Genomic DNA, 72,089 nt, shown 5'->3' with positions numbered 1-72,089 from the left:
CATAAATCAAATCAAATTTTAAGGGAAGATATTCAACAAGCTACAGACCTGTTCTTGAGCACTTAGGTCAGGAATTAGATTTTGCAAGATCAATATATAGGATTTCGCAAGATCAAACACCATTCCCTGCAAACAGAGGAATGCAAAATAAAATTAATATATCTCATGCTCTGAAGCTCTGCCGAATAGCAGTAGGTATCCATGCACACGGTTTTGAGTACCAAGTGCCAAAGCCTTGTCAACAACATCAAGAATGAACAAAATAATTTGACCTACAGCAGATTCAAAATCACACAATCTTCAAGTGTTTTGCCTNAGAGGAAAGGTTGAAGTGTGCATTGGTAGTGATTGTGAGAGGAAAATGAGAGTTTAGTGGTGATTGGAATTCTAATTTTAGATTGAGTTTGTGCAGTATTTAATGTGAGACTCTGACTAACTTTATCATATAAATTATGCGATCTCCATCATGTTTAGACCTGGAATTATAGAGTGTACCAAACTCAATATCCTTTAATTTTGACCATTCTATTTATAATATTGTATGAATCTCTTTTCAATTCTAATAATATTATATAAATCAACTTTGTATACAAAATTATATACACATTACATGATGAATTCAATAAATGTGAATGAATGGTACGACATTGAAAAGCATTACTACGTTTACATATATAAAAATGCTTGTACACTTTGTCTGTACATTACTATTTTGTGTGAAGATCGAGTTTCTATTTCTGTGGGCTTGTGGTTGTTCTCAATTCTCATGACCTATTACTGTATGGGCTTTTGGTTGCCCGTTTGATCCATATCTGCACAGAAAGTCCCTTCTTGAATAAATAGGGCCGGTAGTACTGACGTCACCAGAAGCAAAGCAAGTTCAGCTAGGAGAGAGGTGACAAATGTTGGGCTTGTTGTAGCGTCTAATTCGCTCGACCATGAATCTGTAGCTCCTCACGAGAGTCTACATCGAAATTCCAAAGATTTAAATTTGAGAAAGAAAATTCAATACATATATTACCACAATTCAAACAGACATAAATAAACATTACCTCGTCAAGTAGATTCTCTGAATGCAGAAAATGAATGACAATTGACAAAGTAAATTTTCTTTCAGAAAAAAGTCACAATTGCTTTAAGAAGTTGGCTCCTATAAGACAAATTAGAAAGGTTTCTATTGATGCACAATTTTGACACCAACTAAAAGCACGTGTGAAATGTTAAGTTGGCCCCAAAAGACACACGTGAAAGGTTTTAAAAAAAAAGGAAAGTAAATGCAGTGAGAAAGGAGTTTTAAAGTGGTTCGGATGCTAAGGAAGCAAATCCTACGTCCACTGATGTTTTTATTTATGATAATGGTCAGGTCGCTTTAGACGACTGACTTTACACTGATGATACAAGATATCGAAGACTGTCTTTTCTAGAGAGAGAGTTTTTATCAAGAGTAAAATATGCGAATCCCTTTAATGAGAGAGGAGCTCCCATTTTATAGTGGGATGCCTTGAGGTAATCATCACTGAATTTGCAAGTTGGTGGGATGATCCGTGCAAATCCTTCGTTTAAAGCAATTCACGTGATTTGCTGCAGGGGCTGGACATGCGGGATCATCACAACTCCTTGCTGGCCTGACGTGCACCCATTACTCTGACGGAAGCAAGCTGTGGGTGCCACCATGATCACATGAAGCAGCTGCATCAGAATGGCAGTAGGCTCTTCCCGAGGTCTGACCTTGTGCACTTAACTAGGTGCCACATCAGCCCTAAGTTCCCAAGTATAACAGTTTCAAATAAGTAATTTTTACTAAAAGATTAACATCTAACTATAATATTTATTCTTTAATTTATAATATTCATTCTCTTTTGCTGGTTTTTGCTCTTCTCTTTTCTTAAATCTTCTTAAAAATTTTAAAAATCTAAATTTCTTCCAATGATCATAACCGGGTCTGTAGACCCGGAATCCAAACCCGTTGTCTCATTGTTAAAAATAAAAATTTTCCAATAATATGGATTGCCAATGGATGGGTAGAAGAGATGTCATCATTGTAAATCCAACCAGCTCTAATCAAGTTGATCCTGAATCGTCGGAGTCTGAAAAAAGACTAAAGAAATGGTATTCTCAAAATCCATCGGAGACGGTAATAGCAACTGGTTTTATGGCCAGTACACCCGATAATATGCCTACAACTTTGAAGAGGAATGGAAGCGACAACTCTGCCTCTATAATGGGTGCTCTTCTCAGGCCTTGTCAAGTCACAATCTGGACTGATGTGGATGAAGTGTACAGTGCAGACCCAAGAAAAGGTTTGTATGCAGCCTTATATATGCTTATCTTGCAAAATCACTCTAATGTTAGTATATCTTCTTAGAACTTTAAGAAAACATTACTATTAGGTTATATCGTAATGTGGAGAGCTATCTTCTCTGTAGTTAGCGAAGCTGTGATACTAGGGACATTGTCTTACGAAGAGGTCTGGGACATGGGAAACTTGATAGGGTTTGGGATAGGAACTGTTTATATAAGGAACAGAGACCTCCAAGAACAAGGGATAGAAATATTAGTTGACAAAATTCTTTTATTCATTCCCACAATCTAGATTTAGGCTATTATATAGCCTTACACTTGACTATATTGACTCTCAAAAGAACTCTAATTATAAAGGGATGATAAGATAATCCTAATTCTATCCTAATAAGATAATAATATAATTATAAAAGACTTAACATAATTATAAAAGATAATAATAAAAGACTTAACACACTTATCCTAATTTTAATTAACACACTTATCCTAATCCTAACATTGCCTTCCCCTTCGCCTCAACCTTGTCCTCAAGGTTGCAAGGTACGACACCATTAACAACAGTTATCCTGGTTCATCCTCGTGCTCATCATCATCATCCCTCTCCATCAGCAAGAGAAAGAACTTGGCCGTGTAGCGATGCCCAGGGTGAAAGCGCTCATCGCAATTATAGCACAAACCTTTGTTGCGTCGTTCTTGCATCTGTGTTGTTGTGAGTCGCTTAACAGGCAAGGAATCCGATTTGTTTGGAGTAGGCAAAAGGGTCTGCTGCACTGAAGGAACATTAAGAGTTGATTTACTAGGATCGCAAGATACGAGGTCGACAGAATGCAAGTATCGGTGTAGATCCTGCAGCTTGTCCTCCTGTAAGCGGGCAAGACTCATGGCATGGTTGAGGGTATGAGGCCGAAAGGACTGCACCTCCCTTCAGATTTCTGGTTTGAGCCCTGATACAAAGCAACTTAGAAGGAACGTACCTGGAAGGCCAGAAACTTGATTAGAGAGTTCCTCAAATTCTGTTTGATAAGCGACTACAAAACCTGTTTGAATAAGTTTTGCCAATTGCCCTTGGTAATCCACAAATTCCGAAGGCCCAAAACGAACATCTAAATCCTATAGGAAAGAATGCCAAGAACGGATCTGCCCATTGGAATGCATCCAACGATAACAGGAGAGAGCTGGCCCATCCATGTGGAAGGAAGAGATCGTCAATCGTTGCTCAGTAGAGATATTATGGTAATCAAAGAATTGCTCGGCTTTAAACCTCCATCCACGTGGATCCGTGCCATCAAAACGAGGGACTTCTAAACGGAAAGACTTGGGAAAAAAACTCCCGAAAGTCGATCCACCTCGCCCAGTCAAATTTGAAGATAATTCATTGGAATGTTGGTTTTGTTACTGGTTTTGCTGGCAGGTTTGATCAAACTTGTTGTTTAGAGCTGAAATCTGCAAAGTAACATCTTGAAAACCAACGGTCAAAACTTCCAATTTCTCTGTTAAAGGAGTCAGAGTCTCTGCCTAGGCAGATTGTAGAGCCATAATTTTAGCAAGCTGCTCATCCAAAAGATGCAAGCGAGTGCCTTCAGCCATAACTCTCAACGAGAGCACCAATGATAGGGTTTGGGATATGATCTGTTTATATGAGGAACAAAGACCTCCAAGAACAAGAGATAAAAATATTAATTGACAAAATTCTTTTATTCATTCCCACAATATGGATTTAGGCTATTATATAACCTTACACTTGACTATATTGACTCTAAAAAAAACTCTAATTATAAAGGGATGATAAGATAATCCTAATTATATCCTAATAAGATAATAATATAATTATAAAAGATAATTATAGAAGACTTAACATAATCATAAAAGATAATAATAAAAGACTTAACACACTTATCCTAATCCTAACAGAATTGATTACTACTCATATGTCTGTTAAATTTGCGTAACTTTCTGACTTTTGTTTCTAAATTAAATTATATTTTGGGGCAAATGTCTTGCACCCTCGCACCATTATCCCAGTTTTGCGATATGACATTCCAAAGGGTTTGAAACAATTGAAAATTTAGCTCTAATCAATGTTGAGGGGTGAGCATTTCTGCTGCAATTTCCACTGCATGTGAAAGATGAGGATTATAAATAGGGTGCATACCACATCCTCTTGCATTAAAATTCAAAATTAAAAAATTGTGGAATTAATTTCAGTCTGATCCAAATTCAAAAAACCTGCAATTGCCAATTAGTTTCAAACTAAAATAATCTGAGAAATATACATATAAAGATATAAGAGTGTAAAATGCTTAAGAAAAGGAGAAATTTAAAAATAGCTGTTGGAATGGTCTGTCCTCCCCCAAGTTAAGTTATTAAGCTATATGCTCTTTCATACATGGCNTTATTATTTTGTTCCTATTTGATAACAAACAAGGTTAGTTCAGAGTAGAGTATGCATTTCATTGTAAGTATTAGTGAATATTCTTGAAGTCCCTTGGTTAATATTTGCTCAATTATCTCCAAGAAATAAAATCATATCTAACCTTACTAATATTAAAATTTTTATTTCTAAATAGCATAAGATATATATACGTACATAATTTAACCTCAATAAATTAATATCATTGGGACCATAAAAATTTATGAATAAATCAATATATTAAGTAATGGTATAAATTAATAAATTATTAATTTATTGAGGCATTCTTTATTTTCTTTTTCCAAAACATTGAACTTAATGCATGTACATATTGTGCATAGTTCATGTGATATAGGGAATAGTTCATAGTTAATGCACTTAAAGAAACAATCACATTGTAATTTTCTCTTGCAATATGAAAACACTACATTAGTGGTTCTTAATGCACTAAGGAAAGTTAGAGATGAGATCCATGAAGACATCAATTTCAAGAGGAAACAAGTAACATTTGACTTGTTTTATAAAATGCCTCTTAATTGAGTCATGCATATATATAATTTTGATGTATAAGGAGATTATTAATTTATATATCAAGTATTATCTCTATGTGTGTGTGTGTTTTAATGTATTATCTTATAAATCCTATGTCAGGACCAGTCAAAAGTATTATTTAATTAAAGTTATTAATTTATCAAGTATAATTTATCGAGATCACCTTCGTTAAGACATTTTCTTTTAATTTTAAGATTAACATATTAAACTATATGATAAATTTTGGTTTCATGATGATGCTCTAAAGCAGAAGTTTTAAATTAGATCTTCTTCGTTAAGCTACATCCATATTATAATAAATGTCAAAAGCACAAAAGAAAAAAGGACATTTCCTATACCTTTTTTCTACTAAAAGATATCTTGACACAATAGAAAACTACACACTGTGAGAGACTATTATGACCTGCATTCTGCAAGTGAAACAATAAAAATAAATAGCTAAACAATAAATGACGAACTTTAAATATTTTATGTAATCATACTCGATTAAACTGGAAGATATTATCCTTTTCATAGGATTAATAGCTCACAACCCTGAGTAAGATATTCTAACAATGGCTACTAATTAGTCAAATACCATAAATTGTTAAGAGTTATAAGCTAAAACTAGGAGACAACACAGTGAAACAGTTATCTCTTCTTCACAAACTATATAAGTTGTTATACCTCTTCTCTTACATTTTAATGAAAATCATTTTTCCAGAAACCTTAGCTCGCAAGTTTTTCTCTATTCTTAGCATAAACTGACTTAAATTATGCAAATGTAATAAGAAAACGAAATTTCAGCCCTATCCTTGGAATGATGGAGACAACCTATATGCAATATTATTCTAAGCAAAAAAAATTTGTCCTCTTTAACCCATTAATTTAGACATGTGGCCACTGACCACACATTCTAAATAAACTTAAGCCAAGCCAATGAAGTTCAAAACATTTTAAATTTTTAATGAAATAATTTGTAGTGGTATAATAATGAAGTTTAAAGATGATAAGTATCATACCCAACTGTGATGATGCTATTTGAGCTTGAGAATCTGTAGTCACAATTCGCAAAGTTTAGCTTTATGAACTAGGATATATATCTAAAGCCAGTATAAAAGTTTGTGATTGATACCTTCCAGGTAAGAGAATCTGAAGTAAAATTCCACACTCAGAATAAAGTGTATTTGAGATATTCGATCAGATCCTTGCAAAATTTAAGTTCATAAAGAAGTTAGCAAGTAATAATAACAAAGAAACCAACTAAAACCATAAGAGAAGCTGAAATTGAAACATCATACCGATTGGTGTTCTCCTGGAAATGTAACTTCCCTGGTATCTATAAATCTTTGCACAATCACCTCTCTACTTTTATCAATGGATGACCCACAATGTGTCCAAAGACTTGACCTATCAAATGAGAAAAAGATAATTAGGTAAAATATAAGTGACGGTATTATGGAGCCACAAAAGCATTAATAACAAAATAAATAAAACAAGTTAATATTGGAAATGAATAAAGATAATAAAGAAAACAAGCATTCAATTTTATGGGTATTTACATTTTTTAAGAAGATTAAACAAGAAATTAAAATGACATTGCCAACCCAAATTCTTGACGGGTAGTAATTAGTTTAAAGGTGAAAAAATACGAGCTCTTTTTCTTTCCTTTAGCAACTGGGATGACCCACCTTGTCTGTTGCGAAGTTTTCATTATCTTTAGACTAACTATGAGAGCAAGAACAATTAGGGGTTAAATGAAAATTAATACATCTTTGGTAGGAATTGAACCTCCCAATCTAAGGACGAATTAATAATTTTTGCTGCTGTTAAACTTGCCAAAAAAGAAAATGTTAAGTTCACCCTAATAACAATTTATCTATTTATATTCTCTGAATGTTTCTAAGGATCCTTTGGTTTAAACTAACAATCTAGATCATTTATAGTAAAGTTTACAAAATTTATAGATAATGTATAATAATGAAATTGAAAAATAATAAGTAATCATACCAATTGTTGATGATGCTATTTGAGCTTGAGAATGTATGGTCACAATCACAATTAACATAAAAGTTAGTATCTGTACCCAAGACATTTCCCTGCCAACTTGCCAACTGACTCCTAAGATTGCTTATTCCCATATCATTAGAACTTGCATTGTCGACCATTATTGTGAAAACTTTAGAAATACCTCAATCAAGTAAGCACCTTTCAACTCTCTTCTCAATGATTATACCTGTATGACTACTTATAGGACAAAAATTTTAAATCCTTTTATGTAGTTGCCGATCCTCATCCATGAAGTCAGCTATAAGACTCAAATAATTGAGATTCTAACAACTTGTCCATGTATCAAGTGAGACAAACTGTGTGATTAAACTTACTAAAAAACTTCTTCATTTTTTCACTCTCTTCAATATAAATTTTGAAATAATATTTGGTCACANAAAAATCTGGCCGTTGACCACACATTCTAAATAAACTTCAACCAAGCCAATGAATTTCAAAGATAAAATAATGAAGCTCAAAACAAATTAATTTTTGTAATATTTCTTTAACTTTTTAATGAAAAATTATGTAGTGGTATAATAATGAAGTTCAAAGATGATGAGTATCATACCCAATTATGATGATGCTATTTGAGCTTGAGAATCTGTCGCAAATTCAGCTTTATAAAGTAGGATATATATCTAAAGCCAGTATAAAAGATTGTGATTGATACCTTCTACGTAAGAGAATTTGAAGTAAAATTTCACACTCAAAATGAACTGTAATTAAGATCTTTGATTAGATCCTTGCAAACTTTAAATTCATAAAGACGTTAGCAAATAAATAATAATAAAGAAGAAGTTAATTAAACTAGCTAAAATCAGAAGAGAAGCTGAAGTTGAAACATCATACTGATTGGTGTTCTCCTATAAATGAAACTCCTCCGCTATCTGGAAATCTTTGCACATAAACTAAGTTGAGGAAGATGAGAGAGATAATGTAATTTGAAATGCGAGTGAAAACTTGAAAGACTGATATGCTTTTGTAAATCCTTGCACGTAAAACTGAGTTGGGAAGATGAGAGAGAGAATGTAATTTGAAATGCGCGTGAAAACTTAAAAGACTGATATGATTCAAAGATAACTGAGTAAAATTGCTTTGGACGAAATTATGGTGCAGACGTAGTGGGACAGTAACGATTTTCTTTTTGGCAGAAGAAAAAGAAGAAGACAAACAACTTTATAATTTCAATGACCCACCATGTTTGCTGAATTAAAGAGACGTTAAAGAGATGACAAATTTCAGCAGCTACCAAGAAACTACAGCAGTACTTTATATTGTAAGTGTTCAATGTGCAAAAGGGTCAAGGTCTTGAGATATTGTATTTTCTTTTTAATTATCGAGTTTTATGAATGTTGATAGCGTGTTTAATGGATAAAAAGTTTACTTATTATATATTATTAAAATTCATAATAATCTATTAGAATTATTTCATTTTTTCAATAACTAACATTATTTACTGCATGACTAAAATTCATAATAATCTATTAGAATTATTTCTAATATAGATACAAATCATTTTTAAATGCTATAAGTTAAGAAAGTGAATCTTTCTTCTTTTTTTAAAAAATGAAAAATAAAAACTTAATTATTTTGGGTGGATTGAAGATACATTCTCAGAATTTATCCTACATCAAATGTAGTAAATTTAATCATGACTAATTTATCTTTAATCTTATATTTATTTTTTTATTTTTTTCTTTTGTCACAAAAGCTAACTAATTGATTGAAATAATTTAAAGTGATTTGTACATAAAACTGAGTTGAGGAAGATGCGAGAGAAAATGCAATTTGAAATGCGCGTGAAAACTTGAAAGACTGATATGCTTTTTATGAATGGATGACCCACAATGTCTCCAAAAAGTAAAAAGAAGTTAATAAAATTAATGTTACATACAGAAATAATTAATATTTGATCTATCTAAAAAGTACTAGACCATTAAATCTAGTATGACTTGGTATAGTCTACGGTTATACTGTAATAACAAAATTTTTATTGTTTCTTAATGTTATAAATAGTATTTAACATAATTTTATAGTTACATATATCCTATAAATAAAAATTTGACATTATTAGAGATTAGAATTAATAAAATGTTTATATAAGTTAAGAAAATAAATCTCTCTTTTTTTCAAAAAAAATGAAAAATAAAAACTCCAATTATTTTGGATGGATTGAAGATACCTCTCGAATTCACTGTGCATCAAATAATCATGACTTTAATGGTGTAGATTGAGGATATCTGTAGAGCATCTTTGCTATTTCAATGTCAGGGAAGTTGTCAAGGGACACTGTTGTCATTTTATGTACAAGATATTTAGGAAACTGTGATAGAAATGACTCATGATGAGCTGTACACATACTTGACTTCTGAGACAATGTAAAGGAAGCTATCAAAATTATCAGAAATATTGTGTGGATGTAAGAATTCGGAGAACATCTTTCACTGTATAATTGCTAATAAAATAGACAAGGGGCATTATGGTTATTTAACAGCCAAAATTATTTTTTTAGTCCAGGTTCCATCCTGGGTACCCACCCTCAATTCCAAGCAAGTTCCATCCTGAGTACCCGCCTTCGGTTCCAAGCAGGTTCTATCCTGGGTACCCGTCTTCGGTTCCAAGCAAGTTCCATCTCAAGTACCCACCATCGATTCTCATCCTAGGTTCTGGTTCCAGTTCTGGTTCTACCTACTACCCATGCTTACCCCTATAATGTTGTCAAACCATAATTCAAAATGAAAAGTAAAATGATTCTTATTATCTAATAACAACATCGATTAATAATACACCAACAACTCTTTTTCACAAACTTTCTCTCACAACCCTGACGTAGTAGTTTGTAATTAATTAGTGGGATTCATGCGGGACTCATATAGGATTTATTGTGAATTGACTAATTGTGAGCTATCATGTCAGAGTTATGAGAAAAAGTTTATGAAAAATGATTGTTAGTGTAGTATTATTCTAATACATCTCATATTGTTTTTATCTTTACTTTTTTAATTTCTAATTAAAGTTCTTAATTATTATTTGGTACAAGTTTTAAGTTTAATTCAATATTCTGAACATATTAAAAACAAAAGACAATATTAGTTAATATTTAGTGCAGTATTATCTCATTAAATGCACTGAAACACTAAATCCGAGTTAAATTGTAAATTTATATTAACGTGTGATAAATCTTTTCAATGATGTGAGTTTATTTGAATGATAAAAGCAGATAATAAAGACTGATCTGCTTTTATTTAAAGATGGACGAAATTACGGTGCGGACGGCAATGAATTTCTTTCTGACAGAAGAAAAAGAAGAAGACAAACAACTTCATAATTTCGATGACCCACCATGTTTGCCATTTCCTTGCTGAATTATAAAGACGATAGAATTCAGGAGCTGCCAAGAAACCAGTGCTCTCAATAATTTGAAGTGTTCAATGTGCAAAAAGGTCAAGGTCTTGAGATATTGTATTTTCTTTTTAATTATCAAATTTTATGAATGTTGATAGCATGTTCAATGGATAAAAAGTTTACTTATTATATATTATTAAAATTCATAATAATCTATTAGAATTATTTCCTTTTTTCAATAACTAACTGCAGTAGATTATTTACTATATAATATTCAACATTATTAATTCTCATAAACAATTTTAAAATTTTAATTTCTCAATACTTAGTCTTCTTAGTCAAGAACAAAAATAATCAGAATATGTTGTCTTTTAAAAATGCTAGACTATTTAGTCTATTGTTATTTAACATGGTCTAGTACATTTTAATTAAACTATTAAATACTATACTATTAAATCTAATTTGAGTTGGTATACTCTAACGTTATATGTTAATAAACAAAATTTTTATTGTTTCTTACTTTTATAGTTACATATATCCTGTAAATAAAAGTTTGACATTATAGAAATTAGAATTAATAAAATAATTATATAAGCACAAATCATTTTTGAATGCCATAAGTTAAGAAAGTAAACCTCTCTTTTAAGAAAAAATGAAAAAAAAAAAAAACTCAATTATTTTGGGTGGATTGAAAATACTTTCTCAAAATTCATACTACATCAAACACGTTGCAGTAAATTTAATCACAACTAGTTGATCTTTTGCTAGTCTTTAATCTTCTTTTTATTATTATTTTTTTCTTTTGTTAGAAAAGCTAACTAATTGATCGAAATAATTTAAAGTGATCTTGCAAAGTCCAATTTTTTTTATTATAAATTTTTTTATTTCAATTGCAAGTGGAATTACTGACCCACCATGTCTGCCTCAAGTTTAAATCCCATGAATAATTTAACATGACGTTGCACAATATGAGGTCTTTTTCTTTCCTTTAGCAAGTGGGATGACCCTGTCTTTTCTATCACCAAGTTTTCATTCACTTTAGACCAACTATGAGAGCAAAAACAATTAGGGGTTATTTCAAAATTAATACACCTTTGGTCGGAATTGAACCTCCCAATCAAGAGATGAATTAATAATTTTTTTTCTGTTGTTAAACTTACTTAAAAAGAAAATATTAAGTTTACCCTAATAACAATTTATCTATTTATGTTCTATGAATGTTCCTAAGGTAAATTAAATCATTCATTTAATTTAATGATTGTTAAGCTAATTTTTTTTTGTAATTTACAAAATTTTGCATTTAAATAATATGTTTGTGACATAATTCGAATTTCATAAGCTAATCTCAACTTATATACAAGGAAATAAAGCAAGAGATATGACACTCTGTTACAGTTGTCTATGACATTTCTCCAACGTATAGAGCTCGACAAGAAAATTACATTGAAATTAAGTCGAAATCAATTAGATTATAATATTCATCATTGTATAATAAAACAATAAGTAATCAATAGAAAAATTATTTAATTACTATAATATTCATGAAAATATGAGATATTAATTACTATAAGAAGCCATTGAATTTAAAGAAACATAACTGAAAACCCTTAAAATGTGTAAAAAGGGAAACTGAAAATAATTCAAAATTAAGTATAAAAATTAAAAAGAGAAAGTGAAAGTGAAATTAATTAAAAATTAAAAGCCTTTATTAAGTGATTATAAAACTAAAAAAATTTGTTGATAATTTTGAAGACTTTGATTAAAATTAATTTCAAATAGATAGGTTACTGAAAAAAGGGTTTATAAGAGATAAATTTGAGTATAAATAATAATTAAACTAATACAAAAGTCATAAAATAACAACTTAATTAATAAAAATCTTTAATCAGGACTCGAAGAAATTGCACAAGACTTGTTCAAGAAATTACAAAAAGAAAACAACAAAGACTCGGCTATTATAAAAGACGTGAGATGAGATGAGATAGTCTGGGTCTTTTGATGGGGACAAGGGAGGGATAGAGAACCCTGCAAGTCTTTATTGGGTTCAGAATAAAAGTAACAATATATAGCATTTAATTATCAAATAAAATAAAATAAAGCATGAAAGCAAGCACATGGGACTGGTCACGTGTGCTCACATGCTCGGTTAGGAAAAACTTTTTTAATTATTTTTTTCCAGTTTGATAGGAAACAAAGCCAATTTAGACTAGAGTATGCATTTGATCGTAAGTATTAGTGAATATTCTTGAAGCCCTTGGCTAATATTTGTTCAATCACCACCCCAAGAAATAAAATCATATCTAACTTTACTATATTAAAATTTTAAATACAATTACTGGATATATTATTTAATCTTGTAAATTAATAAATTATTAATTTATCGAGACATTTTTTATTTTTTTTCCAAAACATTGAACTCAATTATTTTGGGTGGATTGAAGATACTTTCTCAAAATTTATCATACATCAAACATGTTGCAATAAATTTAATCACAATTAGTTGATCTTTAATCTTCTATTTATTTTTACTTTTATTTTTTTCTTTTGTTAGAAAAACTAACTAGTTGATTGAAATAATTTAAAGTGATCTTGCAAAGTCCAATTTTTTTATTATTAATTTTTTTTTTTTAAATTGCAAGTGGAATTACTGACCCACCATATCTGCCACAAGTTTAATTCCCATTAATTAATTAACATGACATTGCCTGCCCAAATTTTTGATGATCATGATTTAAAGATAATTAAGTAAAATATAAGTTATATGACATAGGATTTTGTATATTTATACATACTTTTTTAAAATAAAATGATAATAAAATTAATGTTACATATACAAATAATTAATATTTGATCTATCTCAAAGTACTAGACTATTAAATCTAGTATGACTTGGTATGGTCTAGGGTTATACTGTAATAACAAAAAAATTTATTGTTTCTTAATATTAATATATAACATCATTTTATAGCTACGTATATCCTGTAAATAAAAAGTTTGACATTATTAGATATTAGAATTAATAAAATGATTATATAAGTTAAAGAAAGTAAATCTCTCTTTTAAAAAAAAGATGAAAAATAAAAACTCCAATTATTTTGGGTGGATTGAAGATACCTCTCAAATTCACCGTGTATCAAACACGTTGCAGTAAATATAATCATGACTTTAATGGTGTGAATTGAGATTTCTGTAGAGCACCTTTGCCATTTCACTGTCAGTCAAATTGTCAAGGGACATTGTTGTCATTTCATATACAAGATATTTAAGAAACAATAAATGAAAATGTGATAGAAACTCATGATGAGCTGTGTGTAATTGACTTCTGAGTCAATGTAATTGTGTGGATGTAAGAATTCGGAGAACAGCTTTCACCATTTAATTGCTAATCAAATAGACAAGGGACATTATGGTCATTTAATAGCAAAAAATTATTTCATTTTTATTTTTTTATTTTTTTTAGTATGTTAGTGTTCCTTAAAACACGGTTCTTATCTTTTCTTAGTCTTCTAAATTAACTTCAAAAAAATAAAAACAAATAAAAAAAAATCTAGGGTATTTAAGTCATTTGTCATTTTTTTTGTTAAAGTTAACAATAAATAACTGTTAAGTGTCTCCTAATTGAATAATGTGTAACTTTTGTCTTTTAATTGAAAAAGTTTAAAAACTTTATATCTTAATTGACAATATCCCTAAAAAATTATGTTGTATGTCTATAATTGACTTAGGAGTATAGCAAGGAACTTGGTAAAATTATTGTTCAGAAATATTGAAGGGATGTCTAAGGGGTACCTTTGAAATTATTTTAACCAAATTTCAGAAACTACCAGGTTGAACCATTCTCTTTAATTTCTGGCATAAAATTTGGAGTAACTGATTTTTTTTTTTTTTTCTTTTGTAAAATCTGAGAATTGATTGATTTTGACTACTATAATTATAAATTGAACCATAATTAATTAATTATATTTCATTTTTGAGGGACGTAGCCAAGATTAAGTTACAATTGATAATATAGTTGTCAATGAAATTTAAACAATAATATATTATATTGGGTAATTATTATTTATTATATTCTTTATAAATAATATATTTATAATAATATTTAAGGAGTGTAAAACATGGAAAAAATAGTTCACAAATGAACACTTTATTGAGCTAGCACAAAAAGTAAAATATTTTTAAATTAGACCATAACATATATACTATGAATAAATATCTCAATGTTTTATATCCTACGAATAAATTAGATTACATCTTGAGTACCCGCCCTCAATTCCAAGCTGGTTCCATCTCAGATACCCGCCTTTGGTTCCAAGCAGGTTCCATCCCGAGTACCCACCATCAGTTCCAAGCAGGTTTCATCTCGGGTATCCGCCATCAGTTCCCATCCCAGGTTCTGGTTCCAGTTCTACCCGCTACCCATGCTCACCCCTATAGTTGTCGAACCATAATTCAAAATGAAAAGTAAAATGATTCTTATTATCTAATAATGACATCTCATATTGTTTTTATCTTTAACAAATCCACCAATCATCGTTAATATTACCTTTTAAAAAATATGTTGAACAATTGTTAATTGTAATAAATAAGTTGTCAAACTATATCTTAAATGAAAATTAAAAATGGATCTTACTAATCGAATACATTAAGTACTTAAGAAATATAAAATTAAATNTTTTTTTTAAATGAAAAATAAAAACTCCAATTATTTTGGGTGGATTAAAGGTACCTCTCAAATTCACCGTGTATCAAACATGTTGCAGCAAATATAATCATGACTTTAATGGTATGGATTGAGGATTTTTGTAAAGCACCTTTGCCATTTCAATGTCAATCAAGTTGTCTAGGGACATTGCCATCATTTCATGTACAAGATATTTATGAAACAATCAATAAAAATGTGATAGAAATGTCTCATGATGAGCTGTGTGTAATTGACTTCTAAATCAATGTAATTGTGTGGATGTAAGAATTTGGAGAACGTCTTTCACCATTTAATTGCTAATCAAATAGACAAGGGACATTATGGTCATTTAACAACCAAAAATTATTTCATATTTATTTTTTTAATATATTTTTTCTTTAGTTTTTAATTTTTTTAGTATGTTAATGTTCCTTAAAACATGGTTCTTATCTTTTCTTAGTCTTCTAAATTAACTTCAAACAAATAAACAAAAAAAAATCTAGGGCATTTAAGTCATTTATCATTTTTTTTGTTAAAGTTAACAATAAATAACTGTTAAGTGTCGCTTAATTGAATAATATGTAACTTTTGTCTTTTCATTAAAAAAGTTCAAAAACTTTATATCTTAATTGATAACATCCCTAAAAAATATGTTGTATGTCTATAATCGACTTAGGAGTATAGCAAAGAACTTCGTAAAATTATTGTTCAGAAATATTGGAGGGATGTCTAAGGGGTACCTTTGAAATTGTTTTAACCAAATTTTGAAAACTACCAAGTTGAACCATTTCCTTTAATTTCTGGCGTAAAATTTGGAGTAACTAATTTTTTTTTCTTTTGTAAAGTCTAAGAGTTGATTGATTTTGACTAATATAATTATAAATTGAAGTATAATTATATTTCACTTTTAAAGGACGTAGCCAAGATTGTATTATAGGAGTCATGTTACAATTGTTAATGAAATTTAAACAGTAATATATTATATTGGGTAATTATTATTTATTATATTTTTTGTAAATAATATATTTATAATAATATTTAAGGAGCATAAAAAATAGCTAAGATAGTTCACAAATGAACACTTTATTGAACTAACACAAAAAGTATAGTATTTTTAAATTAGACCATAACATAAATCCTATGGATAAATATCTCAATGTTTTATATCCAACGAATAAATTAGATCACAAGTATTTTTTTTTAATTATCTGTATTTTTGTTTATTGAAGAATGTTCATTAATTTGTCTATGGTAGAATTGATAGTGAAATGGATGAGCATGTTTGTTTTGGGTTAGATGAGTTTTTTGTGTTGAGTGGTATCAATAATTTATGATCCTGCTAATGCTATAATGCTATAGAGGAAGGTTTCTTTCGTGGTGATAGATCTTCGAGTATGGGTTTAGTGTTGATATATGGTTGATGAATTTGGAGATTGAAGAAAGTGTTATTAATATGAATATGAATATGAATTAGAGGAAGTGTTATTAATATGAATTAGATTGTTTGAATTGAATTGGTATGGGTTTACTGTTGATATATGTTATTAAATTGATGAGAAATTGAGTTGCTGAGAACTTTTGTGGTGAATTTAATTGAATTTGGAGTTATTGATTGTAGAGGTGTAACTGTAAAATATTAAAACTGCAGAAATTATGAGGGTGTCATTGCAAGAACTAAAAATTGGAATGAAAAATACTGGTCCGTCCGTACCTGCATAGGGGAGGGTGCAGGTCTAATATTTTGGGCCCGTTTTAGACTCATACCTGTTTGGACTTGACCCATACTCAACTCTCATGAGGCATAAGTTATTATACTATAATGTAATGTTATAATTAATTAAATTTTTAATCATTTAATTAAGTAATGTATTAATGTTTATCAATTTATTATATATAATTAATTAATTACTAATTTACTATTTATAACTTGATAATAATTGAAGTAAATAACTAAATATTATTCAATCAAATATACTATTTTATTCAAAAATAGTTTTTTTAATAACATTAAAACACCTTTCATTGGACCATAATTCCAATTATAAAATTAATTAATCAAATATTACTTAATCTAATCTATTTTAATTCTCCTAAGTTTTAATCACATGCCCTCAAACTTTAACATTATAATATATTTTTTTAATAGAGAAATAAAATATAATTATTGATAATTAAATTATTTCTGAAAAAGTTTCATACACAATTAGTAAGTGGTTTTGATTTTTGTATTTCAATAAATTAACTATTAAGCTTTTATCTTTGATACTCGTTGAGCTTCGATTCATATTTAATTACTTATGAGTAGATAAAAATAATTTATATAATATTGTAATTACTAAAGTAAAAATGATGTTTTTGAATTTGCCATAAGTTAAATTAACATTAATTGTGAATTTGTGACAAAAGAATAAAATTAAATATTAATATTAATATATTTTATGAATCTTATGAGGCATGAGTTGTCATACTATAATGTAATGTTGTAATTAATTAAATTTATAATTATTTAATTAAGTAATAAAGTAATGCATTAATATAGTAATGTTTATCATATATAATTAATTAATTTATTATAGATATACTTAGAAGTTAGAACTTGATAATTGAAGTACATAACTAAATATTATTCAATCAAATATATGATTTCATTTAAAAATAATTCTTTTAATAACATTAAACACTTTTAATTAGATCATAATTCAAATTATACACTTAATTATTCAAAACTTTAATATATGACTATGTTTCCGAGTAGATAAAAGTCTTGCTCTAAGTATGGAATCATTTATCACTTTGCGTGATGGACAAGAAATACTATGTATTGAATGATTCAGATTTCTATTTGTTAGTGGTCTAAGGAGATGAATTTCAAGTACCCTTCCTTGTAATGAAGAGTCATTGAAGATCCAAGGTAGTGGGCTCTTTTGAAGAGAAAATTAAAAAAGATTGGACTAGAGGTACAGTTCAACCTCCAAAAAANTTAAAGTTTTGAATAATTGGAATTATGATCCAGCCAAGTGGGGGCCTCAACAGTCCACACACGTCACTTGCGCGTGTCTTAATCCTATTTTAAATTTTTATATGTAAAATTATATAGACCTCCCATTCTTTACTCATATTTTTTTAGTCCAGGTTCCATCCCGGGTACCCGCCCTCAATTCCAGGCAGGTTCCATCTCAGATACCCGCCTTTGGTTCCAAGTAGGTTCCATCCCGAGTACCCACCATCAGTTCCAAGCAAGTTTCATCTCGGGTACCCGCCATCAGTTCCCATCCCAGGTTCCGGCTCTGGTTCTATCTACTACCTATGCTCACTCCTACAGTTGTCGAACCATAATTCAAAATGAAAATTAAAATGATTAATCATCGTTAATATTACCTTTTAAAAAATATGTTGAACAATTGTTAATTGTAATAAACAAGTTGTCAAACTATATCTAAATGAAAATTAAAAATGGTTCTTACTAATCAAATACATTAAGTACTTAAGAAATATAAAATTACATGAAAATGAAATTGGATATTATTATTATCTTTAAGAAATCCATTGATCTATTACAATTTACTTTTGCGTTGTCTAAAGAGTTTTTTTACATTCTTGAATCGATGTATTATTAACAACTTAATAAACATAATATTGTATTTGTGGATTAATATAATTAGCATTTATCGTTAATATACTATTGTTTGCGAAGTGTTTCAAATACAAGTAATAAACATACTCACGCGGCGTGCAGGCTTTACACCTAGTTTAAAAATTACTTGAATAAAAAAGGGAAAAAAAATTATTAACGTAGTTATTTTCGTGGAAAAAAACTTGAAATTGAAATTTCTAATGCAAGCCGAAACCAATTTTTGTGCTAGCCCATTCATGCTTGGGCTTGAGCTTGGCACGACCCATTCATGTTGTGCCTTGAATTACAGAATTGTGGCTGTGCCGACTGCCGACCCATCACAATTTATTATTCGGGTTAGGCTGGCCTAGCATAAACAGCAATTTGGGCCTAGAAAAAAAATATTAATCAAATTAGTAATAATTTTAGTTGTTAAATAATACTGGACAGAGTACTAACAAATGGCGATCACTTCCTAGAATTGTTAAAAAAGGCCTTTAATAGCCTAAAGTCAATTTGCACCCTAACCCAACAAAAGGGAAAATTATGGGTTATTTTCTTCCCCTCCAAACCATTCTGAGAAAACGCTAAATTTTACTCTGATCTTCGACTCCATCTCAGACAATTTATTCTCTTCCACATTGCAATTAATTACCCCAAATTGCATCGTGACAACTATCGATTTTGGAGATCTCTGATTTTATTTGTTGTCGGCTCAGAGCTTGAAGATCACATCACTGGTTTGAGGATTTTCCACTGGTGCAATGATGAAGAAGGTCGATCCTAAATATTCGTTATGGAAGAGAAATGTCTAGTGAGTTAACTTTCGCTTCTATCTCTGAATCGATATTTAGGCTAGTTTCTAAATGTCAATTAGCTTCTAAAATTTGGCTTACACTTGAAGAGATTTGTTTCGGAGACTAAAGCTAAACTCCTACATATTAGGAGCTTATTACAATCTACTAGAAGAAAACCTAACCAGGAGTGAATACATGCTAAAAATGAAACAATATGTTGATGATGTACTACCTGCTAGTGGTGTGTGATAACTGATGAAGGATTTTTGAATTACATACTGGATTTGTCCTGAGTTCGTTGTTTTGGTAGTTAACATTACTTCGATTTGGAAGTCTATCATTTGCAGAGGCACAGTATTTTTACAAAAGTATGAGTTACAATTAGAAAGAATAATGCTTTGCTATCAGTTGCTATAGTTTAGACTTCAATGGAGATTTGGCGAATTTGTTTAGTTTAGCAGTAAATGTCAATTATAAGTTTGGTTAGAATAGAACCAGAAATCAAAAGATAATGTTGTTAATCATCAAGGTGCCACTGATGCGGACTATAGTCCTCAACAAACTCCCAATTTCATACTTTAATCCTACCTCTCTCTTACCTCCTGTACTCAGCGTGTGAATTTTGTTCCTCAATATTCTCAGCACTTTCAGTCTAATCAGTTTTCAGGAGGAAGATTTGGTAGAGGTTCTAATAGAAACAAGCCTATTTACCATGTGGTAAGTCAAGCCTATGCAATTCTCCTCAAACTAATATGGCGTTCAAGCATGCAATGTCTCACCAGCTATGATTCACATCAATTTCTCCAGCTCAAGGTTAAATTCCTCAATTCAAGCCTCTTTGTCTACTCACAATGTTCATAATTATGCAACACTACTCCAGCTACAGTCACGACCCAGTTTGGTACAAACCCAAGAGCCTGATTGTCACAACAGATTTGAGTCAGTTGTTTGTTAATGCAAGTCAACTGGCCAGGATCAAACTCAAGTTGGGATTGTGAGCGTCTGAATTTTCTCATACAGGTGTTTACTTCTTTACCAATGGCTTTGAAATCTATGTTCTTTTATCTTAAAATGTTCTCTGTGTTCCTCATTTTCTAAAAATTTTCTAAGGATATCAAAATCTACAAGGTAATATTCAATAGTTGAATTCCTGCTGATCATTATGATCAAGGACAAAGTCACAAGGTTGGTTTGTACCAACTAAAGATTCCCTCATCTCCTCCTCTTGTTCCAGCTTCTACTACCATACTCAGCTCACTTCAGTCTCTCTTTTCCTCTGATGCTTGCGTTTGCAGAATGTGCCATCTATATTTTTTTCTAAACATTCTTGCCCAACTGTTTCAATGTTGCTACATGTAAAAATTCTGATGTTTCTCATATATGATTTAAAATAAGCTTCTTTCAGAAATGAGAATTTAGAGTCAAAGTGTAAACTGTGTTCAATACAGCTCCAGTACGTCACTGCACTTAATTGTTCTATCAATAAAATTATGTTTTTAGCCGTCAAGCTTGTGTACTGACAAGTTAAAAGCAATGCTATGACATAAGAACTTGGACCCCCAATGAACAATTTTTGAGCACTGTGTTTGCACATTAAATGCATAAAAAACCTTGTTAAGTCTTTGCCATTTGCTTAGCATGTCAATTTGTAGATTGCACAATCTTTTTCCATTTCTTCTAGTGGAGCTTCCAAGCCTCTTGAACTAATTCATTCTAACCTCGAGCCCGCTCTCTCACACTGAATTTGTGCATGAATATCTGTTAATTGGAGTTTGACCAGTAGCTTCAATTGAGTTGTTGTGTTAGGATACTGAGGTGAATTACTTGAAGTTGTTGCTGTTAGTAACCTGAAGTGAATTATTTTTTGGAGTTTGTGTAGTAGTTGAATTTGAGTTTGGGTTAGCAGCTGAGATTAAAACTGAAGTGAAGTTGTTAATAGATTAAAATTGAAGTGAAGTTGTTAATAGATTAAATATAAGTGAAGTTGTTGATAATTTCTATTTTGATGTTGGCATATTGAAGCAGAATTGGCTGTTGATAAACTGAAGCTGATACTGTTTGGTTTACTGAAGTGAGTTCTTTGCTGTTGCTGATGGTTTACTGAGAAGTCCTTTAACTGTGTAGGTTACTGAAGCGATATCCTTTAGCTGTTGCGATGGTTTACTGAAGTGAAGTTCCTTCATTGAGTTTGTGTATAGATAAGGTGGAGCTGTTGATAAACTGAAGCTGGTACTGTTGGTTTAGTGAAGTGAAGTTCCTATCTTGAGTTTGTTATATTTGAGGATAACAGTTCAGATTGACACACTGAAGGTTATGATAGTGATTTGAAAGCAGAGCAGCTTGAAGCAGAATCAAGTTGAGATCTACACAAATTGTCTGAAGTGTAGTGAAGTTGAGTTTCATTCATTTTACTGCAGGAGTAATGCTACCTTTACATCACTTCCCTACACCGCTCTTACATCATATGTGCAGTGCCACCTCATCTGCCAGTCAGCGAGCTAACACCTCACCTCCCAAAAAAAAAAAAAAAAAAGGGTTCTGAAAAAATTCAAATTCCATTCCCCCCGAATATGATGTCTTTCCCCAAATTATTCCAAATTCAAACTCTCCTTCCCCTAGATAAAAAATCTCTCCAAAATTGAAACCTAAATTGAAATTGCTCTCCTTCCCCTAAATCAAATCTCTCCCAAAACAAATTTGAACCGCCGTTGTCTGTCGTCTACCACCACCACCGCCGCTATCTCTACCAAAAAACTTCAGTTCTCTCAACTCACCCGAAAAGCCAAAACACAAAGAACCAAAAACATTTCCTTCCTCCTCAAGTTCCTTCCATGGCTTCACCAACTCTCTCTTCTCTTCTTCAACTCTTCCTCGAACTCCACTCCCTCACCGATTCCGATTTCTCCCCTCTATTTTCTCACGCTCTTCATCTCAATTTCAGTGGCATTTCCTCCAATTTCTCCAATTTCTCACAAAACGCTTCTCCACGCAGAAAACAGTAATCATTCTTCTTCTTCTTCTTTTTTTGTTTGATGAAAAATTAAAAAATAATCGTGTTAATGCGTGCGATTTGTGTTTGTTTTCTTGATCGTTCTATAGCTTTTTTTGTGTTTTTGATACGAAAGAAACACGTGGAGCTTGGTTCAATTACGGCATATTTAGTCATTGGAGGGGAAGGTTTTGATAAATACTGAAATTTGGAAGGTTTATTAGTCTTCAAGAATTTATTTGTGAAAGGGAGTAGCACATTGAGTTTTTTCCTAATAGATGTTGTAAAGCTTGAGTAGTTATCGTAAATTATGTTAGTATCATAGAAACATCATAAGACCATCACTTACATGAACTATTACAAACTATTTGATTTGTTGTTGTATCTTGCACAGGATAAAAGAACTTGAGTTTCAGGAAGTTGATGCTCACGTCCATCAGCTGAAGGGCAGCAACTCCAGTGCTTACGGTTCTTTAGTTTTCTTTTCAATTTATCCCCTATTTGTTTCCCATGACACAAATACATGTAACTGCTTGGGTGTGGTTTCATTACTGCTTGCCATATTTTTGCTTGGGGGTGGTTTCTGGGCAGCTCCAGGTTGTAGCCTGTGTGTATGTTTTTGTTTTGAAAATACTGCATCTTCTCTAGATTTATTGGTCTACGTATGTTGATTGTAGCTTGAGAAACAAATTCTGGAAGCTGGTGGGACGATTCCTATGCAACGAAATGAAGTAGATTTGTGATCAATCTGCAGAAAAAATTAAATAATCCAGTGATTAGTATGGATTAGTTGGTTTTCCAGATGTCTAAATCAATCATCTTGATTTTCTTTGAATAAGTTCAGCTGTGCAAGGTCATGGATTTAATTGAATTTCAGAGTTGTAATACCTCTGCAATAATGTATGCTACTTTCTGTATTATGTTTTCTTTTGCAAGGTACGGTCTAAATGTTAATCTTTAAATTTCTGTAATTGACTTGCAAAGTTATGTTTATATTGGTTGGTGTTTGCAGTTCTTCTTGAATAATCTTTTGATATTTATATGATTTGGGTTATTAAAAATATTCTATAATGAAGATTGGCTACCTTAATACTCTTTTCTTTTCTTGTAGTGCATCAACAACTTTGGAAACGACATTTATTATGTTTGTGGGTCATTAAAAATATTCTATAATGAAGATTGGCTACCTTAATACCTTCATATTCTATAATGAAGATTCAACTACATTTATCGTTGAGTTCTTTTGTGGTGTATTAGATTCATTATGTTCTGTGTATAATTATGCATTTTCTTTTGGTTGGATAAAAGTTCTACATCTTGTGTTTATCTTTGTCATATGGCAATTCCAAATTATTTAGCTATTTTGAACTGCATCTAGCAATTTTTTTGCTCTGTGAATTGTAAAAACTTACACTAAATATGCTCGAATATTATCCATATGATTAGAGTTTGATGGTTACTCTTTTTCATCAGGTGTGGTAAAGATTTAGACATCAATGCTCAATAAGTTACAGATTCGAACCCTTTGCTCAAGGAAGCGTTTGTTGAGGCTTTGAAGCAATCAAAACGAAATTTTTTGATAATTACTGCAATAAATATGTTAATGATTGTATAAACATTCTAGTTTTGCTTTTTTAAGTTTATTTTTTTCTTTATTGGATGATTTGTGATTTAAGTTAATTTAATTTTTTTTTTTGTTTATTATTGCAAAAATTGTGAATATTATTGCAAAAATTGCAACTTCCTTCATTGATGATATAATAAACTCATCACCATCAAGCCACCTTTGACAAACAGTATTATGTATCTACATTTGAGATTAGAGTGAATGAGTTCTAAAACAAACATAAAACAAAGATCATAAGAGGAAGCTGCAAATACCTATTGTCTATTTGTCATGTATCAAATAATATATTCAAAATAGCAGATTATTGTGTAGTATATCTGATTGAATGTAATATAAAATTAACAAAACAAAACGAAACTTGTCCATTTGAAGACAACAATAAATTAAACAAAACTTAACAACCAGTAGGCAAAACACTGCATTTTCTGCAAAACAACTACAGAAAACGTAACATTCTTGCTGCATCAACAGAAAAGGAAAAACTGCAGAAACTGAATAAAATTCAGCACTCTCCCACTGCAGGTTTCTTCTGCAATTTTTTGGCCAAAAATGCATTTTTCTGCTGCTGCTTCTCCAACATGCCCCAGCATCACTCCCAGCAAACACAACACTGCAGCAACAAAAATCTGCAGAAAATGTCCCAGACTCACACCAGAAGTAGGGCAGCAAACTTCCAGCATCCTTACCAGCAAACTCAACAAGCACCAGCATCACTCCAGCCAACCTCTGGCAAAAGAAAAAGCACTTTCCCAGACACTGCAGAAACATGAAATCTGCATAACCTGCAAAAAACGCAGCACTCTCCCAGAAATTGCTGAAACTGCAACATGAAATCCCACATGCTTAGGTATCCAGCAATCAAGTCAAATATATATCCAGACAGACCAAACAAAATTCTATAGTTCTTTATACGTAAACACAGAGAACAAAGAATAATAGTTCTTTATACTTGAACACAGAGAACAAAGAATAACGAAAGTCAGAAATGTAGGAAGAACAAATTAAAGTGAGAAATTGTCACACTGTAATTGTAGTTGGTTAAAAATAGGAGAGCCTTTAAGCCAATACCTCTTTTAATTGGAATAGCTAAATTTGTATGAATTGGACCAATATAAACACAAACACTTCCAAAGTAGAAGAAATCATAAAGATATCACCATAGCATACTTTCTTTGTCTTCTTTCTTCTTCGGATTTTCTTTCTCTCTTCCTCTTTCTTTTCTTTCTGCCTTCTACAATAAATTTGTCCACCAAGTTAATGCGGTTGCAAATAATGGAGTCTATTAAAACACTCTTCTATAGCCATTAATGAAACCATGTAACTACCGAATTCCGAAACTTTATACATGATGATGAATAAAAGAAAAGCACAAATATCAGTATCAAGTCCTTCTATTAAAAGGGTGTCTCTTATATCACATCAAATTTCCCTTAATAGTTTATTGTTCATAACATTTAAAAAATAACAAGAATTGGAAGGCAGGAACATGTTACTGACCAATGGGTGTTAACTGACTGCATTTGTACGATCACTGGTACATACGAGTTCCTGCTTCCTGCACAACACTTCAATAAATCATTGAACCACAAAAGGACAATCATTACCCTATTTGTTTTTATGAAATTTTGATTTACACTCTAAACTGTTCTCCACTAAAAACATTTTTAACGCACAAAATACAAACATATTCAACTCACTTGTCTGATGTCCAAAGAAAATTTGAGAGGCACCATAAATAATTTTCTTTATAAAATATTTTGATCTGTATAATTTTGAGTACCAACCCATATAAATAAGGAAGCAACTTGAATGCATACAAATCTTGTACAGCTGAAAGTTGACTCAAACACTAAAAACATTAATCTCAACAAAGATCTTTTTTTCTCTCTAGTTTTCCCAATCACCAAACAGATAGTAATTTTGTATATGGTTCAGTTAAGTGATGGTCTTATGACTGTTATCTATGAATACACATAAATTTACGATAACTAACTCAAGCTTTACAACATCTATTATGACATAAAACTCAATGTGCTACTCCCTTCTCGACCACCATCCACAACTAATAGAATTTGAGGTAGGTTTGACTCCTCACCCAATACGGTCTTGTTGAATGAGAGGATTACCTTCTCTTATAAACCAGTAGGTTTGAGCGTGCCTAGTCGGTGTGGGACTCAAACACTTTCCCTCACGGTCAAGCCCATATGTTGGGTCATGCCTGTAAGGTAGTTGTCGGCTCTAACTCCTCACCCGTTGGTTAAACACTCAGCTCAACTAAACCTGAGCGTCTTGTTGAATGAGAGGATTATCTTCTCTTATAAACCAGTAGGTTTGAAAGTGCCTAGTCAATGTGAGACTCAAACACTTCCCCTCACGGTCAAGCCCATATGTTGGGTCATGCCTGTAAGGCAGTTGTCGGCTCTAACTCCTCACCCGTTGGTTAAGCACTCAGCTCAACTGAACCTGAGCGTCTTGTTGAACGAGAGAATTACCTTCTCTTATAGACCAGTAGGTTTGAGCATGCCTAGTCGGTGTGGGACTTAGACACTTCCCCTCACGGTTAAGCCCATATGTTGGGTCATGCCTGTAAGGTAGTTGTTGGCTCTAACTCCTTACCCGCTGGTCAAGCACTTAGCTCAACTGAACCTGGGCTCTGATACCATGATAGAATATGAGGTAGGTCTGACTCCTCACCTAATAAGACGTTATTGAAGGGGAGGATTATCTTCTTTTATAAATCAATAGGTTTAAGCGTGCTTAGACGATGTGGGACTCCAACAACAACCACTCCACCAGCCTTCCCTTTCACTGCCACTTCCCAAACTCAAAACCCCCACAATTCGTTTCTGCCTTTGCAAAATATGCTAGGAAGGCCAACCTCATTTAGCCTGCCAACTGTTCGACACGATTCCCCACCCAACAACCGTCCTTTGGAACACCATTATTGGTTTTATTTGCAGCAAAATGCCACAAGATGCCATTTTGTTCTATGCCCAGATGAAAAAATCTGCTCCTTATACTTTGTGTGATAACTGTACTTCCTCTTCGGCTCTCAAGGCTTTTGCTGCGACACCCAATTTGAGAGTGGGTAAAGCTGTTCATTTCCGTTTAATTAGGGGCTTATTGAACCCCAGTAGGATTGTGTATAACTCTTTGTTGAATATGTACTCGTTTAAGTTATGTGGTGGATAGGGAAATTGGTGGGTGTGGTTATTCTGATTTTGATTAGTCAAAGTATGATTTAGTTTGTAAAGTATTTGATACGATGAAAGGAAACCTAACTAGGAGTGAATACATGCTAAAAATGAAACAATATGTTGATGATGTACTACCTACTAGTGGTTGTGTGATAACTAATGAGGATTTCTTGAATTACATACTGGATTTGTCCTGAGTTCGTTGTTGTGGTAGTTAACATTACTGCTAGATTTGGAAGTCTATCATTTGCAAAAGGCACAATCTATTTTTCCATATTATTCTAGATGAGTGAGAAATGTAGAACACTTATCTAGAATTAAGTCTTTTATAAAGTCATGTTAAACATGTAAATGTAATAAATTATTTCTAGCGAGGGAAAAAAACATATGTAATGTACAAATATTAGTCAAATACATATGATGTGAGTTGAAATACACTCAACATATACCGATGAGAAATCACAAATTGAGTACAATACCAACAGTAAACAAAAAGATTCATGATGAACTTTCAAAATGAAACTCTTTAAGGCAAATGGAACAAATCCATGCATCATTAGGGACAAAATATGATCAACTAAAACTATATGCTTCTTCCATGGCTATGTTTCTTAATATATCATCAATCAAGTCTCCAAATGCAGCATATGAAGATCCACCCTCCATCACTGCTAATCTGCTCTTTTCACTCTTCTCTTTCACCTTCTTTCTCACCTCATTATCACTCTCCATCACACATTTTATGGCTCTTGCTATCTCATCTGCAACCACAACAGCCTTATTCATGATCCTATAATCCACTTTCAACTCCACAGCCAGTCCCAAATTTTTCACCATTTGGAATGCATTAAGCGGTTGCTCAGCATACAGAGGCCATGCCACAATTGGAACACCAAACCACAAGCTTTCCAAGATTGAATTCCACCCACAATGTGATACAAATCCCCCTATTGAACTATGAGCCAAGACCTCCTTTTGTGGCACCCAGCCACAAACCAAACCAATATCCTTGGTTTTTTCCAAGAATCCATTTGGCGAAGCCTCCTGGAGATTATCAGTCTTGTAATCACTAGGCCTTTCAACTTTATCCTTTGGTGGTGGCTTTCGTAATGACCACAAGAACCTCACCCCACTTTGCTCCAATCCAACTGCAATTTCTTTCACTCGCTCTTCTCCAAAGCTCCCTTGGCTTCCAAAGCACAAGAAAACAACTGATGAATCAGGTTGATCATCAAGCCATTTCATGATCTCATCACCTTTTTGTTTCTCATCCAAACTAACTTATTGCTTTCACCCTTGAGATCAATCACCGGTCTAACTCTGTATTCTGTAAACAGGTGGCATGAGATTCCAGCTCCTCAAATGTGTTGACAATAATCCCTTTGGTCTCCTTGTATCTTCTTCCATGGTTCATAACTGTAGTGTAGCCACCATGCTTGTTCAACAAAACTTCAGGCAGACCACTGCTTGGAACTGGATTAATATAACTAGGGATCACCAACTCACCATCAAACTCTTCAATTTCTCTTCCTACTTTATCATGTCGAATTGGAAGGTACAGCACGAGACCAAGAAAAGCTTCACTAGACGTCTAGAACAAATAAATAGGAACTCCAAGTTCATTTCCCACATCTATCATTGATGTACAAAGAAAATCAACAACCAACCCGGCAAATGGAACTGACTTAGAGTTTGAAAGCACATGCTTGACAATAGCTTCTTTAACACAAGCTCTATGACAATCTATAATCTCAATTAAAAACTTTTCTACAGATTTATGAACCTCTTGTGAAGGAGAGAAGTCTACAGGAGGAGGAAGATTGATTAACCTTATTGAAATAATAGATTCTGCAAGTGATTTGGTGCATGCAGCTGTAGGAGAGGTGCCTAAAGGAGAATCCATGAGAAGAGCAGTCACTGAGAAACATTCATCTCAATCTAACAAGGCTTTGCAAACTCGATTTGGGGAGCTAGGTGGCCAGCGCCTGTCCAGGGATGAACACAAGCTCAGCTATCTTCATTGTTGGTGGTAAATGTGATGACAGAAGATAAAGTATATTTTTCCTTTTTAGAAATTTATTGGTTAAATGAACAGTACATGATGTATACACCTCTACAACTCTCGAAAACTTATTTAAGAAATAGTTAAGAGGTCATAATCAAACTAGGGTAAAACAATTCAATAGTCTTTAGAAATATCTAATTCAAGATGAGATTAGAGAGAGTTAAATTTCAGTATAAATAGAAGAGTACACATATGAAGAAATTTACAAGATTTACATAATTGAGACAATTAAGGGAGATTGAATCAATTTACAGGTCAACAGATTGATACCTTAAATATCTTGTAGCTGTAGTGTCTTGATTTAAGGAACCTTTGTCATAATTTATATCACCTTGGTCAACTAGTATAATCTTAGCATCTACTGAACATGGTAGGCAAGAGAAGCGGCTAGAAGTCATTGCCTTAACAGTATGTGTTAATAATGAATACGTTTTGGTAGAAGCACACAAGTAGAAGGGACGTATGCCGTGGCACACAAGAACAAGCTGGAACTAAAATTCCAGAATGCTTGATGCCTAGGCACTGTGCCGAGGCATGGTTTAGAGTTTCAGTTTTAGAGAAAACCAAATGAAGTTATTTTCAGTTTTTATTATTCTGTAACTTCTTGCAAGTGTTGTTGTAAGCTATTTTTCAGTTATCCTTTTAAAACCTATAAAAGGGAATGTAAGATGCATGTTTTAATTGAGTTCAATGAATAAAATTGTTCTCTTTTTACAAAAGTTCATCTATTCTTCTCAATCTTATGAATGAAGTTGATTGATCCCCAATAATTACATAATGCTACATGGTAACTCTAGTTCTGTTGTTTCTGCAATTAATATTACTATTCTAACTTATCTTAAAGCTAATACCATATATCCTCAGACTTATTTAGAGAATGAAAATCTTTTTAATAGTACATATAATATTTCACTAAACATATATATACTCTTCTTCATGACATGTTTCCTAATACATCCTCAATCAAGCATCCATATGCAGCAAATGAAGATCCACCATTCATTACTGCTGATCTGCTCTTTTCAATCTCTTCTTTGACCTTCTTCCTTGCTTCATTATCATTCTCCATCACACATTTTATAGCTCTTGCTATCTCATCTGCTGACAAAACTTCTCCACTAATATTTCTGTAATCCAATCTCAACTCCACAGCCACTCCAAAAAATTTCACCATTTGGAATGCATTCATCTGTTGCTCAGAATACATTGACCATTTTGCCATTGGAACACCAAATCAGAGGCTCCCCAAGTCTGAATTCCACCCAAATGTGAAACAAATCCTCCTACTGATTTATGAGACAACACCTCGTTTTGTGTGGTCCATCCACACACCAAACCAGTCTCCTTTGTCCTCTTCAAGAACCCTTTTGGCAACACCTCTGGACATCACCTTTGTAATCAGTAGTTTTTAGTGGTGGCTTCCGTAATGACCACAAGAATCTATGCCCCCTTTGCTCCAAGCCAAGTGTTATTTCTTTCATTTGCTCTTTATCAAAGCTCCCCAGGCCTTCAAAGCGGAAGAAAACTAGTGATAAATCAGGTTGATCATTGAAATATTTATACCTTCGAGACTTATAATATATCAGAAAAACTTCAAGAGTTCAGAGTTACTGTCCAATTGAAATATTTATATCACCTTCTCATGATTTGAACTCTTCTTAGTTGTAAAGATTTTGTTTCATGTGTTTATATATATAATTTATTTGTTTACTCATCTTATAGTTATGTGTAAGTCACAAATATAAAAGTTAAAATCAACTTAACATAAATCGAATAAAAATCTAAAATTAAGAACAAGAAGCTTCAACAACATAGAAAATGAAACAATAGTAGACAAAAATATTTCATCGAGAACTTTCAAACTTGAAACTCTTTCAGGAAAATGGATTAAATATGAATAAACAAGACTATGTCTCTTTCATGGCTTCGTTTCTTAATATATCATCAATCAAGTCTCCAAATGCAGCATATGAAGATCCACCCTCCACTACTACTAATCTGCTCCTTTCACTCTTCTCTTTAACTCTCTTCCTCACCTCATTATAACTCTCCATCACACATTTGATAGCTCCTGATATCTCATCTGTGACCGCAACTTCCCCATTCATGATCCTATAATCTAATCTTAACTCCACACCCAATCCCAAATCTCTAACCATTTGGAATGCATTAATCTGTTGCTCAGCATACATAGGCCATGTCACAGTTGGAAAACCAAACCACAAGCTTTCCAAGATTGAATTCCACCCACAGTGTGACACAAATCCCCCTACTGATTTATGAGCCAACACCGCCTTTTGTGGAGCCGATCCACAAACCAAACCAATCTTCTTTGTTCTTTCCAAGAACCCATTTGGCAAAACCTCCCGGAGATGATCACTCTTGTAATCATTGGGCCTTTCAAATTTATCTTTTGGTGNATTGTCATCCAGTATTTTTGGAACGTGGTACTGTTACCCCTATCAGATAATGGAGGTTAGTGATGGTGTTAGACGGTCTAGGGGCATAAGCGTCATTTCAGTACAATTTAATCAAATACGAACAATATAAAAAAATGGTAATCATTGTTATAGATTTCTCCTTGATAAGTACAATTTCTTATGTAAAAAGAACCACACAAAAATAGGCAAAAAAGAATTTATGTCATATTATACTCTTGATTCATTACAACAAAAAGAGTTTGTTATAGAGAATTTGATTGTATAATCGAATGGTAAAACAAGCTTACTAACTAAAAGTGGATTTCACTATATAGTGAAATAAGGGTATGTTTGGCAAGCAACATAGCATAACATAAAATAATGCAATGTTGTGTTTGGTGACAAAACTACGTCATTAAACAACGTCAAGTCTAAAATAATGCAGTATATTCTACATAAAATAATGAGAAGTAAAATTGTGACATAACTTAATGTAATTCACTCAACATTAATTTTAAGCAAATAAGCATTACTAATTTGTTTAATATTTATAAATTTAATTTGCAAGGCCAGGTCAAACTACATTGACCATTGTTTTACCAACATTGATCTGTATTGAACAATGTTTTGATTTTTGTTAATCAACATTGACTACTAACACGTTCATCTTTTGACTTGTTTTTTTAATTATTAGTTAGATAATAATTAAAAATATATTAGTATTTAATAAATGAATTTATGTTAGAAAAAAAAGCCGATATTATACCATGTAATTCATATACCAAATATAGTACAGTATTAAAATAATGTCACGCAATATTCTAATTCATATACCAAATATAGTATAGTATTAAAATAATGTCACGCAATATTCTACTGAACATCATTCAACATTTAGCATAACCTTATATAATACAATGCAATGTCATGCTATGTTATGTGATTTTTTTAATACTATACTATATTGCGTATCAAACATGCCCTAAATTCGTTATAACGAAGTGACTTATCTTTCAATTGCTTATGAGTCATAAAGTCAACATTTTTAATTAATTTTTTTACATCTCATGATCAACAATTTATTCACTGAACTAAATTTTCATTATAGTAACAGAAATTATTGGGTTAAGCATCCATGAGTGCACTTATTATCTATAACCCATTAGTGACGGTTNTTGCTCCAATCCGATTGCAATTTGTTTCGCTTGCTCTTCTCCAAAGCTCCCCTGGCTTCCAAAGCACAAGAAAACAACTGATAAATCAGGTTGATTATCAAGCCATTTCATGATCTTATCTCTTTCTGTCACATCTAGAACTAACTTGTCACTCTCACTCTTGAGATCAATCATCGGTCCAACTGTGTAAACAGGTGGCATATGATCAAAATCATTCTTCAAAGACTTAACCGCATGAGATTCCAGCTCCTCAAATGTGTTGACAATAATCCCGTTGGTCTCCTTGAAACTTTTTCCATGGTTCATAAATGTAGTGTAGCCACCATGCTTGTTCAACAAAACGTCAGGCATAGCACTGCTTGAAACTGGATTAACATAACTAGGGATCACCAAATCGCCATCAAACTCTTCAATTTCTCTTCCAACTCGATCATGTCGAGTTGGAAGGTACAGCAAAAGACCAACAGCAACTGCACTAGAAGGGGAGAACAAATAAGAAGGAACACCAAGTTCATTTCCCACATCTATCATTGTTGTACAAAAGAAATCAACTACCAAGCCAGCAAGTGGAGTTGAGTTAGAACTAGAAAGCACGTCCTTGACAATAGCTTCTTTAACACAAGCTCTGTGACAATCTATATACTCAGTCATAAACTTTTCAAAGGATTTATGAACCTCTTGTTAAGGACAGTAGTCAACAGGAGGAGAAACATTGATGAACCTTATTGAAGTATTAGATTCTGCAAGTGATTTAGTGTGTGCAGCTGAAGGAGGGGGGCCAAAAGGAGAACCCATGAGAAGAACAGTCACTGAGAAATAATCATCTGAATCCAACAAACGCTTTGCAAACTCAATATAGGGAACTAGGTGACCTGCGCCTGCTCCAGGGATGAAGACAAGGTCAACTTTCTTCATTTTTGGATTAGAGAAGATGAAAGTATATTTCTTCTTCTTTGTCCTGTCTTTTATAGTTTTATTTAGTTAATATTCAATTATGTAAATTATTTTCTAATTATTATATTATCAATCCCAACCCAATCAAGCTTGCATGTTGTCACGGGCATTTCTCGCCGAATCAGATTAATGTACTTGTCTTATTCAATCATGCAAATATACTTGTCTTATTCAATTTTATCTCTAATTGGGTTAAGTCAACCCTGTAATCAGTTTAAGGGTCTATATAATTTGTAAAATGGCAACAATTTTCACTTCCTCACCTTATTATCGTCATCCATGACACATTTTATTTGAGAACAAATCTACGAATAATCTATATTTTCACTTCATTAGCATACAAGACAAGTGTCCTTAGCTCCAGCAAGTTAATCACATGGCAGTGGCGCAATTTTGAACGGAATTTGATTGAGCACTTCGAGGCATGGACACTAACCCCAACATGAAATTTACATCTTTATCGTTTCCAATTTATGCAGTAGACGCAGCAAGAAACAAGATTTGATCAGGCTGAAATAAAACTGAAGCAGAAAGAAATCAAGTAATCACATTTTGAGTAGAAGTTGGCAATGCTTAAAACATTGGCAGCAAGTTAACAACAGAAAACGTTTTCATGTGTTTCCAAAGATTTTTTGATATATTCATGTTCAATCAATTTTCCAAATGCAGCATATTAATATCCACCATTCAGCACTGCTAATCTGGTCTTTTCACTCTATTCTTTGAGCTTCTTCCTCACTTCATTATCAGTGTCCCTCGCACATTGTACAGCTCTGGCTATCTCATCTCCCAACACAACTTCTCCACTAGTAATTCTATAATCCAATCTCAACTCCACAGCCAGTTCCAAATCTTTTGCCATTTGGAATGCATTAAGCTGTTGCTCTGCATACATAGGCCTTGTTGCAATTGGAACTCCAAACAACAAGCTCTCCAAGATTGAATTCCACCCACAATGTGACACATGCTCCTACTGATTTACAGGCCAACACCTCCTTTTGTGGTGTCCATCCACATACCAAACCAGTCTTATTTGTTTCCTCCAGGAACCTGTTTGGCAATACTTCCTGGAGATCACCTTTGTAATCACTAGGCCCTTCAAATTTATCCTTTGGTGGCGGCTTGCGTAAAGACCACAAGAATTTGTGACCACATTGCTCCAGCCCGAGTGCTATTTCTTTCACTTGCACTTCATCAAAGCTGCCCAGGCCTCCAAAGCACAAGAAAACACTGATGAATCAGATTGATCATCAAGCCATTTCATGATCTCATCTTTTTCTGAATCATCACCGAAACATAATTTAACACTCTCCCCCTTCACATCAATAAGCGGCCCAACTGTGTAAACATGATGTAAATTATCGTCTTCAAAATCATTCAACAAACACTTGCAGCTGTGCCTCCAGCTCTGTATAAGTGTTGACAATATCCCTTTGGTCTCCTTGAATCTTCTTCCAATCTTCACAAATGTATCATAACCACCATACTTGTTAAACAAAACAAAGGCAAAATTCTGCTAGGAATTGGATTAACGTAACCAAGAATTATATCTCAGAATCAAACTCTTCAAACTCTCTTCAACTTCATCATCCGACCTGGAAGGTACACACGAAACCAAGAAAATCTGCATTACAAGTGAAGAACAAATAAGAAGGAACACCGAGTTCATTTCCCACATCTACAATTGATAACAAAACAATACAACACCAACGACAAGTGGAGCTGAGTTAGTTTTGAAAGACATTCTTAATAATAGCTTCTTTAACATAAGGTTTGTAACTCCCTCATGATCAGTCACAAGTTTTTCTCTGGAAACTTTAGATTTTTGCAGTGAAGGAGGTCTACGTAAGGAACTCCTATGAGATCTGCCAACATTAAGGCAAATTCTACCCTTTACTTCTTCAAGAACGAAAAAGTTTATGTTACCACGGGATACCGCATTAATGATATCACAAATCAATATATGCATATTACATAGATATCAGTTTAATCACCGATCTCATTGATTATAAAATGGATGGTAAAAAAAAAAAAAAATTCTCAGACAACATATATACATGGACTTATGACATGACTGACATGATATCTTGTGAGATTCTATGTTTTTCTCGAAAATATCCCAACTTTAAATTTATCACTTATAATATGTCCACAGCTCCAGAGCATCAAAGATCATACAACAAACCAACGGATATTCGTAGTAGGGCATCCTGAGCAAACATAATTTTTTGCATGCTTTCTTATAAAATTCATCACAAATCTCTCTCTGCCGACTTCAAATAAAAGCAACTGAGCCATATGATCAACATTAAAGAAAAAGTAGTCATGTTTGCAATAAACTTTCAAACAAAAGGAATGTCAATAAACTATATGTAATGAGATGATGCATACAATGAGAGGGAAACATTAAGAAGGTAACTTGAATTTGTGACAGGAGCTTAATGTCAAAATTCTCTAGTCTTCCCAGATAATTTAATTCATTAAAGGGATTCAAACAAAAGCAGTTATGAGTCAGCAATTGTCAAGTTGAAGCTCCACTTATTGACTAACCAGTCAGCAACCTGAATTCACCTCCTAAATGCTTTGGCAATATTTTAGTAACTTAAGAACTATCCTTCCTCAGATTCTACACACTCTGTTCTAGCCTCTGTTTTAGCTGTTAAACGATACATGTTTTTTTGTCTATATGAGTTGAGAAAACCTTTCGATTAGTAGACCATCTTTAACAACATGACCTTGAAACCAAACACTGGCATGAGAGCACCAACTGCAACAGATAACACCTTGTGGGGTCCAACCCATCATCCTCCATTAGAAACTGACTTCAACAGGACCAATTGTACCTCCGGCAACCCGGAACTCCCAATTGAGAATCTTTGGCATTTCCCCACATGTACAACTTCCCTTTATCTGAATATATAGCAATTATCAAACAATATGGTAAAAACAATATATAATCTGAGTTTTATTTATTTGATTTGCATATAAAATTATTGTTCATAATGATATCCAAATATTTGATTTTTAAATTTAGCATCTTTCAACTTAGTTGAATACTAAAGATAGAATACTAAAAGATATCCTCAAACCTCATTTCTGTGCTATTATGAGATCGGATAACTATAGATACTTGGAAGATTGTAGGATTGAAGGGTGATGGAAATATCAAGGACCTGTTATGGCTGCTGAGGATGAGCCCCCACAGCGATGTAGACTACACGCTTAAGCATAAGCCTCGATCACCACAGGTACTTTCAGATTTTCGGTTGAAGAATGACCCAACTGACCATGTCCCCTACCCCAAGAAAGAACTTTGCCTTCTCTGAATTATACATAAAAAATGAAAACCAATATTAGTAACAGCCTAGAATAGGAAGGAGGGGGTGGCAAGTGAGGAATGGATTTAATAAGGTTGCCGTGGCAATCGTGAATTAAGCAATTATTTTACCAGTTAATGCAAGGGAGTGATAGCCACCACTTGCTATCTGAATGATACGAACACCTCAAGGCTAGGAATTGGCTGGTCTCCAACCACCACCTTATCACCTCTTCCAAGCTCATAGTTAGAACTTGCTGAGCAGAACACATGACAATGTGTATTGATGTCATTGTAATGTTACACAAGCAGATAAATGGAATTTCATCCAAGTTAAACTTAAGAGAGTGATATCCAGAATTGTGCAACATCCGAACAAATAAATGAAAGTAACTAAACTGCAATTGGGGATAGATAAGGAGAAAAATAAGACAAAAGAGTTGATATCTTTACCTCCCCAATTCCAAAGTTGCCCTTCCTCTGTCAGCACTGTTGTAAAAAAGCCACCACAAGAAACAGCAGCAACAGATACAGGTAATGCTTTGACCTTAGAAGGATACCAAGTCCACCTCCCTCATTAGGGCCTGGACTAGGACCAAGGCCCAGTCTTCCATCTCCTTCATCTCGACCCCGAGTGTAAAGTTCCCCTATATTCATAATAGATGGATTAAGTATTTGACAGCCCTCTTTCTTTATTCTTTCCGTAACAAATATGAAGGCAATATGAATCATCTTCTCATAAAGAACAACTAGAAACCCAAAATGCAAGAATACATAAACCTACAGACATTTGAAATGTTCCATTCAATTTGTTCTGCAGTCCTAGATTGATATGTTTTCCACATTATGAGTTCGAGGGCTGTTTCCGAAGGTCCAAATCAACTCATATAAATTTAGTCCAGGTTACGCAGCCTGTATCTAAAATGCAAACCCAATAGTATATACATGTAAAGAAATTTCCATACAAAAAACAGGGCCAGTTAAGAAGAAAAACCTGATTCAGTTATTGCAGCAGTATGTGTCCCACTGGTTGCGAGTGCCGTATTTTCCCATTCCAGAACCTTCCACCAATCTAGGAAACAACTCTCTATGATAGACAGAATGTCCAAGTGCACCAAAACACCATAACCCCTGCAAACTTTTAATGATAGAGCCTTGTATTATCAGGCTAAAAACACTTAGTGAACACAACAATGTGATGAATATGTGCACACAACTCTCTTCTCCTGATATTTATCCAATCAAGCACAAGCGCATCATTAATTATCAGGCCAACCAGTTAAACTGACATAGTTATATTCTAAATCTTGAATAACAACACTTAGTTGCTTCAATATCTCCATTTTACTAAATAGAAAGAAAAAATGCTCTGTTGATCAAATGCGATTCCATATATTGATAAAAGCTCTTTTGCTTTCTCTTTTATCAGTCCTTTGGTTGCAATTCGAGGAGAGTGCTATGTCATGTCAACTAACTTCCCCAATAAGCTCTTTTAAAAATAAATTACCATACCCAAAATTTTTTGGTTAGAGTATTACAATTACCCCTGCAAGATTGATCACTCCAAATTTAAGATCAATAATTTGTATGGACTCCAAACAAAACAACATCTTGTTGCAAATCATAAAAAAAGTGATTGTTTTTGTATGCCTTTTTGCTAATTTACTTCTGAAAAAAGCACTTTTTAACCTGTGATTTCACCAACATACACACTTAATAACTCAATAAGCTTGCTAATTTATGCTACAACCGATGTTGAAGCCTTCACACCACAAACACTCATCAATGAACAAATAATGAATGTAGAGTTGTTAAATGCTCACTGACAAGTGAATCTTCCCAAGTGAAGTCAAAGCAAACAGAGTGAACTCCACCAAGAGCAACACACTGAACAGGATCATCACCCAAATAAGGGTTCAAACTAGGCACAAACACAGAATTTTCATGCCCAAAACCAAGTTCTCCCCACTCTCCTTTCCCCCAAATCCACAGCTTTCCATCCACAACCACCCACTATGAACAAACCCACATGAAATATTCAAACTAGAACCCGAATCCACTTCAAATCTTTCTGAACAAGTCGACCGCAGTTTGGGAGATGGTAAAGGGTAAGAAAGACTGAGGTTTGCAACTGGGCTGGTAGAGTCTCACTTCTTCAATGCCACCGCCCAACTGGCCTGACGCGCCTCTCCCCCACGAGAGGAGTTGGAGAGTGACAGCGTCGTTTTGATTTTCATTTGTGTGCGTGTAGAGAATGGATTTTGGTGGATGAAGAGGAAGTGGAGAGATGCGACATTGCAAGTGAGAGTTGTGAGGCTTTGGCAAGAAGCATTGAAGTTGAAGAAGGGTTGTTGTTTGTAAAGCATAAAACCTACACATATTACTACTTTCTCGGACAATATCATATTCATCCATATTTGAAAACACCATTGTCTCCAGTATTTTTGGAACGTGGTACGTTACCCCCATCAGATAATGGAGGTTAGTGTTGGGTTACGGTCTAGGGGCATAAACGTCATTTCAGTACAATTTATCAAATAGGACAATATAAAAAAATGTTATCATTGTTATAGATTTCTCCTTGAAGTACAATTTCTTATGTAAAAAGAACCACAAAAATAGGCAAAAGAATTTATGTCATATTATACTCTTGATTCATTACGACAAAAAGAGTTTGTTATAGAGAATTTGATTGTATATCGAATGGTGAAACAAGCTTACTAACTAAAAGTGGATTTCACTATGTAGTGAAATAAGGGTATGTTTGGCAATAGGGGTGTTCGGTTCCGGGTACCCTACACTTTTGGAAGGAACCGGAACCGGAACCGGAACCGACGGTTCTTAACTTTTGGAACCGGAACCGGAACCGACGGTTCCGGTTCCGGTTCTGGTACCCTGTAAAATTAATTATCCCCCCCCAAAGTTTTTAAAGACAAAAAAACTCTTAAAAACTTACAAATACCCCCCACTTGACACTTATTAACAAAATTAAAATTGTAAACTTCATATTTCAAACTCCAAAATTAAAATAATCTATTGAAATCACAATTCAAAATTAAAATATTACAATAATCCATTGAAAATCACAAATTCAAATTATAAACTCCAAAACTAAAACGATGAAATTACATAACATTAAAATTAGAACCTAACAAACATCCAATATGAAAACTAAAAATATCTGCTCCATGCTCGGATTGCTCGCCTCATGTGCATTAATTTCTACAAAACAAGTACAAAAAAATTAATTAAAATATATGTTAGTTGACAATTAAAATATATGTTAGTTGACAATACTCACGTCATCCAGATGCATAATCGAAACTGTTGTTAATACAATTACTAATTTACTAGGGTCCAAAAGACCATATAAAAAACCACAACTGAACTTGCTTCCCCTTTTAAAATAAGATGTCCAAGATATTTATACGGCAATCAATTTGCACAGCCAGATCAAGATGAGTAAATTACTTCACTGTCAATTGCTTGAGATTTATAAAATACATTCAAGAATTAAAAGCATATAAAAAGCAAAAATTTTGATGGTATTCGGCAGGCATCTGATTATGCAGAATTGCAGAATGTCAAATAATAACATTAGAACTTCAGAATTGCAGAATGTCAGCAAGGCTTAAGAACACTCAGTCCCGAAAGATGGTATTTTGTAATGATATCCTCCTAGGCCACATTTCTCAACACCAAAAGACTGAAACAGATGCAAATGAGATCAAAAATAAAATAAAAGAAAGAAATTGAAATTACCTTAGAAATTGGAGTGCTTTAGTGTCTTCTTCTAGATTCCAAGGATCACGATTTCACCAATCCACGCAATTAAAGGAACAAAATGCTGAAGTTTTTGCCTTAATCTGAACTGAGTGGACAGAGAGCAAGAGTAGACGAAAATTGTGAGAAGGGAAGAAAGAAAATGAACTATTTTGCAAGGAAAAAAAGCTGAAATTTTACCTTAATTTGAAGTGAATGGACAGAGAGTAGCAGGAGGCAGGAGCAGATGAAGAGCGTGAGAAGGGAAGAAAGAAGATGAGTTTTTTTTGCCCTAATCTAAAGTATTTATATGTGGCAGGTAAATTACATAACCCCCCCATTCTTTAATAACATTTCATTTCAGTCCTGGTTCTCGGTTTCGGTTCCGGTTCCTGATTCAAGGAACCGGAATCGGAACCGTACAGTACGGTTCCAGATTTTTGGAACCGGAACCTACCCGTTGACGATCAGTTCTGGGTAGGAACCGGAACCAAACATCGGGTACCCAACGGTTCCGGTTCCGAACGGTTCTTTTGAACACCCCTATTTGGCAAGCAACATAGCATAACATTAGAGACAGTATATATCACTAAGTAATGCTATGTTGTGTTTAGTGACAAAACTGCATAGCATTAAGCAATGTCAAGTCTAAAATAATGCAGTATACTCTACATAAATAATGAGAAGTAAAATCGTGACATAAGTTAATGTAATTTACTCAACATTAATTTTAAGCAAATAAGCATTACTAATTAGTTTAATGTTTATAAATTTAATTTGCAAGGCTAAGTCCAACTACATTGACCATTGTATGACCAACATTGGTCTGTGTTGAACAGTGTTTTGATTTCCGTTAATCAATATTGACTACTAACACGTTCATCTTTTGACTTTTTTTTTTTTTAATTATTAGTTACATAATAATTAAAAATATATTAGTTTTTAATAAATGAATTTCAGCAATGCAAGTCTTACAAAGAAGCCTACAAAGGAGGCATACAAAGTTAACCTCCACCCTTCATCTTCATCATTTCTCTCTCTCTCTCTTTCTCTTTTTCCGTTTTTTCTTTGTTTTTTCTTTTATTTTGTAAACTTCTCTATAGACTTCTTTGTAAGGATAGACTTATTGAATGAATTTATGTTAGAAAAAAAAAAAAAAAAAAAAGCCAATATTATACACTGTAATTCATATACCAAATATGGTATAGTATAAAAATAATGCAACGCAATATTCTACTAAACATCGTATAACATTTAGCATAACCTTATATAATACAATGCAATGTTATGCGATTTGTTTAATACTATATTATATTGCATATCAAACATGCCCTAAATTTGTTATAACGGAATGATTTATCTTTCAATTGCTTATGAGTCATAAAGTCAACATTTTTAATTAATTTTTTTACATCTCATGATCAACAACTTATTCATTGAACTAAATTTTTATTATAGTAATAGAATTATTCGGTTAAGCATCCATGAGTGCACTCACTATCTATAGCCCATTAGTGACCGTTACCAAATAATATTTGTAACATCTCCTCTTGTAGTCGGATAGTAAACCCTTTAGTTAATGGGATTAGTTATACCTAGGGATCTTGTCTTTGAGTCACAGCCATCAATTAATCAATCAATAGAAACATCTATAGATTTTCTCTTTTACTCTCTGTTATATGATTTTGACAGAAATATTTATACTGCGATTAAATTACAGAAACACCAACCTTTGGGTGGTCAGACGGTCAACTGAGACTTTTAAGTGTATTACTCAAGAGGCCTTGAGTTTAATTCACCTCTATTGCTAATAAGGATGATCATTGGAGGATTACCTGGTCGTTAACTTCAAGGTTGAAACGTGCGTAAGCGGGCTTGGACACCACCGGTTACCAAAAAAAAAAAAAAAAAAACTTATTGAAAGAGAAGACATGTCAAGTACTCTGATTGTTATTCTATAAACTTGGATGTAAGTTATTTATGAATTCTTACGCTTTCGCATATATTGATTTACAAAACAAAACAATTAATGGTGGGGATGAATTATAATTTACGGTATATTAGTGATGCATGCACTAGCCTAGTCATGCACCCCTTTCCTTGCACTAGAACAATCTAGAATTCATGAAGTGGAAATTCTATTGGAGAAAGTAAAGTTTTATACGGTATATATACATCATTTTAAATCATGAACATTAAATTTTATCGCCATTAACTAGGTTACAAGGAGAGGTCCAGTTTATGTTCAAACATTGGTGGTGAGAAGGAGAGGTCCAGTTTTCATGACAGCATTTAGGCCTTTAGCGACAATAATTTCAGCCATTATGGGAATTCTAATTTTAGGAGATGCCCTGCACTTGGGAGGGTATGTTTAAATTTTAATTAATTTCTTGAATTAATTATTAATTACTATTGTTGATCAGTCTATCATTTTTCATAATTAACTAATTAATTTAATTTCAATTATTTCAGAATTATGGGAGCAATATTGATAGTTATTGGTTTGTATGCAACTCTTTGGGGAAAAGAGAAAGAGAAAGATAGGAATTAATAAAATTAAAATAATAGTATTCAAGTTGTAATTTTTACTTTTAATATTGCTATTTTAATTTAATTATCTCATGGTCATCATGATATAATTATTTTACCCCTTGGTTTTCAGTCCCTTATATTCATATTCTATCGTCGAAAATACTAGATTAACTCCTCTACTCCAATAGACGTTAATGAAATAAGGCTCCTGATATGAAGACTATTAGCTTCCAGGGGGCTTTGAATTAAATTCTTGTTTTTTGTTTTTATAATAATACAATATTAACACAAAAAATGCATGACATAGTTTAACTTTTTTATTTAATATTAGAGAATCAGTCAAAAATTGATGTTTTCAGAATACCAGTGCCTTTTAAAAAGCAATAATGTTAGGTCCACAACTCTTTCTTACAACATTCTCTCATAACCCTCGATGTGATAACTTGTCATTGGTTCAATGTTTTAAAACCCGGCCCAGCCCAGCCGGTTGAACAATTTCAATCGGGACCCGGAAGCTTCGGTTTATATTTTTCCTGTTCACCCAAAACCCTAGGATTTGGGAGGATGATCGGCAAACAATTGACAGTCAGAATGTTGGGGTTTTTTAAGATAAAGTTCTGGTGAATGCAATGGTGGTGACAGAGTTGATTTCCAATGAGTAAATCAACCAGAAATTGAACAAAACTGGCCGCAGCAACAATGGGATTTTTTCGGCGATTGGCGAGGCTAACGGGGCTGGGGTGCGATGGGTTTTGGTCGAGAGGAAGAGGGGAGTAATTTCTGGGTGATGGGGAGGGTTTTCGACGCCGGCGTCGATGAGATCAGGCCTGGAATGTCGATGCCGACGTTGGTGAGATCTGGCCGAAATCGAACCTATTTAGGCTAGATCTTGGGTATATTTTAATGGGAATAGGCTCAAGGGACGATGAGGGTTGCATCTGGCATGTCGCCGCCGCCAATCAATTGCCGGTCGATTTGCATTTGGGGTATGTTTGATAAATTTCAAACCTATAGGGACTAACTGTAATTTTTAGGGGTGTATTTGCTTAATTTTAAAAGTTTTTGTCAACCGGTGAACCTGGGACCCGGAAACTTTGTCGAGTTTCATCCTGAGTTGGGTTTTAAAACATTGCATTGGTTAGCTCACAAATGGACAGGCGAGACCTATTTTGCAAGCTGACTAATGACATGCTTTCACGTCGAGGGTTGTGAGATTGAGTTATAGATATAACATCACTCTTTAAAAAGACCAAAAAAAATATAGTTTTTTTTTTAATCATTACATCACTCTTTAAATAGGCCAATATATATATATATATATATATTATAACAACCTTTTTTCACAAATTTTCTCTCATAATTCTAATGTGACAATTCACAATTAGTCAACTTGCAATTAATTAATGGGACTCATGTGAAATCCATTGTGAACTGACTAATTGCAAGTTGTCATGTCAAGGTTGTGAGAAAAAGTTTGTGAGAAGGGGTTGTTGGTGTAGTATTATTAAAAAAAAAAATATATAGGTTTTTTTAATTTTTTAATTTTTTTATATCATTACATCACTTTTTAACAAGACCCAAAAAAATTATAGGTTTATTTTAATCATTATTATTAGTTGATATGTATGGTTAATATATTAGTCCACATTAGTCAAACAAGCCTTCATAAAATTTAGGGAGCTATCCAAATGTGTTGCACTGTATACTAATGGTCTCTTCCATTAGGTCTTCAAGTTTTGGGCCCTTGTTTTTTTCCCGGAGGAAGAAAAGTTCATATACGGTGCATTGAAAAGACTAGAAAGAGATTCTGATAAAGATTTATTGGATAGACTTTAAATAAGCTTTGATGGGCAAGAAGAATTAGAGAAAAAGTGTTTCTTGATATAACATGTTTCTTTTAAAGAGAAAATAGAAATTATGTAACAAGTGGTCCTTTTGTTTTATTATTTTGGACAAGATTTTGAAAATAATATCGGATAGTTGAATAGAGAAGTATTACGAGGTAAAATTTAAAAATTTATGAAAAAACCCCCTAGGTTTGCTAATTTAACTGAACACCCTAATATATAAAAATTTTATAAAATGACAAAAATACCCCCACCACCCGTAGTTCCAGATTCCAGCCACCACCGATGAAATCTGGGCTAAAAATTGCGTTACGACACAGACCAGTCGGATTTGGCGGGTAGGGCGTCGATATGGACTTTTCTAGCCAGACCCACCATGGATCTGGCTGGAAAAAGTCAGATCTACGACCAGATCTGGCCGTCGACGGCCGCAAAAGAGATATATGGCCGTCAGATCAGTGAATTACCGGCCAGTTTCAGTTGTGGTGTAGGCCGTTGTGACAGATTCTAGCTACCACCGACGGTGGTTGCCGGAATCTGGCAAGTATGGGTTTAGGGGGTGTTTTTGTTAATTTGTAAACTTTTTTCTGGGGGTATTTATGAAATTAATAAACTTAAGGGGACTAAAAGTAATTAAAAAATATACTAATATTTCTCAAGTAATGTGCGAAACAATATTCAGGGAATAGGATTGGGAATATGGGTAGAAATAATGTGCCAAACGCACCCAAGAATTCTTGAAAATAGTTTTTTTTTTTTTTCTAATTATTGGAATAAATATTTTAATTGACAAATCAATTGTAATTATTTTAGATGACGATAAGTTGTGGGTAAATGATTTGTTACAACACTAATTTTGTAAGAGAAATAAGATACATTTAAGTTTAAATAATATATAGTTCAATCTAACCACCACTGGGTAGTCCAACTGTCAACTAGGACTCTTGGGTGTATTACTGAGGAGGTCCTAAGTTCGATCCACCTGGATTGCTAATAAAGATGACCACTGGAGGGATTTATCCGACTGTCAACTTCAAGACTTGGGGGATTAGTTGAGATACGTACAAATTTTCCCGGACATCCCTGTCACTTTTGAGGCATAGACTATATGATGACCATTTTGAAACTCTCAAATTCCTTTATTTTGACATGGTGGAATATTATTAGACAAGGAGCATCATGTAATTAGGGCATCAAAAGTCTTGGCATAATAAATTGTTATTAGACATATTGTATCATATAATTGGGGCATCAAAGGTCCATTCAAAACTTGATTAATTTTCACGTAAACTGAGACCATTTACATTCACATGCAAACGCTTGAAACGTGTTAATCCTTTCACATTCACCAGAAAACAGGTTTGCCCAAAGTCAATTTCGTGCTCTCTCTCATTTTTCCCACCAAAGCTGCAGAGAAATTTCATCTTCCCAGTTGGAGATTCAGGTCTAGCTTTTAGTTTTTTATTTTTTAGCTCCCAAGAGTTTGCATCGCCTGATCTAGAGACCACGCCCGTTGTTGCTAAAATTGATGTGGCACAAGCAACACCACTTGCTAATTTTACCATTGATGTTGCAGAGCATGAAGATCAGAATCTGGAGCCTTAAAAAGGTAACTATAGATGCAAAAAATCTACCGTCATGAAAATAGGGTCTGATCCCATGAGGTTGAGACCACTGAGGCATCAGGTTCTTGGGAGCAAAAACTTTAGGAGCAAATAAATGGTTATAAGTAGTGTAGATTGACTATGAGAGATTGGCCTCTAATAAGAGGGCAAGCCTATGTTTTTATAGTGAACCCAAGGGATTAGAATCCTAGTAAGACATTGAGTCCTCTTTTTTGGGAGATAATCCCTATCAAGAAAGAAATATGATTTCTTGACTAAGTTTAATAGTTTAAATAAGATTTGGAATCTTAATAGGACACTAAGTCCTATTTTGGGAGATAATCCCTATCATGAAATATATATGATTTATTGACCTTATCAGATCAAGTTTAATAGTTTGAGTAAGATTTGAAATCTTAGTAAAAGAGAAAATAGAATGGGATTCTGATTTCTTATTTATAGACTGTTGCAGGCTAATTGACTGAAACTCAGTTTAGCTTAACTTATAAGATAACCCAACTCATAGACTGGGTAGATTGCAAAATGATTTTAAGCGTAGGCCCAATTGAAATTGGGTTAAAGCCTTAGGCCATGACATATTTATTTCGTTATTGAGCCTCGTCAACCTGATTTTTTGGCCCTTAGTCCCTAACAGTAACTATTTTGGCTTCTAAGAATTGGGATTTTGTTTTTATTTCAATATAGCGTGCATGATAACAATTAATGAGCTGTCTCTTTTGTTGATGTTTCAATATTTCAGAACCGGATGATGAGAATGATACGCCTCAAAAAGGTAATGAATTAATCAATTTTGGTTCGTTGGGGTTGGGTTTTTTATACTTTTACATTTTTATATTCTGCTTTTTGTAGTATTGCAATGCTCCAGGTCATTAACTCAGCTGGGAGTGTACTACTGTCATGATATCTCCAAACCAATAATTATTTCGTGATTGTAATTCTGATAATTGTGATGGGTTTCACTGATTATTTGTTTTTTGTTTTAAACGTGGTACTAATGAAGGTTGGTAGTTGTGCAAATTTTTGTGATAGGGCATTTTGTATTGATCCATTGCTATTTTTCTCTTTAGTGGCCCTTCTGCTTGGTACTAGAATCTTATATTTTTGTTTAGTCTTCTGAGACTTATAAGCGTGTGATTGGTGAGGTTGTTACCAGATAGCGGAGAAGAAAGTGTCTATTTTTCACTGGGGATGGAAGTTCGCACTCTCATGCATTTATTTTAATTTAAATTGCTATGTGGAGGTTTTAGTAAAGTACAATATTATATGCTTATGAATTACAGATTATGCATGCCAAATTTAACCTTAAATTTGTAATTTATAGTGGAAAATACAGAATTATTATCTCAAGAAGTTTGAAATTCATATGAAAATATGAGTTATTACATTCATACTGGAATGACAGATAGATGTGTAATTTTGGTACAGTCCTGTTATTACTCTGTTTACTGTACTGTATATTTGAGGTCTTTTTTTCATTTATTTAGGATGTTTGTTGTGCTAGTAGGGAGGATTGATAGGATTAGCTGTCGCCACGGTTGGGTTGACTTCTGAAGCAGCTTATCATCTTGGGTGAGCTGTATATTTTAATGTTGTGATGTTCATTTAATCAAATTCAGATTTTATTTGTGGATTGTTAAACTTTGGAATTTGTAGGTATTATATAATTTTGAATTAGGGTAATCTTTTCTTTGTCACTATTTTTTTATTTATTTATAACATGTGTCAACTCATCTCTTGAAATTTTGAACTCTAAGGTAGTTGAAAAAATTTCTTATACCATTTTGAATGCTCATTTATTTTCACTTAATGACGTTCCAATGTGACAGTGCAAGCTTTTGGATTTCTTTTGAGCAATCTCCAAGAAGGCCAAGCAAGACCATGACAATGGCGGACTAATGGAAAAGCTGGAGAATCTGATGTTATAGATTGTGTTTGAAGAATTGGTAAAGCTATTGAGGCTAATCTCTCTATTGAACAAATGGTTGAGATTCTTAAGCCAATGACCAAGACTCCTGTGGCCCAGATCCTGTTGTTGTCACTAAATGTAGTTCAATTAGAACATCCACTAATTACATATTTTTCATCTAATATAACCATGTGTGGGTTGAGATTCTTATCATTTTAAGAATGTTTTTTTTTATTGAAACAGCCAAGAATGCTGTTTTATGGTCGTTAGGGAGATGCCCAATTTGCAATAGTAAATTGGAATTTGATGGTAAAAGATATACTTGCAAAGGAATGTACAGTGAGTGGTCTACATGCATATCAAACAAAAGATCCACCGAGGAGGGAGGAGCCAGTCAAACCAGATTTGTCCTCAAATCTGTGATTTAGACGATATTTCTGGACCATACATCTTGCTCTTTACAATTAAGACTGACTGTCTCAATGTTATATTTCTGTGTATTTATTTGAGTTCTATTTCCTTTGCAATAGTTGATTTAGAAGTTCAAATGACTCAAAATGGATGAAAAGCTTGGTTTTGAAGAAGATAAGGGCAGGGATACCCACAACCAGAACAACCACCAACAACGTTGAGAACAACAATGCAACTATGGTATTTTTTTTATTGTTTAAATTCTTATTGTTAGTCTCGCTGGTGATATATAACAGAATAAAGTGTAAAGATTAAACTGGTTGTTCATTATTAATGTGTTCAGGATAGTTGTGGGAAGATTGTGTTGAGCTGTGATGGTGGAGAAGGCTGGGGATGTTTAAGCTGTGAGTTTGGTTAACTGTGCTAATTAATCTACTTTATTGGGGACTCTGTACCTCTGTTTGCTGTATGGGTGCTTCAAGTGTTTGTAATTGTTGCTATGAATTGCTGCCTAATGTTTAGACTCGATGTCCATACGACGCTAATGCTTTTAACTTCTTGGCTTCTTTCGTTTTTTGTTTCTATACACATATTTGTGTTTGCGCATGCACATACTAGTGTCTTCTTCCTTTCTAACCTTTAAGAATTATGTTTGAAGTTTAGTGCCTGTTTCATTCGGATTAAGGGTTTTATTTATTGAAACTCTAAAAAATTTGCCCTGATTTTAGGTGTATGACCAATCCCCAGGTATGTTGTGGAGAAACTAAGTTGGAAGCTTCAAAAGAGGTCGTACTCTTAAGGTTTTCAAGTATGGATTGTTGGTTACTCAGTATACTTGGACAATAAGATTCATCACTGATAAGATGGATAGAAGCAGAATTGCCCTTCTGTTTGGGCTTGAGGTGATGTATTATGATCTCTTTTTTTTTATTGTTTCCCTACTCTATAGCATTTTTATTTGTGGGTTGCTGAGATTTGGTTTTTATGGTGTGCTACAGGCTACATATTTGAAGAAACATCTGAAGAGGCTTAATAATTGATGCATTTTTAATGGATACGCTTTCATGTTTAATCTTTTTTATAATTCATGATTACTAAGATTGAGATCCAATTTTGTCACAGTTATATATTTTTCTTTTTATTTATTTCTTTGGTTATAGTTGTTATTTTCATAAAAGGCATAATATTTGTTACAAAAGTATATCTTAGTAATTCATGATTACTAAGTATAGACTCCAATTTTGTCACAGTTAATATATTCCTGAGTTCATTGTTGTGTTAGTTAACGTTACTTCTAGAATGGAAGTATATCATTGCAAAAGGCAATATTTGTTACAAAAGTATGAGTTAAAATTAGAAAAGAATAATGGTTTGCTATCATCTACCATTGTTTAGACTTCAATGGAGATTTGCGAATTTGGTTAGTTTAGCATAAATGTCAATATATTTTGTTAGAATAAGAACCAGAAATCAAATGATAATGTTGTTATCATCAAGGTGCCATGATGCGAACTATAGTTCTAGTTTTGGTCATAAAGTTTTTAGTGTTGCTGGACTATAATCCTGTTCCATATTACTTAGTGCCTCAGCAAACTCCCAATTTCAATACTTTAATCCCCCTCTCTCTCACCTCTGTAGCTCACATGTGAATTTTGTTCCTTAATATTCTCAGCACTTTCATCTAATCAGTTTTCAGGAGGAAGAGATTATGGTAGAGGCTAATAGAAACAAGCCTATTTACCATGTGGTCAAGCCATACTGCAGTTCTCCTCAACCTAATATGGTTGTTCAAGCAGCAATGTCTCACCAGCTATGATTTCACATCAAGTTTCTCCACGCAAGGTTATAATTCCTCAATTCAACCTCTTTGTCTACTCGCATGTTCTAATAATTATGCAACAACTACTCCAGCACATCGAGAATCAGTTTGGTACATCAAGGATAATAATTTTGTAGATGAATTCTTGCTGATCATTAAATCAAGGACAAAGTCACCAAGATAGTGTTTGTCAATACAGCTCCATGTATGTCATCTGCACGTAATTGCGATTTTGCTTAGCATGTCAATTTGGTAGATTGCAAATGCTGGAGGCATGTTGACTATGAAAGACAAATGCTGGAAGCTGTAAGAAGTAAAATGTCACAACTATCCTTCACTTACTTAAAGTGATACTTTATACGCTGTCGTTTTTTACTAGTGTGTTTTAAGTAGTTGGCCCAAGTCAACTGCTTCTCTTTATTTTAGTCTTCGACTTACTCTACTGTACACATATAAAACATTGGTGAAGTGCCCAGCTGTAATCAATCAAGAAATCAAAGAAATAGCTTTGCAATATTCTTGAATTCTCCCTCATTTTTTCGATTGTTACAAAACCTCACAGATTGCACAATCTATTTTTCCATATTCTTCAAGTGGAGCTTCCAAGCCTCTTGAACTAATTCATTCTAAACTTTGAGGCCCCTCTCCACAAGTGTCCATTGAATATTATAAATACTTCATACATGACTTTAGCTGACCCACTGGCTTTTTCCTAATGACGCTAAAACAAAGTCTGTGTTTCTTCAATTTCATAAGTTAATAGAAAGACAATTTGAAACCAAATTGAAATGCCTTTAAACTGATTGCGGTGGGGAGTTTAAAACACTTTTACCTTACATAAACGAGCATGACATTATATTTAGGCACCCTTGCCCACATACTCAACAAAAAAAGGCGAAGCTGAGAGAAATCATAGGCATATTGTAAAATAGGGTCTAATAAGTTTCCATGCCATTAGCTTATTGGAATTTAGATTTTCAAACTGTTGTATTCTTAATAAGTAGTTTCCTCTTTTTGTGTAAATCAATATCTCGCCTTTTCAAACACTTTATAACATTGTGCCCAACTATAAACTTTTAAAAACATTTGGTAGCACTTGTTACCTTTTCCCCAGGCCTTATAGTGTACACAAATTTAATTTTCATATTTCTAAATGCGTGTTTGTAGGTTATAATCTTGTTCATAAAGGTTACAAGTGCTTAAATGCAAATGGAAAAGTGTTTATAGCTTAAAGTGTTACGTCTGATGAATCTGATTTTCCTTTTATTCATAATATTCTATCTCACAATTCTCCTCAAGTATATAGTTTTAAGTTTGAATATCTCAATACCTCTTTTACTTGGTTTTCCTCATTGTTTAATAGATTTTGATTTAAAGTTTACTAAGTCTAATCAGTCTTCTAAACATTGTACTGATTTTTCTTCAAGTCCTAGGATAACAATTACTGTTCCTAGTGACCACACTAAATCACACCGTCATTCTTCTCCTTCTCTCATACAATCCTCTTCTAAAAATATTTTCTCGTCCTTAAAGTCCAAGTTTGATTCTTTATCTCCTCACCTCACAAGATTCATTTTCCACTATCAACTTAGAAGTTTACTTAACTTCTAATCCTATTCACACATGATCAGATTCCCTTTAAAATTCCTTCTAGTCTCAACACTATAGCTTTACAAAATTAGTCTTTACATCTTAAAAATCTGAGAAGTCTCAATCACATATGGTAGTTGCTATGGTTGTATCTTCTAGTTCTCTTTTTTCAGTACAAGAACCTAGTTCTATTTTACGAGCCTTTCTCATCCCCAGCTTGGAAATATGCTATCCAAGCTGAGTTTAATGCATTAATCTACAATAAAACTTAGTGCAATGGAGTTGTAGAAAACATGAGAACGTAATGGCTCTATCATCCACTGAGGCAAAATATAGAGCTTTGGCTCAGTCAGCAACAAATTAACTTGGTTCAAGAGTTTGTTTCAAGAATTAAAAGTTGAATACAGATTTATGAGCATCTTTTGAAGGAGAAAAGTCTACAAGATGAGGAAGATGATGAACCTTATTGGGATATTAGATCTGCAAGTGATTTATAGCACTTTTTGTTGATTGTAAAGCCTTTTGAGGAATTGAAAGGATAACAGAAAACCAAAGCCTTAAACTACAACAGAACAAACTCACATCATGGGCCCTCTGTTCCTCTTCTGCCATTGCCACACCACGCCCACACTTTTCGCCAGCCCTTTCCCTTTCACTGCCCCTGCTCTTCAAAGTGAAGCGCAAAATGTTGACATTTTCACAAAAAACATTGGTGGCAACTGGCAGGACAGTTTGTGTTTTTAAGAAGTAAACTTATTGTTATACCATCCTCTCAGTATTTGAAAGGGCAAAGTATTATTGAAGGTAAAGAAGAAGTTACAGCAGTAGTAGAGATGAGTAATAGAGAATTTGAAGCAGGAGTAAAATGAGCAGTAGATATTGAAAAGATTGTAGCCGCGAGAACAGAAGTACTGAAGAGGTGAAGTACAAAGTTTATAATTACATGTTTTGTTCCCTTCAAACAGAGTAATCTTCATTGGATTCGGTGGAGCAATTGAAAAAACATCAAGAAATATAATCAATCACAAGTACATTTATGTTGGAGCCTCTTCAAACAAATCAATGTATAGAATAATAAATTCAATTACTTGATTAGAAATGATGAGGATGGTTCTAAGTTTTAGTGTTCTTTTCTTCATTCTGTTGGATCAGAATTGGAATAAAGCTTTTCATTTTATGTACGGAGGTAATCTTCGAAAATTTGACAATAATAGATATATGTAGAAGTCTCTCATCACTTCTACATTATCTATTTGAAATACATAAACCTACAGACATTTGAAATATGTTCCATTCAAGTTGTTCTGCAATACTAGATTGATATGTTTTCCACATTATGAGTTCAAGAGGGCTGTTTCCAAAGGTCACAAATCAAAATCATATAAATTAGTCCAGGCTAAGCAGCTTGTATCTACAATGCAAACCCATAACTATATCATGTAAAGGAATTTCCATACAAAAAACAGGGTCAGTTAAGAAGAACAACCTGATTCAGTTATTGCAGATTTGCAGCGTATGTGTCCCACTGGTTGCAAGTGCCGTATTTTTCCGTTCCAAGAAACCTTCCACAATCTAGGAAACCAACTTCTATGATAGACAGAATGTCCAAGTGCACCAAAACCACCATAACCCCTGCAAACTTCATTTTAATGATAGAGTCATCGTATTATCAGGCTTAAAACACGTTAGTGAACACAACAACGTGGTGAATATGTGCACACAACTCTCACCTCTTCTCCTGTTTTATCCAATCAAGACAAGAACATCAATTTTTTTCATGATTAAAGATTGTGATTGAGAGTCGACCATCTCGATCCAACACTGCTTTGCAAACTCAATAGTTGGAACCAGATGATTGATTCTTGGTGAAGGGATAAACACTAGCTCAGCTTTCTTATTTTTGCTTAGTTTTTCTGTGGATAACTCATTCTTGGTTTATTTTCTCTTGCTTTAAAGCTTTTGATTGTATCATAGAGTTTTGTAAGAATAGTTGGTTGAAAAAACTTAGAATACGAGTATATCACGCCATCTGTATAAAAAATTATGGCATAAAATATTTACTTCTTGGGGGATCATGCGGTTATAGTGAGTTGTTGTATAAAAAATTCGATGTATATACTCTAGTTGAGCGAGATAGGAGAAATAAAGTTTAAATCACATAATTTGTGTGGATCCAGTAACGTGAGAGTTTATTTAGCTGGCTAATCTCACGAAATCTGTCAACATTGAGGCGGTTCTACCCTTCAATTCATCAAGAACAAAATAGTTTATGTTATCAAGAACAAAAAAGTCTATGTTACCACGGTATACCACATTAATGTTCACAAATCAATATATGCATACTACATAGATATTCAGTTTAATCAACAATCACATGATATCTTGTGATATTCTATATTTTTCCCGAAATATACCAACTTAAATTTATCACTTATAAGTTGTCCATAGTACAGAGCATCAAAGATCATACAACAAACCAAATGATTCTAAGGATATCAAATGCACCTGAGCACGCAATTTATTTGCACGCTTTTAATAAAATGTCATCGCAGATCTTTCTCATGCGATATCAAATGAAGCAACTAAGCAATATGATCAACATTAAAAGGAAAAAGGGTCATGTTTGCAATTTCAACAACAAGAAATGTCAATAAACAAATATGTAATGAGATGATGCATACAATGAGATGGAACAACAAGCATTACAGAGATTTGGAAGGTAACTTGCATTTCTGACTAGAGTATAATGTCAAAATTCTCTAGTCTTCCCATATAATTAATTCATTAAAGGGAATCAAACAAAAGCAGTTATGAGTCACCATGTCAAGGTGAAGCTCCACTTATTGACTAACCAGTCAGTGATCTAATTCACCCCTAAATGCTTTGGCAATATTTGGAAACTTAAAGAACTATCCTATCCTCAGATTCTACAAATCTGTCTAGCCTCTGTTTGAGCTGTTAAACGATACATACTTGTTTGTTGTGTATATGGTTGAGAAAACCTTTCGATTAGTAGACCATTGTAACAAATGACCTGGAACCAAACATATGGCATGAGATGCACCAACGCAACAAATAACACCTGTGGGGTCCCAATTACTTCAATAGGACACAGTTGTACCTTGGAAACCAGGAACTCCCAATTGAGAATCTTTGGCATTTCCCCACATGTACAACTTCCCTTTATCCGAAATATAGCAATTATCAAACATTATGGTAAAAACAATTTATAATCATGAGCTTTATTATTTGATTTGCAATAAAATATGTTCTATAATGATATCCAAATATTTGATTATTAAAATTAAGTATTCAACTTAGTTGAATACTAAAAGATATCTCAAACTCATTTCTGTGTTATTATGAGATCAGATAATATAGATACTTTGGAAGATTGTAGGATTGAAGGGTGATGGAAATATCAAAGACCATTTAACTCTTCTTACGTGTTATAGCTTGACGATGAGCCCACACAAGCGATGTAGACTACACGCTCATCAGCTAAAGCCTCGATCACCATAGGTACTTTTGATTTCGCTTGAAGAATGACCCAACTGACCATGTCCACCATATCCCCAAGAAAGAACTTTGCCTTCATCTGAAATTATACATAAAAAATGAAAACCAATATTAGTATACAGCCTAGAATGGGAACAGGGGGTGACAAGTGAGGATTGGATTTAAACGTTGCTGTGGCAATCGTGAATTTGAGCAATTATTTTACCAGTTAATGCAAGGGAGTGACAGCCACCACTTGCTATCTGAATGAGACGAACATCTTCAAGGCTAGGAATTGGCTTGGGTCTCCAACCACCAACCCTATCACCTCTTCCAAGCTCAAGTTAGAACTTGCTGAGCGAAAACATGACAATGTGTTAATATGATGTCATTGTCATGTTAGAGAAGCAAAGATAAATGAAATTTCATCAAAGTTGAAAACTTAAGAGGGTGATATCCAAAATTGTGCAACTTTTCCGAACAAATAAATGACAAGTAACTAAACTGCAATTGGGTAGAGATAAGGAGAGAAAATAAGACAAAAGAGTTGATTTCTTACCTCCCCAATTCCAAAGTTGCCCTTCCTCTGTCAGCACTGTTGTAAACAAGCACCACAAGAAACAGCAGCCATAGGTATAGGTAATGCTTTGACCTTAGAATGGATGCTAAGTCCACTTGCCGCATTTGGGCCTCAACTAGGACCAAGGCCCAATCTTCCATCTCCTTCATCTCGACCTCAAGTGCAAAGTTCCCCCATATTCAATAATAGATGGATTAAGATATTTGACATCCCTCTTTCTTTATTCTTCGTAATTAATATGAAGGCAATATGAATATCTCTCACAAAGACAACTAGAAACCCATAAGCTAGAATGCAAACCTACAGACATTTGAAATAGTTCCATTCAATTTGTTCTGCAGTACTAGTTGATATGTTTTCCACATTATGAGGTCAAGAGGGCAATTTCCAAAGGTCGCAAATCAAAACTCATATAAATTTAGTCCAGGTTAAGCAGCCTATATCTAAAAAGCAAACCCACTACTATATACATGTAAAGGAATTTCCATACAAAAAACAGGGTCAGTTAGAGAGAACAACTGATTCAGTTATTGCAGCAGTATGTGTCCCACTGGTGCAATGTGCGTATTTCCCACTCCAAGAACCTTCCACCAATCTAGGAAACAACTCCTATGATAGACGAATGTCTAAGTGCACCAAAACCACCATAAACCCTGCAAACTTTTAATGATAGAGCCATTTATTATCAGGCTAAAAACACGTAAGTGAACACAACAATGTGATGAATATGTGCACACAACTCTCTCTCCTGATATTTATCCAACATGCACAAGAACATCTAATTATCAAGCCAACCAGTTAAACTGACATAGTTATATTCTAAATCTTGAATAACAATACTTAGTGCTTCAAAATCTCCATTTGACTAAATAAGAAAGGAAAAATGCTCTGTTGATCAAATGTGATTCCATATATGATAAAAGCTCTTTTGCTTTTGTTTTTAGTCCTTTGTTGCAATTCAAGGAGAGTGCTTACATCATGTCAACTAACTTCACCAATGAGTCCTTTAAAATATTAAATACCATACCCAAGAAAATTTGGTTAGAGTATTACATTACCCCGCAAGATTCATGACTCCAAATAAACAAACATCTCGTTGAAATCATAAATAAAAATGATTATTTTGCACGCCTTTTTCTAATTTACTTCTTAAAAAAAAAAAAATAAAAAAAACAACCACTTTTTATCCTTTGATACTCAACCATACTACACTTATATAACCAATAAGCTTGCTAAATGACGCCTAAGCAAAAGATGTTTAAACCTTCACACCAAACAAAACACTCAATCAATGAACAAATAATGAATGTAAAGTTGTTAATTACTCACTGACCAAGCGAAAATCTTCCAAGTGAAGTCAAAGCAACAGAGTGAAATCCACCAAGAGCAACACACTGAACAGGATCATCACCCAAATAAGGGTTCAAACTAAGCACAAACACAGCATTTTCACGCCCAAAACCAAGCACTTTCCATTGGAGAGTGACGGGGTCGTTTGGTTTTCATGTGTGGCATGTAGAGAAGTGGGATTTTGGTGGATGAAGAGGAAGTGGAGAGATGGCGATTGAGAGTTGTGAGGCGTTGGCGAAGAAGCATTGAAGTTGAAGAAGGGGTAGTTTGTGAGTTGTTTAATTCCAAAAATATAAAAGATGGAATATTCTAATCTTAAATTATCTTCTGCATGGTTTAAATTTTATCCCTATTTTGGATCCTATTCTCCAAATAATGTTTGGTACAATATTCTAAAAATATTACCCTATTTTTTAATTACATTTTAACCCCATAAGGTATTAATTTCACTAAATACCCCCTAAAAAAAAGTTTAAAAATTAACAAAACACCCCCATCAACCCAACTTGTCAGATTCCGGCAACCACCACGGTGATAGCCGGAATCGTACAACGGCCTAACTTCCGACCAGAAATGGCCGGAAGTACAGCTGTGGCCTTTTCGGCTAGATCCACCACGGATCTGGCGGAAAAGGCTAGATCTGGCCGTTAGCGACGGCCAAAGAAATAGCCGTCGTGACCAAAAACGAAGGCCACATCTTTGCCGGCTGACGGGCAAGATGGCCTCGTTTGGCCTTTCGGCGTCGACGGCCATAATAGACCGTAGATCTGGCTGGAAAAGGCCATAACGACGTGTTACGGCACAGATCCGAATAGTCTGTGCCGTAACGAAATTTTCCGGCCAGAATCCAGCGGTGGTGGCCGGAATCTGACATGCAGGGGGTGGGGTGTTTTTGTCATTTTATATGTTAGGGTCTTAGTTAAATTAGTAAACCTAAGGGCTTTTTTATAAATTTTTAAAATTTACCTCGTAATACTCCCATATCCAATAACCCAATACTATCCCTAAAATCCTATCCAAAATACTAAACCAAACGCACCCTATTATCGAAAAGCTTTTTCATATTGAAAAGATCAACTCAAATATTATAAAATAACCTACACATAATTTTGTTATTTTAATGGTATTAATAAATAACAAAATCTCAATATTCATGATTCTATATATAATATAAGGTTTTCAATTTCTTTGTTTATTTTACCTCAAAAATTCTTAAACGTGGAAAAAATATAGACTTCATTTACTGTTATGCTTGGGAAATCGAGGACTGACGTGAGAAATCACATGAGGGAGAGTATGACATGCTCCTGTCAGAATAGTAGGCGCGCGCGAGACCTACCAGATGTTGTGGAGAACTCATGTGTCCATTCCCTGCTCCAAATCGCGCAAAATCAGTTTGGAAGGCGGGCAATGTGACATAAAGAATGATTTATCCTGACATTCACACCAACCCATAGATTTCGTGATGATTACTTATGCTCATCCCACTATAAAAAGTAGAAGACCTTTTCATTGAGGGGATTCGCCCATTTTTTACTCTGAAATAGCAATCTCTCTCATGTATATTTACTCTTGCAAATCATTTGTAAGTCAGCCCGTTGTTGCGACCTGACCCTTAACATAAATATAAACATCAGTGGACATAGGACTTGTTGCCTTAGCATCCGAACCACTTTAAAAGCTATTTTCATAGTCTTTACTGCATTTTCTAATTTCACCCACGTGTGTCTACTGAGCCAATCAGCGTCTCACACGTGCTTCTTAATTGGTGTCAAAATCACGCATCAACATTTACAAATACCAATTATCGATAGACTAAATTTATCTTGCAGTATTAACAAACGGACTTCAACCGTTGTCCCTAATGCCAAAAAACGTGATCCAAATTTGATATTTTCAGGAAATTCTCATGAGAAAACTTGTATGCTTTTACTATTAAAGGACCTAGGGAGTTAGAGAGTTTGGGGGATCAAATTCTTTTTGTGAGTAGAAATTGTTCAAGATGTTCTAATTGCGTATATTTCACTAATGAATATCATAATCTAGACTTTAATGAGTGGGATAATTATAGAACTATTCGTAAAGAAAGTTAAAGTTCTGAGATTGATGATCAAATCATTTTTAGATTGGATGATAAAGAATTAAAGATTAGCAGAGTGTTTTGTTTCATCCCAAAAAAACCCATTTGGTCAGGTGTTTGGATGACTACACCTTCGATATACCCAAGAAGCACGATGAAGTTATATGTGAGTGATGAAGTGTAATTTTTCAAATCACTAATGCTAAAAGTATGAAGAATTCTAAAAAGATGTTTATACGAAGTAATGTGATAATGAATGAATAAAAAGATGTCTGTATAAAACGATATGAATAAAATAGTGAATATGATAAGTTTGACTTTTTATATCCACTCGTCTATTTATTTTCTGTCACATCACTTTATACGTCTAACCTCACTTAGATTTGGCAAAAGAGGTTCAGATCCACCGGTTTGGCCCATACCTAGGTAAATAATAGGGTATAAGTCCATGACATTAGACCCATACCCGGTCCGACCGTTTTGAAAGCGGGTGAGACGGGTACACCCGCCGGTCTCGGTTTGTCTTTTGAATTGAAATCCCTCACTCATCTCCTCTCTCACGCTCACTCTCGTCTCTCAAACTCACTCGTGCAAATCCACCGTAACCGTCGTCGCTACCCACGCAACTCCACCGTCGTCGCTTCTCCAGTCTGCACTCTCCAGAGCCAGGTCTACAGTCTCCACCGTCACCGAATCTCTAATCTCAGAGCCACAAACGCAACTCCACGTCTTGCTCATCCAAGGTATGTGTATCTTTTGAACCCTTTAATCACATCCTCTATTTCATAACTCACATTCACTCTCGTCTCTTTAACACTCATCTCATAGTCACTCACTCACTCACTCACTCTCGGTTAAAGCTCCTCCAGTCTCCACCGACTGCTGCTTCTCCAGTCTCCACCGGCCGCCGCTTGCTCAGGTAACATGAAGCCTCAATCTTTACCTTAAACTGCAGATAGCTACAATGAATTATATAATAATATATACATGAACTTGAAAATTTCATTGGAATGGGAGAAAAAACAAATTAGCTTCTGTTTGTCTTAATTTGTTGCTCTTATCTCTTGAATGTACCGACTTCTTGTAATTATGGGGCCCGTCTCCGTATGAGATTATGATTCAAGAAAGGTAATGATTGACATTTTCTTCAACCTTACAGGGAGACTGGATCTGTGTGTTGGTTATTACAATATTGTTTTTATTCTAATTAAGGATTAAGACCCCAAATTCCAATCACGTCCTGCCGGCTCCACCTGATTACTTAATCTAAATCTCACTTTCATTGCTTCTTTGTTAATTTATTTTTCAAGAGGATCTCTTTGGCTTTGATTTCCTCTCCGTTGGTTTTTGGTTGGTTCTGCGCTCTGTTGTGTTGTGCTTGTTCTTTGGGTGTGTCTTTGTTTGTGATTGCCTTGGGATGTTGTGGGTTCCTTTCGTGGCAGTTGGAGGCAGTTTTTGGAGTGTTGTGGTCATTTTGAGTTCGGATTTTTTTAGCTGCTGTCCTTGCCCCATGTTGTTTGTTAGTATAGTCGGTTTTTTGGGTGATCATGCCTGCTGCAGGTTCTTCTTCTAGGCTGTTGGGTTTTTGGCAGTTTTTCCCTGGCTGTTTGTTCTGTTTTTTGCTTGCGTAAGACCTTGGCGGATGGTTTCTTTACTGGCTGTTCTGGTGTCTTGTTTGCTACGGACTATGAGCTGGTGTGAAGACTGTTTCTGGCCTCCTCGTGGTGTTTTTGAGGTGCTGCGTCTGGATTTTTTCAGCTGCTGCTCTTGGGTTGTGTTGCTAGTTTTGCTTGGCCTGTCCAAAGGCTGTTGTTGGTTTACTAAAACCATTGTATTATTTAATGTAATGTATTTATAATACCAAACTTGTATAAAATGAGCTAATGCAGCTAATAATATACTCTTTAATCTTATCAACTTTTCATTCAATAATAAATATATTTAAATACATGTTTGAGGTATTGTGCTTTTCATTGAAGCTATGTTATCAGATGAAATTGATTTTGATGAGGTGACTTTTTTTATCGGTCTTAACTGCAGTTTCACAGTTGCAGCGATTGGACTTAGCTTAACAACTGCATGCCTATATAATTAAGAATTTGGCAACATTGCCAGTTATTGTATTGAATGCAATTATTGTCATGTATTCAAGATGCAGCTTTGTCCTTACATCATTTAAAGTTTTTGATAATATGTTGGAGCGGGATGTTGTTGCTTGGAATACAATGATTTCTGCTTTTGTTCAGAATGGGTTGGATGATGAAGGATTAATGCTTTTGTATGAGATGCAGAAACAACAATTTATGATTGATTCCGTTACTGTTACTGCTTTGCTTCAGCAACTTCAAATCTGAGAAATTGTGATATTGGAAAGCAGACCCATGCTTATCTCTTAAGGCATGGCATTCAGTTCGAGGGAATGGAAAGTTATCTTATAGACATGTATGGAAAATCTGGTTTGATTAGAGCTTCTCAACAAAATTTTGAGAGAAACCATACTGGAGACAGAGATCAAGCCACTTGGAATGCTATGATTGCTGGGTATACCCAAAATGGATTGGTTGAGGAAGCTTTCATTACTTTTAGGCAAATGTTTGAGCAGAACGTAACTCCCAATGTTGTGAATATAGCATCTGTGCTCCCAGCTTGTAATCCAATGGGAAATATAGAGTTGGCCATTTGGGCAAGCAACTTCATGGATTTTCTATCCCCCATTTGTTGGACAAAAATGTCTTTGTAGGCTCTGCTTTTGTTGATAAGTATTCTAAGTCGGGTTCAATTTCTTATGCTGAAAATGTGTCTGCCCAAACCTCTGAAAAAATGCAATTGTAGAGCTCTTTCTTTGTTTCGCAGAATGCAAGAATGTGACATTGAACCTGATGCCGTTACCTTTGTTGCAGTGTTGTCTGCTTGTAGTTATGCTGGCTTGGTTGATGAAGGTCTTCAAACATTTGAGTTGATGGAGAGTAAATACAAGATTCAGCCCTCAACTGAGCACTATTGTTGTGTTGTGGATATGTTAGGTAGGGTTGGGAGGGTGGTTGAAGCCTATGAGTTTGTCTAAAAATTAGGTGAAGAGGGGAATGTGTTGGAAATTTTGGGGTTCGCTTCTTGGTGCTTGCAGACTTCATGGAAAATCTGATTGGGAGAAGTTGTTGCCAAGAAGTTGCTTGAATTAAATACAAGAAAAAAATGACGAGCTATCATGTTTTGCTCTCAAATATCCATGCAGAAGAAGGAAACTGGGAAAATGTTGACAAAGTAAGAAAGAGATGAGAGAAAGAGGGTTGAGAAAAGAAGTTGGATGTTCTTGGATTGATATTGGACGTTATGTGAACCGTTTCGCGTCTAAGGATCAAGAGCATCCGCAAAGTGATGAGATATATGAGACGTTGGAAGGATTAGCCATGGAAATGAAAAATGCTGGTTATAGGGCCAACCAAAGCTCTAATCTAGATGTCATCTCGCAGTTTAAGGAATGAACTGGAATATTCATTATAGACTTTGAAAATGGGAGAATGAAAAACATGTTTAGTGAAGACACCTAGCTGCAAAAATGTTGGTTGTTGAAAGGCCAGTAGTTGGTCTTTTAATTATTGTGTATACAACATGATGGTAAGTCTAAATCTTGGTCTTCTGTCAAGACTGATAATTTCGATCAATGCTCAACTTGCTCAGTTAAGCAGCTCAGTGTTTAGCATGACGCAATTATCTGGATGTTTGCATGGTCTTTAATATAAGATTACCGAATCTTATATTATCATATTTGGTTGTCAAGTAATATAAGATAATTAAGTAATATAAGATGGACATTAACTCAGTAATCCCATATAACTCCTAACTAAACACACCCTGAGGGTTATCATTTTCCTTAATCCCTTGTTAAAGGAGGATTTCACTTCAATCGAGAAGGGTAACATTTGCGAATAACTCATAGAATATCTTATTAATATCTCATATCATTCCTATTATACTAGATGCCAAATTCAGGTACTAAAGTCATAAACCATGATTTTTTTCAAAGCCTCTTACAATTACAATAATAAATTCATTCATAAGCTTAACTTATATATTTATTTATTTATATTTATAGTTGCAATGTCTTTGAACCCTTGCCCCATCTCGCCCCTATTATATTAGATGACAAATTCGAGTACTAACTAAAGTCATAAGCCCTATCCCTCCCCGTCACAGTGGAGACTCAAGCCTGGGACATTGCTAAAACTGAATGAGCTCCCTTCTACTAGGAAAAGCCTTTAGTGGTACTTTTATATTTAATTAGAAAACTTAGTGCAATGGAGTTGTAGAAAACATGAAAGTAATGGCTCTATCATCCACTGAGGCAAAATATAGAGCTTTGGCTCAGTCAGCAACAAAAACTTGGTTCAAGAGTTTGTTTCAAGAATAAAAGTTGAATTAAGATTTATGAGCATTTTGAAGGAAAAGTCTACAAGATGAGGAAGATTGATGAACCTTATTGGGATATTAGATTCTGCAAGTGATTTATGAGCACTTTTGTTGATTGTAAAGCCTTTTGAGGAATTTGAAAGGATAACAGAAAACCAAAGCCTTAAATACCAACAGAACAAACTCATCCCTATGGCCTCCTCTGTTCTCTCTTGCCATTGCCACCACCACCGCCACCACTTTTCTGCAGCCTTTCCCTTTCACTGCCCCTGCCTCTTCAAAGTGAAGCGCAAAATGTTGACATTTCACAAAACCATTGGTGGCAACTGGCAGGACAGTTTTGAGTTTTTAAGAAGTAAACTTATGTTATACCATCCTCTCAGTATTTGAAAGGGCAAAATTATTGAAGGTAAAGAAGAAGTTACAGCAGTAGTAGAAGATGAGTAATAGAGAATTTGAAGCAGGAGTAAAATGAAGCAGTAGATATTGAAAAGATTGTAAGCCCAGAACAGAAGTACTGAAGGGTGAAGTACAAAGTTTATAATTACATGTTTTTGCTCCCTTCAAACAGAGTAATCTTCATTGGATTCGGTGGAGCCAATTGAAAAACCATCATAAGAAATATAATCAATCACAAGTACATTTATGTTTGGAGCCTCTTCAAACAAATTCAATGTATGATAATAAATTCAATTACTTGATTAGAAATGATGAGGATGTTTCTAAGTTTTAGTGTTCTTTTCTTCATTCTGTTGGATCAGAATTGGAATAAGCTTTTCATTTTTTTATGTACGGAGTAATCTTCGAAATTTGACAATAAATAGATTATGTAGAAGTCTCTTCATCACTCTACATATATCTATTGAATACATAAACCTACAGACATTTGAAATATGTTCCATTCAAGTTGTTCTGCAATACTAGATTGATATGTTTTCCACATTATGAGTTCAGAGGGCTGTTTCCAAAGGTCACAAATCAAAACTCATATAAATTTAGTCCAGGCTAAGCAGCTTGTATCTACAATGCAAACCAATACTATATACATGTAAAGGAATTTCCTAAAAAAAACAGGGTCAGTTAAGAAGAACAACCTGATTCAGTTATTGCGATTTGCAGCCGTAGTGTCCCACTGGTTGCAAGTGCCGTATTTTCCCGTTCCAGAACCTTCCACCAATCTAGGAAACAACCTTTATGTAGACAGAATGTCCAAGTGCACCAAAACCACCATAACCCCTGCAAACTTCATTTTTAATGATAGAGTCATCGTTATCAGGCTAAAAACACGTTAGTGAACACAACAACGTGGGAATATGTGCACACAACTCTCAACTCTCTCTGATATTTATCAATCAAGCACAAGAACATCAATTGTTTTCATGATTACAAGAATTGTGATTGAGAGTCGACCATCTCGATCCAACAATGCTTTGCAAACTCATAGTTGGAACCAGATGATTGATTCTTGGTGAAGGGATAACACTAGCTCAGCTTTCTTAATTTTTGCTTCTAGTTTTTCTGGTGATAACTCATCTTGGTTTATTTTCTCTTGCTTTAAAGTTCTTGATTGTATCATAGAGTTTGTAAGAATAGTGGTTGAAAAAACTTAGAATACGAGTCATATCACGCCATCTGTATAAAAAATTATGGCATAAAATTACTTCTTGGGTGATCATGCGGTATATGTGAGTTGTTGTATAAAAAATTCTCGATGTTTATAACTCTAGTTGAGCGAGATACGGAGAAATAAAGTTTAAATCACAAATTTTTGTGTGGATCCAGTAACGTGAGAGTTTATTTAGCTGGCTAACTTCTACGAAATCTGTCAACATTGAGGCGAGTTCTACCCTTCAACTCATCAAGAACAAAATATCTTATGTATCAAGAACAAAAAAGCTATGTACCACGGTATACCACATTAATGATATCACAAATCAATATATGCATACTACATAGATATTCAGTTTAATCAACAATCACATGATATCTTGTGATATTCTATATTTTTCCCGAAAATATACCCAACTTAAATTTATCACTTATAATGTTGTCCATAGTACCAGAGCATCAAAGATCATACAACAAACCAAAGATATTTCATACAGGATATCAAAGCACCTGAGCACGCAATTTATTTGCACGCTTTCTTAATAAAATGTCATCGCAGATCTTTCTCATGCCGATATCAAATAGAAGCAACTAGCATATGATCAACATAAAAGGAAAAAGTGGTCATGTTTGCAATTTCACACAAGAAATGTAATAAACAAATAGTAATGAGATGATGCATACATGGATGGAACAACAAGCATTACATGAGATGGAAGGAACTTGCATTTCTGACTAGAGCTATAATGTCAAATTCTCTAGTCTTCCCATATAATTTAATTCATTAAAGGAATCAAACAAAAGCAGTTAGAGTAGCCATTGTCAAGGTGAAGCTCCACTTATTGACTAACCAGTCAGTGATCTAAATTCACCTCCTAAATGCTTGGCAATATTTTGGAAACTTAAAGAACTTATCCTATCCCAGATTCTACAAATCTGTTCTAGCCTCTGTTTGAGCTGTTAAACGATACATAACTTGTTTGTTGTGTCTATATGAGTTGAGAAACCTTTCGATTAGTAGACCATTGTAACAAATGACCTGGAAACCAAACATATGGCATGAGATGCACCAACTGCAACAAATACACACCTTGTGGGGTCCCAATTGACTTCAATAGGACACAGTTGTACCTCTGGAACCCAGAACTCCCATTGAGAATCTTTGGCATTTCCCCACATGTACAACTCCCTTTATCAGATATATAGCAAATTATCAAACATTATGGTAAAAACAAATTTATAATCATGAGCTTTATTTATTTGATTGCATTAAAATTATTGTTCTATAATGATATCCAAATATTTGATTTTATTAAATTTAAGTATTCAACTTAGTTGAATACTAAAAGTATCCTCAAACTCATTTGTGTATATGACAGATAACTATAAATTGGAAGATGTTGTGAGTATTAATGCTGATACTATATGGTAAGACAGATATGACACATGATGCTACTCGATGTCTCATACTTATGACTTAGATCTGAACTTAGCTTCTAAGCATGACGACTCCAAGTACTAGATACACGTCATCAGCTAAAGCCTCGATCACCATGGTCTTCTGATTTTCGCTTGAGAATGACCCAACTGACCATGTCCCACATATCCCCAAGAAAGAACTTTGCCTTCATCTGAAATTATACATAAAAATGAAACCAATATAGTATACAGCCTAGAATGGAACAGGAGGGTGACAAGTGAGGATTGGATTTATACGTTGCTGGCAATCGTGAATTAGCAATTATTTTACCAGTTAATGCAAGGGAGTGACAGCCACCACTTGCTATCTGAATGAGACGAACATCTTCAAGGCTAGGAATTGGTTGGGTCCAACCACCAACCCTATCACTTCCAAGCTCATAGTTAGAACTTGCTGGCGAAACACATGACAATGTGTAATATGATGTCATTGTCATGTTAGAGAAGCAAAGAAATGAAATTTCATCAAAGTTGAAAACTTAAGAGGGTGATATCAAAATGTGCACTTTCCGAACAAATAAATGACAGTAACAAACTGCAATTGGGTAGAGATAAGGAGAGAAAATAAGACAAAAGAGTTGATATCTTTACCCCCAATCCAAAGTTGCCCTTCCTCTGTCAGCAGTTGTAACAAGCCACCACAAGAAACAGCAGCCATAGGTATAGGTAAGCTTTGACCTTAGAAGGATCTAAGTCCATTCGCATTTGGGCCTCAACAGACCAAGGCCCAATTCCATTCTTCATCTCGACTCCAAGTGCAAAGTTCCCCCATATTCAATAATAGATGGATTAAGATATTTGACACCCTCTTTTTTCTTTCTGTAATTAATTGAAGGCAATATGAATCATCTTCTCACAAAGAACAACTAGAAACCCATAAATGCTAGAATGCATAAACCTACAGACATTTGAAATAGTTCCATTCAATTTGTTCTGCAGTACTAGATTGATATGTTTTCCACATATGAGGTCAAGGGTGATTTCCAAAGGTCACAATCAAAACTCATAAATTTAGTCCAGGTTAAGCAGCCTTATCTAAATGCAAACCCACTACTATATACTGTAAAGGAATTTCCATACAAAAAAAGGGTCAGTTAAGAAGAACAACCTGATTCAGTTATTGCAGCAGTTGTGTCCCATGGTTGCAATGTGCGTATTTCCACTCCAAGAACTTCCACCAATCTAGGAAAACTCTCTATGATAGACAAATGTCAAGTGCACCAAAACCACCATAACCCCTGCAAACTTTTAATGATAGAGCCATTTATTATCAGGCAAAAACACGTAAGTGAACACAACAATGTGATGATATGTGCACACAACTCTCTTTCCTGATATTTATCCAATCAGCACAAGAACATCATTAATTATCAAGCCCACAGTTAAACTGACATAGTTATATTCTAAATCTTGAATAACATACTAGTGCTTCACAATCTCCATTTACTAAATAAGAAAGGAAAAATGCTCTGTTGATCAAATGTGATTCCATATATTGATAAAAGCTCTTTTGCTTTCTGTTTTATAGTCCTTGGTTGCAATTCAAGGAGAGTGCTTACATCATGTCAACTAACTTCACCAATGAGCTCCTTTAAAAATATTAAATTACCATACCAAGAAAATTTTGGTTAGAGTATTACATACCCCTGCAAGATTCATGACTCCAAATAAAACAACATCTCGTTGCAAATCATAAATAAAAATGATTATTTTTGCACGCCTTTTTGCTAATTTACTTCTTAAAAAATAAAATAAAAAAAAAAACCACTTTTATCCTTTGATTACTAACCATACATCACATTTAATAACCATATAAGCTTGCTAAATGACGCCTAAGCAAAAGATGTTTAAACCTTCACACCAAACAAAACACTCAATCAATGAACAAATAATGAATGTAAAGTTGTAATTACTCACTGACCAGCGAAAATCTTCCAAGTGAAGTCAAAGCAACGAGTGAAATCCACCAAGAGCAACACACTGAACAGGATCATCACCAAATAAGGGTTCAAACTAAGCACAAACACAGTTTCACGCCCAAAACCAAGCACTTTCCATTGGGAGTGACGGGGTCGTTTTGGTTTTTCATTTGTGTGCATGTAGAGAAGTGGGATTTTGGTGGATAGAGGAAGTGGAGAGATGGCGATTGAGAGTTGTGAGGCGTTGGCGAAGAAGCATTGAAGTTGAAGAAGGGGTAGTTTGTGAGTTGTTTAATTCCAAAAATATAAAGATGGAATATTCTAATCTTAAATTATCTTCTGCATGGTTTAATTTTATCCCTATTTGGATCCTATTCTCAAATAATGTTTGTACATTCTAAATATACCCTATTTTTTAATTACATTTTAACCCCATAAGGTTATTAATTTCACTAAATACCCCCTAAAAAAAAGTTTAAAAATTAACAAAAACACCCCCATCAACCCAACTTGTAGATTCCGGCAACCACCATCGGTGATAGCCGGAATCTGTACAACGGCCTAACTTCCGACCAGAAATGGCCGGAAGTTCACAGCGTGGCCTTTTCCGGCTAGATCCACCACGGATCTGGCCGGAAAAGGCTAGATTGGCCGTTGAGAGGCCAAAGATAGCGTCGTTGACCAAAAACGACGGCCACATCTTGGGCCGTCGTGACGGCAAAGATGGCCCTCGTTTGGCCTTTTCGGCCGTCGAGGCCATAATAGAGAGGATCTGGCTGGAAAGGCCATAACGACGTGTTACGGCACAGACGACTAGTCTGTGCCGTAACGAAATTTTCCGGCCAGATTCCAGCGGTGGTGGCGGAACTGACATTGCAGGTGGTGGGGGTGTTTTGTCATTTTATATGTTAGGGTCTTTAGTTAAATTAGTAAACCTAAGGGCTTTTTATAAATTTTAAAATTTACCTCGTAATACTCCCATATCCAATAACCCAATACTATCCCTAAAATCCTATCCAAAATACTAAACCAAACGCACCCTATTATCGAAAAGCTTTTTCATATTGAAAAGATCAATCAAATATTATAAAATACACTACACATAATTTTGTTATTTTAATGGTATTATAAATAACAAATCTCAATATTCATGATTCTATATAAATATAAGGTTTTCAATTTCTTTGTTTATTTTACCTCAAATTCTTAAACGTGGAAAAAATATAGACTTCATTTACTGTTATGCTTGGGAAATCGAGGACTGACTGATGAGAAATCACATGAGGAGAGTATGACATGCTCCTGTCAGAATAGTAGGGCGCGCGAGACTACCAGATGTTGTGGAGAACTATGTGTCCATCCCTGCTCCAAATCGCGCAAAATCAGTTTGGAAGGCGGGCAATGTGACATAAAGAATGATTTATCCTGACATTACACCAACCCATAGATTTCGTGATGATATCTTATGCTCATCCCACTATAAAAAGTAGAAGCCTTTTCATTGAGGGGATTCGCCCATTTTTTACTCTGAAATAGCAATCTCTCTCATGTATATTTACTCTGCAAATCATTGTAAGTCAGCCGTTGTTGCGACCTGACCCTTAACATAAATATAAACATCAGTGGACATAGGACTTGTTGCCTTAGCATCCGAACCACTTTAAAAGCTATTTCATAGTCTTTACTGCATTTCTAATTTCACCCACGTGTGTCTACTGAGCCATCAGCGTCTCACACGTGTCTTAATTGGTGTCAAAATCACGCATCAACATTTACAAATACCAATTATCGATAGACTAAATTTATCTTGCAGTATTAACAAACGGACTTCAACCGTTGTCCCTAATGCCAAAAAACGTGATCCAAATTTGATATTTTCAGGAAATTCTCATGAGAAAACTTGTATGCTTTTACTATTAAAGGACCTAGGGAGGTAGAGAGTTTGGGGGATCAATTCTTTTTGTGAGTAGAGATTGTTCAAGATGTTCTAATTGCGTATATATTCACTAATGAATATCATAATCTAGACTTTAATGAGTGGGATAATTATAGAAACTATTCGTAAAGAAAGTTAAAGTTCTGGATTGATGATCAAATCATTTAGATTGGATGATAAAGAATTAAAGTTAGCAGAGTGTTTGTTTCATCCCAAAAAAACCCATTTGGTCAGGTGTTTGGATGACTACACCTTCGATATACCCAA

The 72,089-nt window shown here is 34.0% G+C and overlaps 1 protein-coding gene, 2 long non-coding RNA genes and 5 pseudogenes across 3 annotated transcripts in view; 1 reads left to right on the top strand and 7 right to left on the bottom strand.

The window, feature by feature from the left end:
- The window catches only part of LOC116116732, an 871-nt gene extending 715 nt beyond the window's left edge, over positions 1–156 (bottom strand). The window contains exon 1 of the long non-coding RNA XR_004125845.1: positions 49–156. This is a non-coding gene — a long non-coding RNA (uncharacterized LOC116116732). The remainder of the gene's footprint in view (positions 1–48) is intronic.
- Positions 157–5,609: 5,453 nt separating this feature from the next.
- On the bottom strand, positions 5,610–6,514 carry LOC116116543. The gene is made up of 3 exons (XR_004125829.1): positions 6,378–6,514; positions 6,265–6,297; positions 5,610–5,673 (listed from the first exon to the last, which is right to left on the bottom strand). It is a non-coding gene; the product is annotated as an uncharacterized LOC116116543 (long non-coding RNA).
- Positions 6,515–27,923: 21,409 nt separating this feature from the next.
- Positions 27,924–29,624, bottom strand: LOC116116541 (annotated as a pseudogene).
- A 1,749-nt stretch (positions 29,625–31,373) lies between these two features.
- LOC116116626 (anthocyanidin 3-O-glucosyltransferase 2-like) lies at positions 31,374–34,118 on the bottom strand. Its single transcript, XM_031402682.1, has 4 exons — positions 33,925–34,118; positions 33,199–33,828; positions 32,629–32,638; positions 31,374–32,058 (listed from the first exon to the last, which is right to left on the bottom strand). Exons 1-4 carry the CDS (start codon positions 34,116–34,118, stop codon positions 31,516–31,518), a joined length of 1,377 nt encoding a protein of 458 aa, XP_031258542.1. The 3' UTR covers positions 31,374–31,515.
- Positions 34,119–34,872: 754 nt separating this feature from the next.
- On the bottom strand, positions 34,873–39,903 carry LOC116116625 (annotated as a pseudogene).
- A 1,170-nt stretch (positions 39,904–41,073) lies between these two features.
- On the bottom strand, positions 41,074–41,158 carry LOC116116748 (annotated as a pseudogene).
- A 13,302-nt stretch (positions 41,159–54,460) lies between these two features.
- LOC116116624 lies at positions 54,461–62,303 on the bottom strand (annotated as a pseudogene).
- Positions 62,304–62,454: 151 nt separating this feature from the next.
- On the top strand, positions 62,455–63,955 carry LOC116116623 (annotated as a pseudogene).
- Positions 63,956–72,089: the final 8,134 nt, after the last annotated feature.

The sequence above is a fragment of the Pistacia vera genome, unplaced genomic scaffold, assembly GCF_008641045.1.
Source record: "Pistacia vera cultivar Batoury unplaced genomic scaffold, PisVer_v2 Contig78, whole genome shotgun sequence".
NCBI classification, from domain to species: domain Eukaryota; kingdom Viridiplantae; phylum Streptophyta; class Magnoliopsida; order Sapindales; family Anacardiaceae; genus Pistacia; species Pistacia vera.
This window is presented reverse-complemented; position numbering and strand designations above follow the sequence as displayed.